The 69730-nt window shown below is 45.7% G+C and overlaps 4 protein-coding genes across 14 annotated transcripts in view; 2 read left to right on the top strand and 2 right to left on the bottom strand.

The window, feature by feature from the left end:
• Positions 1-5634, bottom strand: part of PTGES2 (prostaglandin E synthase 2) — a 7667-nt gene extending 2033 nt beyond the window's left edge. Inside the window, exons 1-5 of one of the 2 annotated variants that reach the window (XM_027869526.1) lie at positions 5359-5634; positions 3600-3794; positions 3241-3299; positions 2596-2745; positions 543-743 (exon numbers count right to left, since the gene is read on the bottom strand). In XM_027869526.1, coding sequence (XP_027725327.1) covers positions 543-743; positions 2596-2745; positions 3241-3299; positions 3600-3794; positions 5359-5616 — 863 coding nt within the window. In that variant the 5' untranslated portion in view covers positions 5617-5634. The remainder of the gene's footprint in view (positions 1-542; positions 744-2595; positions 2746-3240; positions 3300-3599; positions 3795-5358) is intronic. The other variant, XM_027869527.1, reaches the window with a different exon arrangement.
• Positions 5635-9791: 4157 nt separating this feature from the next.
• On the top strand, positions 9792-21350 carry CUNH9orf16 (chromosome unknown C9orf16 homolog). Of its 2 annotated transcripts, XR_003569749.1 has the most exons (3): positions 9792-10162; positions 15655-15929; positions 21081-21350. XR_003569749.1 is itself a non-coding variant. In XM_027869278.1 (2 exons), exons 1-2 carry the CDS (start codon positions 10087-10089, stop codon positions 15846-15848), a joined length of 270 nt encoding a protein of 89 aa, XP_027725079.1. In that variant the 5' UTR covers positions 9792-10086; the 3' UTR covers positions 15849-16264. The 2 variants fall into 2 exon arrangements, 1 of the variants encoding a protein (XP_027725079.1); XM_027869278.1 differs by lacking the exon at positions 21081-21350 and having other exon boundaries at positions 15655-16264.
• Positions 16946-41254, bottom strand: CIZ1 (CDKN1A interacting zinc finger protein 1). Of its 9 annotated transcripts, none has more exons than XM_027869271.1 (16): positions 41218-41254; positions 39966-40080; positions 39161-39279; positions 29727-29887; positions 28368-28503; positions 27358-27424; positions 26566-26624; positions 25621-25694; positions 23287-23469; positions 22063-22193; positions 21333-21420; positions 20408-20521; positions 20072-20239; positions 19357-19426; positions 18796-18917; positions 16946-17409 (listed from the first exon to the last, which is right to left on the bottom strand). In XM_027869271.1, the coding sequence occupies exons 2-16, from the start codon at positions 40076-40078 to the stop codon at positions 17074-17076; spliced, it is 1941 nt and encodes a 646-aa protein (XP_027725072.1). In that variant the 5' UTR covers positions 40079-40080; positions 41218-41254; the 3' UTR covers positions 16946-17073. The 9 variants fall into 9 exon arrangements, with proteins under 9 accessions (XP_027725072.1, XP_027725073.1, XP_027725078.1 ...); XM_027869272.1 differs by lacking the exon at positions 41218-41254 and adding an exon at positions 41085-41170; XM_027869277.1 differs by lacking the exon at positions 41218-41254 and adding an exon at positions 40912-41062.
• Positions 41255-54908: 13654 nt separating this feature from the next.
• DNM1 (dynamin 1) overlaps positions 54909-69730 on the top strand; it is a 64575-nt gene continuing 49753 nt past the window's right edge. Inside the window, 1 exon segment of the mRNA XM_027869423.1 lies at positions 54909-55277. Within this exon segment, the coding sequence (XP_027725224.1) occupies positions 55117-55277 (161 nt within the window). The 5' untranslated portion in view covers positions 54909-55116.

Below are 69730 nucleotides of genomic sequence, written 5' to 3'. Positions count from 1 at the left end.
AAAGAACCCAGGTGTCCTGACTTTCAGGCCACAGCTTGCCACGGCATACATTAGAGCAAAGCCAGAACAAGGGCAGGGCCAGCCTGGAGTGGGGTAGGGAGGCCCACTTCTCCCTGCTATGGTCCTCTGCTCCAGTCCAGGATAAACAGAGGGTGACCGTGCCCTGCCCTGTACTGCCTTCCCCAGCACGGTCCCATGGCACCCCTCTCCTCAGACCACTCTCCCCCACCACTGTGACCCTCTAGCTCCTTTCAGGGAAAGTAGGGATTGGGCTGTGCTGTGACGGCGGGGGTCAGATTCTTCATGGGACAGGCTGCCTCCTTTTCCAGCAAGCATTCCTAGTTACAGAAGGTTCCACGGCCACACGATTCCCTTGTTTCTTTTCCAAGGCCATGTGAGAGGCTCTGAGGAGATGCCCGTTCTGATCCTCAGAAGACCCCCAAAGATCTCCATCCTCCCTCCCCAGCAACACACACAACCTAAGCTGGTGATGAGTGGAAGCCCGATGCTGACCCTCTGAGCAGGCTCTGTGCCCTGCTTACCGGCTCTTCAGTCTCTTGCTAATGATGAACATGGCGGCTGCACCCACATACTTGGCCACCGCTCCTTCCACAACTCCAAACTTGCCCTCGTGGACAATGTAATCAAAGGAAGCCAGGGCTTCGGCCGGAGTGCGGTAGACGTTGGGTGAGATGAGGTGCACCAGCCAGTCATCCGCCCACTGTCGCCACTTCATTTCCTCCCTATGGGGAAATATATACATATGTACATATGAATATGCGTGCGTGTGCGTGTGTATGTGTAGCTATAGGCAGCTAGGTTGTATAATGAATAGAGTGATGGAGAGAATCAGAAAGACCTGAGTTCAAATCCAGCTTCAGATATCAACTGGCTGTGTGACCCTGGGCAAGTCACTTACCCTCTATTTGTGTCAGTTTCAACTGTAAAATGAGGATAACAGCAGCACCAACCTTGAAGGGTTGTTGTGAGGATCAAATGAGATAAGATTTATCAAGTGCTTAGTGTGGTGCTGGCAGATAGAAGGAAGGCCTGCTATAAATGCTTACTCCCTCACCTCTCCCTGCATGCTGGGGGAATGGTGATGAAGGCTCAGCCCCTCCCTGGGCCCAGTTCAGCCCTGCTGCCCTTTTCCCTCCAAGGTTCTGTTACTGGCCACTCCATCTTTTTTTTGGGGGGGATGGCACAGGGCAGGGATTATAAACAAGAGGGTTCTTATTAAGACAGGACTAATTTTAAATAAGGGATAGCCTTCCCAGTAATGATAATAACAATAGCTAGTATTTATATAGCACTTTAAGGTTTTCAAAGTGTTTTATACATATTAACTCATTTGATCCTCCTGGGAGGTTAAGTGCTGTTTTATAGATGAGGAAACTGAGGCAGACAGTGGTTAAGTGACTTACTCAGGGACACACGTTAGTATCTGAAGCTAGATTTGAAATTCTTTCTTCTTTTTTTTTTGCTTTTTGGTGAGGCAATTGGGGTTAAGTAACTTGCCCAAGATCACACAGCTACTAAATGTCAAGTGTGTAAGGTCGGATTTGAACTCAGGTCCTCCTGACTCCAAGGCCAGAGCTCTATCCACTGAGCCACCTAGCTGCCTCCAAAACTAATTCTTCTTGACCCAGGCCCAGCATTCTTTCCATTCTACACATCTAGGTCTAGCAACCTGGCCTAGGTAGAAATATCACTTACCATAGAATGAGAGATGGAAGACCTCTTCCTCAGAGGTAATCGAGTCCAACCCTCTCATTTTATAATTGAGGAAGCTGAGGCCCACCAGTGTGAGATAGCTTAGAAATTTTGTTGTTATTCAGTTGTTTTCTGTCGTGTCTGACTCTTCCTGACCCCCTTTTGGCAAAGATACTGGAGTGGTTTGCCACTTTCTTCTCCAGATCATTTTACAGATGAGGAACTGAGGCAAATTGCGTTAAGTGACTTGCCCAGGGTCACACAGCTAGTAAATGTCTGAGGTCAAATTTGAACTTGAAGATGAGTCTTCCTGATTCCAGGCCTAGCACTCGTTGCACTATGGAACTACCTAACTGCTTGGCTTAGAAACAGACCTGCTCTAAACTGGCAATTAGATTAGATGAAAAAAATTAGACTTAGAATTAGAAGGGATATTAGGGACCATTTAACTCAATCACTTCATTTTACAGAGGAGGAAACTGAGGTCCAAAGAGGGGACATGCCCCAAGGGGATCAATGGGTTAGTGGTGGATCCAGGTCCGGATTCCAGGTCTCCTGTTCTTTCTACAATACCACATGGGCTCAGGGACACCTAGGTGGCACAGTGGATAGAGTGACCTGAGTTCAAATCCAGCCTCAAGACACTTCACACTTACTAGCTGTGTGACCCTGGGCAAGTCACTTAACACCGACTTCGAAAGAAGGAAGGAGGGAGGGAGGGAGGGAGGAAGGAAGGAGAGACCACGTCCCACTGGCTCCTTGAAATCTCTGGAGGCCCCTCCCACTAAATATCCTCTCATCTTGGAGGCCTCAGTGCATGGGGTCACAAAGTAAAAAGATGGTCCATCTTGCTCTCACTACCCCCATCTCCTCATAACTTACGTTCGAGCTTCCTTCCCGCTGTAGAGACGCCGGCTCTCCTTCTCATTCAACATGAGCCAATATTTATTGCCAAACTCAGTCACCTCCTTCCCCTGGTCATTCACTGTCTTCATTGGTGGGTAATAGGAGATGATTTCCTCCAGGTTCTTCCTAGAGAATCAGCGTCATAAGTTCACCTGCCCCCTCCCACATGAGCCCCTGGGAGGGTCATCCTCTACCAAGCTGTCTGAGTACCTCCCCTGTGCCACAAGCCTGTTGTTCCCTCTGTCTCTGGAAAACTCATGAGTAACTGCAAGGTCATTGGGGGAGATGTGGGGTCAGGCGGTCAGGATTTATAGCAATTGGCTCAACTTTAAACCCATGAAAGACTTTCCAGTGGGCCTGTTCCCCATTTCTGCAGGTAAAATGAGATGAAATACAGACAACAGGAGGGACCCAATGTAGACACCCAGAAGGACCTCCTAAATCAAGAGCCATGGAACACTGGAATAGGTGAGTGAAGAAAGTTGTCCCACCCAGTTTCCCTGGACAAACTCTCATGCCTATCTTCACCCCGATCCCACAACTCAGGTCCGAGAGGGATGAGATGACCTCCAGAGGCCCCTTCTAGCCTGCAGACTCTGTGGTTCTCCAAAGGCCCCTTACCCAGACATCAGGTACGTCTTGAGTGCGCTAATGATCACGGACGAGTCGTTAAGTTGCTGCTAAAAAGAGAATTACCATCTAGTTCAGGGTAGAGTCAGGCTCTACAAGATCTCAAAACATTTTATAGTCAAATAGTCTTGACCAGAGAAGCATGGATCAAGTGGGAAAGGAAGGGAGAATAGGAAGAGCACCAGGGGTCAGAATAAGGGTCAGAATCCTGGGAGGGGGTGGGTGGAGGCCCTAAAACCTTCAGCCCTGAGCTATCAGTCCCATACCAATTCTATGTTCCATAGGGATCTGGAGCCAAGAGCCCAATTTTGGCCCAAGGAAATGGGGATGGAATGGATGGGATCACTTACTAGTAATTCTCCTTCCTGGGCAAGCAGGATAGGCACCTTTCTGTAGGAGGAGAATTTGATCTCCTGCCTTCGGACAGGGTTTACCTCCACCACCTCATACGGCAAAGCATGGAAGTCCAAGAAGGCTCGGACCTTGCTGCAGAAGGGGCAAGTCTTGTACTGGTACAGGGTCAGTTGCAGACGGCCCTCAGCAAGCTGTAAAAAGGAGACAGGAATTCACTCCCAGTTCAGTGCTGGCAGGGCATGCTTTCCCAACAGCATTTATTTACAGGAGAAATTGGGTTAAAAAGCACATCTAAGGCGGCTTCAATCATGATAACAGATATATGCAGCAAAGGAAACATCATGGTGTACTGGAGACCAAGGCTTTTTTTTTTTTAAGCATTTTTAGTTTTAATTACAGCACTGACCTGTGGATATTCTATCACAAACACAATGGTAAAAATCTACAGTCTATTTTCAGATGTTATTTCCCTACCTCCCACCCCCTTAAAAGCTGTACACAATTATAAAAAATTAGACCAAAGCTTCTTAACCTTGTTTGTATCATGGACTCCTTTGTCAGTCTGGTGAAACCTGTTGACCTCTCCTCAAAACATTTTAAAATGAATAAAATCACAAGGGAAAGCAATTACATTGAATGTTTAAAGGTATAAAATAAAATATATAGAATTACAAAGGAAAATAATCATATTGAAATACAGTCATCAAAATATTTTTAAAAATCAAAAAACAAATTCACAGAATTCTTGATGTGCTCAAATGACAGCTATTACTTACAAGCTGTGTTACCCTGGATAAGTTACCTGACCTTTTGGGGTATAGTTTCCTCTCTAAAATTAGATGGTTTCTAAGGGCCTTCCCAGCTCTAAATTATAAGTTCTGATTTCCCTCAACACCTTAACTGTTAGAATGGTTGAAGCAGCAGCCAAAGTGAGGTCAGAGGGAGGGTAGGAAAGTGACTAAGGATGGGGAGTTTTTGCTAAACAACCAAATTCTGGGGCCCCCCTCCCCCCTCCAATGCCTGGTCCACAGTAGAAGAAACAGGATGAGAATTCTTTAGATTTTATCTAAAAGAGCTTCATGTGAGGTTTTTTTTTTTAACAGTAGTTGACAGACACCCCTTCTTCCTCCTCCTTATTCACATGCTCCAGCCCTGGGTGCTGGGAAAATCCCATCATCCCTACACCTCACTCTATCCCCAGCAACCAAAGGAAGGAAGGGGAAGGAAATAATAGGTTTTTGGCTGAGATCATCGTTCAGGCTGGATCTTCCCTGAGGAGGTTCTGGGGGTCCCCTCCATCTCTAGGCATCTTAAGACCTGAAAGAACTGGAGATCATCAAGTCCAACCTCCTAGTTTTACCGATTGGAAACCTTCGTCAAGAGAGTGGATGTGACTCACCCAAGGTCACTCACACATCGAGGTGGTGACAGGACTCAGGTGTCCCGACCCCAGAGCTGGTGCCTCTGCAAAACACAGAGCGAACCTAGGGGCACGGCTGGGGCTTTACCCTAGGAGAGCGTCCCGCCTACACCCTACGGTGCTTCCAAGGGGGCAGGTGGAAGATGGAAAGATGCTAGCGGTCAGCTCTGACCCCGAGGCGAGGTGCTCAGGGCTTTCAGCCTAGAATAGGGTGCCCCATCCGCTGCCGGCTCGCTCACCTGGGGGGGGCCCCCCCCCCTGTCCCCCCCCCCCCCCCCGCTCGCTCTCTCACCTGGGGGGCCCCGCCTCCCCCTCCCCCCGGCTCGCTCTCTCACCTCGGGGGCTGCCTGCTTGGCCAGCTGCTCCTGGGTCTTCAGACGGCCCCGCACCGTGTGGCCGATGCCCAAGGCGCCCCCGAGGGCCAGCGCCGCCACCCCCAGCAACCTCGGGGCCACTGTGGGCGCCGCCCCGGGCCACCGCCCCGCCGCTCCGGAGAGCCCGGCCCGGCTCTGGCCCGGGCAGCAGCCCAACTTCCAGCCCACCGGCCTCGCATAACGCCAACCCGCCCGGACAGCAGCCACAGCCACAGCCATCTTGACTGCGCATGGGCTGCAAACTCTAGGCGGGCGGGCCCGAGAACCAAAGGACGCTTTGACCTTAAAGCGGCATATTCTGTAGTCTAGGGATTCGGCCTCTGACACTGAGATGAAAACGCCCCGGAAGGAGGAGGGGCCCGCAGGGCCGGTAGAGGCTGAGCTTCCCGGGGTGGGATTTGGTTAAAAACCCGATCCTGCCGCCGTCCGAGCGGCTGCTGAGCACCATCCCTTTGTGGAAAATGAGCGGAGGATCCTGGGATCGCCGAGCCCCTCCTAGCTCGGAGATCTACCACCCTTAGAATTGCGGGCGTAGACATGGGGCCTGACCTGGGGGTCGTCTAGGCCACCCCCACTCCCCTTTAAGCAGACGAGGAAGCAAGCCCAGAGACTCGTTCAGTGATTGGTCCCAGGTCACTCTAGTAGAACTAGAACCCAGGACTTTCTTGACTTGGAGACCAGGGCACTCACTGTTGAATGTAGCAAGTACTTAACCATCGCAGAAACGTTTGGTTTAAGGGTCACTGCCAGAGGTCATCCAGAATTTCTCTGTCTTGGGTTAAGATGACATCCAAATCATTACTGGCTGTCCCCAGCACAAAACACGTGTCCAAATCATATTGGCTACATGATTGAACTTGTCCGTGGTTCATTCTGGAAGAGAGCACCGGGTTTGGAGTTGGAGGACCTGAGTTTAAGTTCAGATTTTAGTCTTGTTTGTGAGACATTAAGCAAATCTCTTAACCTCTCTGAAATCAGCTTCAAGATCCAAAATGCAGTTGAAGTTGGGGTGGAGGGAGATCTGACTTCTTTCTGCTTGTCACCCAGATAATAATAATAGCTAGTACTTAAAGCACTTTACAAATACCATCTTACTTTATCTTCACAGCAATCCTGGGAGGTGGATGCATTTTACACATGGGAAAACTAAGGCAGACAAAGGTAAGTGACTTGCCCAGGGTCATACAGCCAGTATCTGAGGCTAGATTTGAACTTGGGTCTTCCTGACTGCAAGTTCAATGCACTCTATCTGTTGTGCCACCTTACTGTTGTTAAATGGTGTCTGACTCTCAGTGACCCCATTTGGGATTTTCTTGGCAAAAATACTGGAGTGGTTTGCCATTTCCTCCAGCTCATTTTACAGATGAGGAACTGAAGTAAACAGGGTGAAGTGACTTGCCCAGGGTCACACAGCTGGTAAGTCTGAGGTCAAATTTGAACTCAGGTCTTCCTGACTCCAGGCCCAACACTCTATCCCCTGTAATGCCACCTAGCTGCTTAACAGAGTGAGGATTATAGATAAGAAAGCTATTCCCATTGCCTCTGATCTATTGACCTTCTGTGTCACACAGGAAGGATCTCACTTTCAGGGGCCCAGGCCTTAACCCTGAGGCACCTGTCTAAAACTGAATATGGATACAGAGAGTTTTCCCACCCCCTAACTTGTGTCTTGTAACCTCTTTAAGTCTGTTTCCTCACCTGTAAAATGTGGATTGGACCAGACAATCTCTAACATACCTTCTAGTTCTAAATCTATGAAATTATGAATCATAAATGGGAAACTCATATAGCTACATGACAGTGTTATTACCACCTGGTGCTTCCAACAAAATTGGTACATGTTGTCTCACCAGACTTCCTTTGACACTGCAATGTTGATCCTAGGGAAACTGATGCTGGTTACAGTCAGGCTCCAACAACAGCTGGAGGGCAGTGTTGAATCTAATTCCTCTGAGTCCTGGGCCCCAGCCCATTGAACCAGCTTCTGGGGGACACTTCAGAAAGGGGAGAATCTGAGCTCTGACTAATGACAGATTTCCATCTTCTAAGATTTATTGGCAGAGGGGTGAGGGGAGAAGGGATGATTAATATAGTGGTGCAAAATGGGTTTGAGGCTTATAAGGTCACAGAGTCAACAGGAAGGTTTACGAAGTAGAGTTTGTCCTTCAAGATAATCTCAAGGACCTGGGGAGAAAAGGCCAAATAAATGTCACACTGGGGCAGCTAGGTGGTGCAATGGATAGAGTGCCAGACCTGGAGTCAGGAAGACTCCTCTCCCTGAGTTCAAATATGGCTTCAGACACTTACTGTGTGACCCTGGGCAAGTCACTTCACCCTGTTTGCCTCAGTTTCCTTACCTATAAAATGAGTTGGAGGAGGAAATGGCAAACCACTCCAGTATCTTTGCCAATGAAACACCAAATGGGGTCACGAAGGGTCAGACATAACTGAAACGACTTAACAAAAACAACAACAAAGTGTCATGCTAGTTAGAACATTCATTCATTTGTTCACTCACTCATTTATTCCCAAACATATATTAAGCACTTACTGTTTGCCAGTAGAGATACAAAAAACAAAAAGATTTCCTGCCCTCAAGAAGCTTACATTCTCCTGGGTACACAAATAAGTATAAATGCAACTCTATACATAATAAATATGCTGGAAGGGGGACAGTAGCAAGTGGGGGATTAGGATAGGCCTTCTGCACAAAGCAGAACCTGATTTAAATCTTGAGGGAGTCTACATTCTACAACTGGGGTGAGGATAGAGTGTGTATCCCAATGCAAGATCTCCCAGTCCCATTTTCAGCCCTGTCATTTATTTCCCCAGAGTATCTAATCCTCTCTCTCAGTTTCCCAGCCTGTCTCCCTCCCCCCTCCCCCCTCCCCCACAACAGCTCATACTATGCTGTTGCCCAGGTGAGACAGAAACTCATATCATGATGGTAACTCACTCTTGGTTCCCCAATCCCTTTCGGCAGGAATACAGCTTCTGTGGACAAATAGCTGACTTCAGGTCATTCCTCTCCCCAGAAACTCTCTTTGAACTCTGTGCTATGGAGAGAGGTTGAAGAGAAGTAATAGGAAGCCCTCAGAAGCCACAATGCTGGTTTCCAAATTCGTAGTTTGGCAAATATTGAACATGTTCCCAGTTTCCATCATCTCTTCCTCCTCCCCCCCTCCCCCCTGCCTTTTTTTTTGGGAGGGAGGCTGAGTTAAGTGACTTGCTCAGGGTCATATAGCTGGTACCTGTCTGAGGCCGAATTTGAACTCAGGTCCTCCTGATTCCAGGTCCAGGTGCTCTCCATTATCTCTTTTATTGATTTTTGATCGGGGAAGGATAAGGGTCAAAATGGCAGAACTTTTGGGGGAGAGAAAGTTCTGGTCTACAGAAGGTCTCTGGGGGAATCACCAAAAGGCAGGAAGGATGTCCATGTATGCCTATATCAGAATCCAACATCACCCATCTCCCAGCCCACAGTTACAGCAGGACTGGGCTATGCCGTCCAAAATAAGTCCTGACTTTCGAATATCCTGAGTGTTTTTTTCACCAGCACAGACACTCACAGTTTACAAAGTGACTTCCAATTGTTTCATTAGATCCTTAAAACATCCTTGTGAGAGAGGCAGGGGAAAAGAAAACGGGCTCAGATGGGGGAAATCCCTAGCTTATCACACTGGTAGTGAGTGAATGCACGTGTGCTGGGGCTCGGGACAGCAATTAAGTCTCCCACCTCCAACTCCATTTACCACCAAATCTGTTTAAGAAAGAGCATCACTTCGTGAATGCCAGCCGTGGTGATAGCTGGAGTAAGGGGCCACCCAGGCTGATGCCAGCCCTGCAGAGCTGGAGTAGGGGGCCACCCAGGCTGATGCCAACCCTGCAGAGCTGAAGTAGGGGCCCACCCAGGCTGATGCCAGCCCTGCAGAGCTGGAGTAGGGGCCCACCCAGGCTGATGCCAGCCCTGCAGAGCTGGAGTAAGGGGCCACCCAGGCTGAAGCTAAGCCTGCCGAGACCTGGAGAAAGTGGCACTAGACTATAAAGCTAGCTGAAATGAGTGAGAAAGGTTTAGGTTTCCGAGGTAACAAGCCTCTGACTACCTGGGAAGGAAGCAGAGTGGGACTTCATTTTCAGCTAAGTCGGTGGAGGTTCCCAAAGATGCCAAACACGGCCTTAAAATGACTTTGCCCTTTAAGGACTGGGAGTGCCTCCTTTCCTGCACAGAAGCAGGAAAAAGTCCACACACCACCTAGCTCCAGGTAGGGCGAGAGCACCTGATTCCCCTGATTCGCCCGCCCGCCGCTCAGTTTCTTCCTTTCTGCGACCAGAAACGAAAACTTTATTCCTACGCCGGGCTGGGGCCTTTAGGAACCCAATCAGTTTGGATGAAGCCCTCCTGGAGCACTAACCAGGGCTCGCCAGGCCGGTAGCCGTCTGGGGTGCATGCCCGAGAGTCTCTGCCTTCATCACTCGGTCAAAAAGCCCTGAAGCCCAATTCCCCTCCTAGGGTGACGGGTCCTCGGGTTTCTAAGGCTTCCCGACGGACAGCCCGTAGGCAGGCCCCGCCCCTTCCCAGAGGGGGCGGGGCCCAGGGTTTGCGTCACGTTCCATTTGTAGCCCGCAAGGTTCTACCGATTGTCTGGGCTTTCCGCGGCTCTATAATCAATCACAGCCGCAGACCTCAGCATGTCCGGCCCCAACGGGGACCTGCCCGGGCCAGTGGAGACCAGCGTCGAAGAGGACGACTGCTTTGGAGAAGCAGGTAACTGGGTGAGGAAGATGAGCTCTACCTTTGTGGGGCGCGATCCTGCAGGTCCTCCGTCGGAAGTACACTTACTAGGAGAGGGAATCCCGCAATGCCCTTCTAAGTTCCCCCACGCCCTGTCCTGTCACCCCAGATGTCATCCCTCTTCCTCCACAGGGGATGAGGAACATGGGCTCCTCTGCTCCCTCTACCGGTTTAACAGTCCAACCCACCCCGACTCTCAAGTACCCGGGGTTCCCAGTCTAAGTAGGAGGTGCTGCTGACTCTGGGGTGGAAAGATTGGGGAATCCCGGAGTGGGGGTCTGACACTTCCCGTTTGGATTGGTCCTCAGCCAGGGCATAAAGAATGGATACCAAGGGGTCTGAAGGGGCACGAGGTGAACTTCGATCTACTTGGTGTTTGGGGAAGGCTGGGAGTTATTCTGCCGAGTCAGCTTTACCAGAAACCAAGGCTTGCAGACCTTCCACCGCCGCCCGGGTCCTGCGGTATTAAATGTGTGATTATCAGTCATAGACTTTTAGTAATCGTTTAGTGTTCAGGTTCTGTAGTGGAGAAGGTTCTGAGTTTCTACTGGAGGGAGACAGCACACACGAAGCAAAAAGCAGCCGGAACCTTAAGGGGCCACGGGATTGGAAAGGTTGGGAATTCAGCGTTTCTCACTTCTTGGGGATTGGCCAGAAATGCTTCCTGGAAAAAGTAGGTGTTGCCTAGCCGCAGGGAAAGGGGAAGATCTCAGGGAAAGGGGAAATGCCGCAATGCCCCTTCATTGTTCATATAAGGACATTTTAGTTCCTACCACATGCTAAGCACTGGAGATTTGAAGATAGTTATCACATAGACCCTGCCTTCAAGGGGACTTACCATCTAACTAGGGTTGGGGGGAGAAGACATGTACACAAATAATTATGATTCAAAGGATAGATAATTGCTTTAAGGTATTTGAACGAGGGAAGAGCAGGGAAGGACTTACTGAAGAGTAGGCACCTGAATTTCGACTTGAAGAAAGTGGGAGGGGACTTCTACAAATGGAGGCAGCCAGAGCATTTGACCTGTAGTCGGGAAGTCCTGTGCTCAAATTCAGCCTCAAATGTTAACGAGCTGTTTCAACCCTGCTCATCACTTGACCGGTTTCTGCCTCAGTTTCCCCATCTGTGAAATAGAGATAATAGCATCTACCTTCCAGGGTTGCTATGGGGATAAAATGACAGAATATTTGTAAAGGGTTTTACAAACCTTACATCGATATATAAATGCTAGATCTATTATTTTTGGGCATAAGTGACAATGTGACAGCGAGAGAGCTAGACAAAACCAGGGTTGTATGGTAGTAGTCTAGTTAGGCTGGAACATAAAATGGAAAGTCAGGATGGAAGCCAGATTGTGGCAGGCTTTAAACACCAGGATCAGAAGTTAGATAATCTCTTATTTGACAGGCATCAGCGAGTTAATGATTTTAGAATAGAAAAGAATAACAGGATCCTGGAGGTACATTAGGAAATTTACTCAGGTAATAGTATGGAAGATGGAGATAGAGAGGGACTGTTAAAAAATAGGCCAGGCATGAAGAGATCAGGGTCTGAAGTGAGTGGCTACAGTAGGAGACAAAAAGGGAAGACTTGTTTTGAAGGTAGAATTAATTAGATTTGACAGCTCTATTGAGGTATGGAATGATTTAAAAGCAGTAGTGTAAACTCCATACTGTCTCCATTGGAACAGAGAGTTGCTCAAAATAGCAATATGTTTAAATGCCCAAACCCATGGAGAAAATTATAGCCTAAGCAACTCTTCTTTCCAAAAGTTTGCATTCTGATTTCAGAATTTCACTTAAGCTGCCAAGGATCATCATAAACCAACACTTCCCTAGAGAATTAGAAGAGTAGGACAAGTCATGGAAAGATTGATTAACTCTGATCAATGAAGTGACCAGCTGTGAGTTCAGAGGACTGATGCTGAAGTAAGCCTCCTGCCTCTCCATAGAGCTCTGAACTGTAGCTACAGAGTAAGGCATCTATTTTCCATCGTGGCTATTGTGTTGATTTGTTGGCTTGACTGTACTTACTTGTTATAAGAAAAGGGTGGAGAGATGAGGAGTCATTGGGAAGTGAGTGATTTTTTGGGGGGGTAGGGTGGGGAAGAGCATCAATAAAACACACAAAAAAGAATAGGGAGACCCAGTGGTTGTCAGGAATAGTCTTGGCTGGAGCCAGGGAGAGGGCCTTCTTATTTGAACAGCTCTAAGTGAGGGAAGTAGTAAGGGTTGAGTTTTTCTTGACTCTCTGAGACCCTGTAGGTTTGTATTTGTGGCTTTGGAGGGAGTACAAATGATTTTTTCCAGGAGGGTGGAACATCAAAGCTCATTTGACCCTGGGATAGGCTGTCCTTCCCATGATGCTAGTGCTTCCTAAAAGGGGCAGGAGTTTGGATGCTAGTCCTTCACTCAGCAACTCTAGATGAGGCTTACTTTCTCCATGAAGAGGCAGCTTGGTGTCCTGCATAGTCAGGTCTGTTAGGTCATAGGTCAAAGTCCTAGCTCTGACTTGGGCAGTATCACTTAACCTTCACTGGGCCTCTATTCCTCATCTGTAAGCCAAGCTCTCCCCACCAGCTCTGAAATTCTTTGAGTTTATTCGTGGCAAAAATACTGTTGGGAGAGAAGTAAATCATGAGGACTTTTGTATTTTGAGATGGGATAGAAAGAACAATACGAGGTTTTGGAGTCAGAAAACTGGCCACTTACTGTTCACGTGAGCTGGTAGATCTTGCCATGGGGCCATGGAATTTGGAGCTGGGAAGGGACCTTAGAAATGATCTGCTCCAACCCCCTTGTTTTACAGAGAAGGAAACTGAGGCAGGAAAGGGTTACCAAGGAGAATGACTTTCCAAAGGTCTAACAAGGTAGTAAGTAACAAAGCTGGGAGTCAAATGCAGTTTCTCTTGACTCCAAATCCAGTCTTCTTTCTAGCTGTAGCACACTGCCTGCAGTTCATCTGTAAAATGGGGATAATTCTACCACCTCACAGGGATGCTTGAGATTCAAATGAGAAGATGCATGTGATAGTGCTTGGGTACTGGGAAGCACTGCCCAGATTTGTTGTCATTTTTATTGACCTAGTTTCTTATTGCATTATCTTAATTTCCAAAAACATCCCTTCTCCAATCTCCCTAGAGCCATCCCACGTAACAAAGAATAGAAGAGGGGGGAAAGTAGTTCAATAAAACTAACCAGCACATCAACTCAATCTCCTAGTATAAACAGTATCTCAGCCCCACAGAGGTACATTGGCTTCCTTCTTCTTTCTGTTCTAGCTTGATCAGCATAATTACATAGTATTCATTTCCTAAATTTGTAGCCGTTGTGCTCTCCATTTCTACTGTCTTAGTCATGTTGCATGTTGTTTTCCTGGCTCTGCTTCCTTCACTTTACATCAGTTCCATGCCTTCTGGGTTTCCTCTGTATTCTCTATAGTCATTATTACTTCCAGCACATAAGTATCTATATCACATCCTTATGCCACAACTTGTTTGGCCATTGCCCAGTCAATAGGATAAGACAGAGACAGTCTTCTTGTTGTTCCATCTTTTAAGAGCAGTCCCTGGTGCCTGAGCAGGGACTTGTTTGAGAGACACTAAAGAGCTGGGAGCCAGGTTGGGGCTGACTTAGAATTACAACCTTGTGTAAAGAAAAAGGTATAGGTATACGCTTGGGTGACCAGATTTGGGAGGATGTGGGGAGGGAGATCTAGAACTCAATCACTTGCTGGAAAGTCATCCAACAAGAAAAGCATCATGGCCTTTGGGGACAGCCCTGGGCCTTTAGGGAATAGCAGCTAAGTGGCACAGTGGGTAGAACACTGGGTCTGGAGTCTGGAAGACCTGTATTTAAATCTCGCCTCAAACACCTAGTAGCTGTGTGACCCTGGGCAAGTCACTTAACTTGTTTGCCCTACTTTGCTCATCTGTAAAATGGGGATAATAATAGCACCAACATCCAAGGGCTGTTGTGAAGATTAAATGAGATAATAATTGTAAAGTGCTTTAGCACAGTGCCTGGCATATACTAAGCACAACATAAATGTTAGCTGTTTATTATTATAGAGGAAGAAATGTGAGTACTATCAAAGCTAACAGTAGAATGCAATTCCTCAGGAGACAGCGAGGTCTCTCCTAGTCATCACTGGGGTTCACAAGGATCATAGAGTTAGAGCTACAAAGACTTGAGAAACAAGCTAGTCCAGTGCCCTCATTTTAAAAGGGAAGGAGCACTGGCTGAGGTTCAGTGATTTTTCCAAGGTCACACAGGTAGGATACAGTAGCAGAGGCAGGATTCAAACCCAGCTCCTTTGACTCCAATTCCATTGTTCTTTCTGCTATACCACATTAATAGTATTTTATATCTTTTCAAAGAATCATATTATTAATTTCATTTGATGTTCACCAGTAAATTAATATGTTTGAATTAATAATCCTTTAAAGCAGGATGGGTAGGCCTTATTTTTTTTTTTAATTTTAGAAGTGTTTATTAAGCCACGAGGAGCTAGGTATTGGGGATAAAGACGAATATCCCAATCTCTACCCTCAGAGTTTACAATCTAAGAGAAAGAAAACATATTCCAATAACAGTAGGTAAAATGGGCCAAGAATTTAAAGCTGGCAGCGGGCTTAGGGATTATCTAATATAACCCCTAATTTGACAGAGGAGGAAACAATCCCAGAGGTTATATGACTGGCCTAAGGTGAGCTGTCACCTGAACCCAGTAAATACTATATTCTCATCAAGGACAAAGGAGTGGTCAAGTGCTAAAAACTATGAGGAGGGAACAGCCAACTTCAGCTGAGAGAAGGGAGTAGAGACCCCCCCCCCCCCATCCCAGCACCTTTTTTGGATGTGATTCTACCAAGTTGGACCAGTTTACTAAGCTGACTCAGCCACTCCATCCTGCAGAGATCTCCATTCCCTGACCCCTTAAGCACTTGTCTGCCCGTTCCAATGAGGTTAGGCATTCTTTACAGGACTTCTTTGCTTTAGTTCAGGACCCTGGAATAGGGAGCCTCTAAGTGGAACAGTTTGAGCGATGCTGAGAAGAGATCTCATTTCTTAGATTCCCCCACAAGCACTAAGTACCTATTGCTTTCAAGTCATTGCTTCATCAGTCTCAGTAGTATCATACTTTGAATAACAAATTAACACAACACAGAGGGTAGGCCTCATTTTACAGAGAAGGAAACAGGCTTAGAGAGGGCAAGAACCTTGCCCAGGGTCACAGAGCCATTAGTGGCATAACTAGCACTCAAACCCAAGTCTCCTGAGTCCCAGTGCCTACACTGCAGGTGGAGGGTCCCTGGTATTATAGGGCAGGCAAGGGATGACAGAAAACTAGGGGAAAGTCTTAGGTTAACCTCAAAGGATGCTTTAGGGCAGGGTGTTGGCAAGTGGACTGTAGTGTTTCCTCACCCTCTACCCACAGAAATGCTTGGTCCCTTCTCTTAGAATATGCAGCCATCAACTCTATGCTGGACCAGATCAATACTTGCTTGGATCACCTGGAGGAGAAGAATGACCATCTTCATGCCCGGCTCAAGGAGCTGCTGGAATCCAACCGGCAAACAAGAGTGGAGTTCCAGCAGCAGCAGCAGCAGCAGCAATTCAGTGAGGGTCCACCTGCAGCTAAGCCCCACCAGTAGGCCCTGGGGGAGGCTATCCCCTTATCCTCCCCTTTCCACGGTAGCCTCAGAAGCTTCTGCCCTGGAGAAGGCATTTGTTGGGTGAGTCAGTGGCTCTTAAGTCTCTTTATAAAGGGGTGAGGATGCTTCCCCAGCCCACAGGCTGTGAACACCATCAGGACAGCAAGAGATCCTTTTAAGCTGGGGTCCTAGTCTGCTGTCTCCCTCATTTGTATTTCCTGGTCCCCAGACCCAGCCATTAGATTTAATCCCAGAGGACCACCTAGGACTGGAAGAGCTGTCAACCTGAGGGTAGGAGATTGGTTTACTGAATCCAGTTATTCCAACCCCGATAAAGTTAGGCTTTTCAGACCCCAGGTCAGAGTTTGGGAGAGGGACAGGGATCAGTTGTCATTAAAAAGATGTTTTTCACTGTGTCTCTCGTATACTTTGCCTGTCATACCCCACACTTTATAACTATATTTATTCCTTAAAAGGCTCTAATTCTGATTCTGGCCCCTAGATGCCTGGGTCACGTGAGGCCCTTTGAGCTGAAATTCACCTTAAAGATCATGATGTCCAACTCCATCATTTTACAGATGGATAAACTAAGCTCCATATGACTTGGATCAGTTGAAAGAATTACTATGGGATGTTTAGTTTGAGTAAGAGAAGACTTGTGGGAATCATGAGGTGTATCTTCAACCATTCAGATAATTGGAGAATTATCTTTTCCTTAGCTTCCAGAGGTAAGAACTAGAAGTAATAGATAATTGTGGAGGGGCAAATACTGACTCCATTGGAGAAAAGACTTCTTGAGGAGGAGAGCTGTCCAAATGTGTAGTTAGGCCCTCTCCCCACTGTCAGTCACAGACTAGATGGCCACTGGTCAGGGGGAGTGTTGGAGTAGGTATTCCTGCTCATGTCTGGCAGGCCTCTGTGGTTCCTTATAAATCAGATACTGTGATAGAGGTTAGTCCCTGGCTCCCCATCCAGTGAACTCTCCCCCCAGCTTATTAATACTACTGGGTACACTTCCTTCTGGGGGGTGGACAAGTTGGGAGGATACGGGGAAACTGCCACTTAACTTTTGTCCTAAAGAACAATTCACACCACAGTGAAACACTAAACCACAATTCTTTATTGCTGTCTGAATAAAAACAGCAGCTTCTTTTCTTCCACTGATCGAGTAAAATGCCCCCCCAAATTACTCGTCTGCTGCCCAGCTGGCTCCCCTAGGACCCTCCTATCTTGGCTTATGACGAGTAGAGCGGCGGCAAGGCTCGGGGGCTGGCACTCTACCTTTGGCTGTAGTGACCACCTCCTCTCCCTCCTTCTGCTTCCCGGAGCCAGGCTTCTCCCCACCTTCGGCTTCAATGGGGGTCTGGGCCCCATCTGTGTTGTCAGCATCAGCGTGGGTGTCGGGGCCCCCTGACTTATACTCAGCTCCTGGGGGCTGGGCCGGCTCCTCTTGCTGCTCTGAACCTGAGGCTCCTGTCCCTTCCCCTGTCAGGGTGTCGAGAGGCTCACGTTTTAACTCGGACTCTGAGACTGGTCCAGGGTTCCTGGCTGCTCTGTATCTCTAGGAAGAGGGAAATGGGCATTATCACCAGCTTTAGACATTCTTTCCTTATGTGTGACATCTGGAAGCTTTGAGTTTCTACCTTTGGACCTCAGGGGCAGGGAGAAGGTAGAGACAGATGTGGAGAGAGCTGGAAACCTGTCTTCTGGGCCTGACTTGACCTCGGACGTGGCATGTGACTTCGCTTACTCACTGAACTTCGGGGAGCCTCGGGTGTCCCATTCCTACCTCCTAGACATCCATAGGCTAAGTTCTTGGGGCACAGTAGTCATGTCTAGGGAACGAAAGGATCATAGGATCATACATCCAGAGCTCAGAGTGTGGAGCTAGTGTTGGGCTTAGAAGTCAGGAAGATCTGAATGTAAATCCTGCCCCCAGCACTTAATGAGCTGTGTCACCCTGGGCAAGTCAGTTAACCTCTCTGAGCCTCGATTTCCTTATCTGTAAAATGGCAACAGTGGTGCCTACCTCAAAGAGTTGTTGTGAGGATCAAATGAGATAACATGAAAGCACTTTGCAAACCTCCCAGCACTATAGAAATACTAGCTATTTTCATTTGAAGCCTTCCCTCATCATACCAATGAAGAAAGAGAGGCACAGAGAGTCTCAGGGAGACAAGAGTTGGGGTACCAAAGCTCCCTGTGGCCACATCCAGTTTTAGGCAGCTGCCACCCAGGCTTGGGATCTAAGCCCCTGCAGGTGGAAGCCTTCTCATTTATAACACCAAAGAACAGGTGGATCAGAGAAAATGGGGGTAACCTGCTTGTCTGGAACACTCTGTTGCTGGGTCTGACAAGTGGAAAAAAAACTAGACCCAAACTGCACTAAGGCAAATAAAGCTATTGGCTACAGGCCCTCGGCCCTCCTCTCCACTGCCCACCTCGACCTAGAGAATGAGGAACATTGGCAGCAAAGAAATTAGGACAGGAATCTCCCTCCTTCCAATGTCCTCAGAATCACAGGGTTCCAGTCCCTCAGTTTTTTGCCCCCCAGTTCTTGCTTAAAGTTAAAGGGACTGGGCTTAGTCCCTGTCATATCCTCATTTATTCATCTCTGATGCCTCTGAAGCCAGGGCCGTGCAGCTAACCAAGGCAGAAGCTGGATCAGCTCTAGGCATGGCTCATCCCTCAGCTCACTACCCCAAAGCCAGGGGCAATGTCTGGCACTGTTGCTGAATTTGAGGGAATGGGGGTAGAATAGGCCCCAGGGGTTGATGAAAGGTACTGGCCTGGAATAAGATCCTTCTATGGGATCACATGAGCCCATCCCTAATCACTAGGCCTGATAGATGAGAAGAAAGGGAGAAGAAGAGATTCAAAGCCAGGGAGAGACGCAGGACAAAGAGGGGGGAGGAGGATAAGCTGGGCAGCTAGTACAGGGTCTAACCTGAACGTTCTCAAAATGCATCAGGGACTTGCAGTGGGCAAGCCGGGCTCCTGAGCTGCTATGGTAGAATTTGTGGCACAGCCGGCAAAGATAGCCCACCACAGGTACCAGAAAATCCAGGCCTGCAAAAGAGGGGGAATGGGAAGCATCACTAACTCTACTCAACAAGATCAATGTTTCCTCCCCCTGCTCCTCCCCCTCCTCCAGAAAGGTCCAAGTCTCTGCCTCTGAGAATCCTGTGCAGGGGGCAGGGTGGGGTCTCCCTGGAGCTGTATACAGTGTCTGACAGCATACAGGGAAAGGATCAAAGAAAGCTAGGCATGGTACTGTCAGTCTTCCTGTAACAGAGCAGAGGAAACCTAGAGAATTTAGGGTTTGAACCACATGTGAGGAACCTGGAAAATCTTTGGATCTGGGTGAGAAGGGCCAGCATGTTGCTTGAAGGTCAATGCTTTCCCCACAGATCATATGATACACTCTTTACTTTCCAGAACAAATCTCAGAGGGCAGGCCTGGCTAAGGTGCAGAAGCTCACTGCTGGAGCTGGGGAGAATGACTTACCATATGTCTTGTCAGGACAGTATTCTTCCGGGCCTTTCCAGTCATCTGCAGACACTTCCTTTGGCCCCACCTGGCAAGAACACTTGAGTTGTAAGGGGGACAGACCCTGCCCTGGCTGGATTCCATTCACCAGTGCTCAAATTAGACCCCATTAGGCTCTAGGTTTTTCTTAATCAGCACCCCAGGCCTTCGATTGAATCAAGCTCAGCAGCCCTTCCTTGGTTCCCAATGATCTGTGTGTGTTGTGGAGAGGGGAGGAGATGGAAAGGGAGAAAGAAAAGTCAGTCTGGGTGACAGGACATGTGTCTTTCTTTGGGCTGTCTGTAAACACAAGTTACAATGTAAGCCTTGGAAGTATGTGGGTAGGAGAAAGGTTCAGAGGGTTGCCCAGAGGAGAAAAGCCAACATACTCTTCTCCATCCCACTTGCTCCTTGAAATTACACAGCAACCCCCTTACTGGGTGCTTCCATTTCCTGCATCTGTCCCTTTTTCATATATGCCCTCATCTCCCTACCTTCAAATCACAAGACCCTAGCTCTAGAGCTGAGAAAGACATTGAGGTCATCTGGCTGAGGTCATCTAGTCCACTATCTCTTTCTTCTCATCCCCCACCCCCATTTCACAGATAAGGAAAGGGAAGGCCAGGGTCTTTAAGTGACCTGTCTGCCCAAGATCACACAAATAGTGCCCTTTTGGGCACAATTTCCCTGGTACCTGCTTGGCCTCCTTGCCCTCTCCCACTGCCTCGCTGCCCTCATCCTCTTCTGCATCTTCCTCCTCATCCTCTTCGTCCTCATCCTCCTCAAAACAACCTACTGCATCCACCGTGATGAGTTCCTCCGCCTCTTCAGGGCTGCCTGGCTCCTTCTCCCCAAGCCGTGCCTGCCAGAAAGGACAGGGAAACCCTTTAGCTCTTGAGGACCCAGTGCTGCTACTCCCAGCTCAGCAAAAGAACACCAGTGAGTGGTCTTTTCCCAGGAAAGGGACCTAAATTAACTTCTCCTTGCCCCAGCATCTAGGAAGAAAAGAGGCTCTCTCTCCCTTTCTTACCTCCTTGGCTTTTTTCTTGTGTTCAGGGGATTTCATATGTTCCACAAACTTTCGGGGGGTCTTAAAATGGCGGCTGCAGGCAGTGCAAAAAGGACGGAGGGAGTGTTTGGCCAGCTAGGAGGAGAAAGGAGAGGCCTTTTATCATTTCAGGTTGTTGGAGGACTAATCCGTAGGCCTAGTCCCTCACATTCCACCAACACCGGTGCCCACAATCCTCTCACATTCGCCTGTTTTCTCTTTCTTTCTTCCAAATATGTGGTCCGAGATGGACCGCCCAAACTTACTAGCAACACATTCAAATGCACACACTGTGCACCAAACAATGCTTCTCACTCATTTAGACACCAAAAACTGTGCTTTCCACCTAGGAGATACAGCCAATAAACACTGCACGAATCTGGGATTGGATTTGGTCAGAAAGAGGTCAGACAAGGCAAGAAAAATGAAGAAGAAAAATCCACAAAGATAAGAGTCAAGAGCAACATAGAACAAGAGATACTGAGGTTAAAGAAAGAAAGCAACTTAATGACTGTATAAGGCAAAACTAACACTACCAGCAGTGGCCCAGATCACAGTCATAGTTATCCCACAATATTATATATTAGAATAGGAAAGCTAAAAAGATTGGATCATCTAATATAACCCCGCTCTTTTTCTTTTTAAACAAATGAAGAAACTAACTTCCAGAGGAGTGATGTGGACACACAAGGGACCTTTGTGAACACCTCCCCCGCACCGAGCAGCAGGCTACGTTCCTCTTCTCTGACAAGTGGGAGGGTTCTCTCCCCTGCCACCTATCCACCCGCTGTGCCAAGGAAAAGACTGCTGAGGACAATAACAGCACAGTCTCTTTGGGCTAGGCCTATGTCCTCTTGGCAGCAGCCCCTGGAGGCCTTCCAGCACACAGCAGCTCTGAGCCCTGTACCTTATGCTCCTGCGTCCTTCGATGCTTGATCAGATCCCCCAGGAAATGGGTCTGACAGGTATTGCACCACCGTTGGGACTGGGGTTCCCTGAAGAGGCAAAGGCAAGTTCAGGCCCAAGAGGGGACAGGCCAGCGCACTCCCCCCTTCTTGGACTTCCCTGGCTACCTCAGGCCCATACCAGCTCTTTTCCCTCTCCCCTGGAAAGAAGCTTAACACTGTGCCTGCTCCGTCTGGAAATGTAAAAGCTAAGAAGGGGTTACCATTGAGGTCTCTGAAGTCAAGAGCAGCACCAGCATGGGAGTGGTCAACAGATCCCCAAACATTAAGGGGAACATTCATTTGAAATGAGAGCAAGGTAAAGTTAGCTGCTCCTTGGAGTTCCAGTTTCCTCACCTGTGAAATGAGGGGGTTGGACCCAATGATCTCTAAGGATCCTTCCAGTACTAGCCCAAGAGTCTAACCCAAGGGAAAGACTCAAGGATCTAGGGTGGGGAGAGACTTCAGAGATTATCTAATCCAACCTCATTTTACAGATGAGGAAACTGAGGCCTCCAGAGGTGAAATGACTTGCCCAAGGTCAGACAGACTTGCTGATGGTGGGATTCCGTCCTGACATGATCCTGGAGGGCTGGCCCTACCTTTCTGCCTCACGTCTGATGCTTGGCTTCTGGCTGCCTGTGACCATACCCCATCTCTTTCAGGAGCCTACCAAAGCTGCCCTGCTCTTACCCATCTCTTTCCGCAAGGGCACCCTGTTCCCGATTCGTGGGCAGCAAGGACAGGAGGCAGGCGTTACTCATGTGCTGAATCTCCCCAAGCCGCTGCTGATGCTGGAGCCCGGCCATATGGGCCTGGAAGTTCTGCCATGGGAGGGAATGCCAGCTGTGGAGTTAGGACCTGACTCTGGGCCTAAAGAGAAAGGGCAGCTGGGAGAGGGACAGGGCCTCAGAGACACTGAGGTCATGGCTTACAAGGTATAGCTGTCAACCTGGGCTGGGACAAAGTCGGGGTCCCCTAGAAGGTACTGGGATGGTTTACCTGGGAGGGCCTAATGAGCATGGCCTGGCAGCCAAGGCTTTTTCTATCCTCTTCCAAGGGTCAGGAAATAAGGCACATTTTTCAAGTACTTTAAGATTTATAAAATCACTTTCTTAATTCTGTGCACAATTATCTCCATTTTACAGATGAGGAAACAGAGGCTCATGAAATTAAATGACTTGCTCCAAGTCATGCTACTAGTAAATGACAGATCATTAGATTTAGAGCAGGAAGGGATGGGATCTTAAAAGGTTTTCTGGTCCAACCTCATTTTACAGATGAGGAAATGGACTCAGGGAAGTTAAGTGACTTGCCCAGAGTCACACAAGCAGTAAGTGACAGAGCCAAGATTTGAATCCAGGTCCTCTGACTCCAAATCCACTCTCTTTCCCATCTTTTCTGACTCCAAATCAGGTTCTCTTTCTTCTACACACTGTTGAAAGGTCTGAGCTTCTGAAATCAGCTTGGCATCCTGGGACTCTTGTTGAGGCTATTCTGGGGGCAGGGATGTTGGTCCAGAGAAACTTGATGGCAAGACTGCAGGACTGGACACAGGTAGATGTATGTGGCCAATAGGTGACAAGGAGAAGAGGCAGGCCCTCAATAGAGGACCAGAGGACCTGGCTTTAAGACTCAATGGTAACTAGTCTCATGACCTTGGGCAAGTCATTTGGCCTCTGAACCTCAGTTTCCTCTTCTGTAAAACTGGGCTAATACCATCTACCTCCCAGAGCCATCATGAGAAATACTAGGTATGAAATTCTGCTAATTGTAAAATCCTGCTGCCCCTATGTAAGAAGCCATGGTTATTATCCTACCAGGCAGAAGCAGACCCCATAAGCCACAGCTACAGGACAGCCCCATGGGCACCCCCATGCCCATTTCTCTGGGTACTTCCTACCAGGAGGCTCTTACCTGCTGGTTGAAGCAGTTAATCTTGCAGATGTAACAGAAGAACTTTAGGCTAGGCTCTGGGCCAGAGACCAGAGTACTGCCATCAGTCAGCCGGGGTCCAGGCTTTGGGGCAGTTGTGCTGATGGCTCGGCTTTCACTGCTCTGCTGGATTGTCACCTTCAGGGAGCTCCCTGAGCTCACTATCTGGATATGAGAATCACCAAATGCAAAAACATAAGGGGAGAGCTAAGTCCCAGAGACAGCAGCTTGCCTGAGGTCACATACAGACTTAATGGCAAAAGTGGTACATGAAACCCAGTTTGGGGAAACCAGAGAAATAGTAAGAACAAGCATACCTTGGCTGGAGCAAAAAACAAATAGAGTCCCCCAAGTCTGATCTCCTGTACTTGGCAACTGTGGTCCCCCAAATCTCAGGCTCTGAAGTTTCCCCATCATCACCCTAGGCACCTTTCTTTCCTACTCTTGTTCACACTTCAGCTACACACCCCTTCTCTCTGTTATCCCCTATCACCATACTCATTTGGATAGTAGTGGTATAGTGAGAGACCCAGGTTGGGATCCAGGAAAGATGTGTACTAGTCTTGGATCTGCTAGGACCTCTGTGTGCCCTATTTTTAAAAACTTTTACTGATGTTCTTTTTTAAAACATTAGTCACTTCCTACTGACTCCCCCACCTTCAGTACAGGTCCCTCTTGCAACACCTAAGTATTGTTAAGCAATACAAAACAAATCAACACAGTGGTCATGTCTGAAAATGTTTGTCTCCAGGCCAACAGCTCTCTCCTGAGTGATGGGCTCCTGAAGTCCTGACTGGCCTCTGGGGCCTATTTTGGTGGAGGGCAGGTGGCTCTCTCTTTCCTGCCAAACAGGCTCCCAATATCAGAGTCATCCTCAACTCTTGCCTGTCCCTCACTGCTCACATCCAAGGAGTTGACCAGTCTTGTTCATTCTACCTTCACAAAATCTCTCCCCCATTAGGAACCTCCTCATCTATCTCCCTGCTCCAAATCCATTCTCCACACAGCTGCCAAAATAGGTCTGACAGACCTACAGGTGTGACTTCCTATGCTCAGGAACCTCCACTGGCTCCCTAGGCCTCTAGAATAAAGTATAACCACCCGGCCCCAGCCTGTCTTTCCAGGCTTACAGCACGTTACTCTTTCACATACCCTGCTTTTCAGCCCAAACAGCCTAGTTGCTGACTTGCTGTTCCCCAAACCATAAAATTCCACTCTCAATCTAAGGACTTTATACAGGATTTATCCCCCCACCCCCCAATTCCCTCCTCTGGGCCAGCTAGGTGGCACAGTGGATTAAGCTCTGGGCTTGGAGTCAGAAGACCTGAGTTCAATTCCAGCACCTCGGACATTTAACTCACTGTGTGACCCTGGGCAAGCCACTTAACCCCTACCCCAGTCTCCTCAACTGTAAAATGGGGATAATAGCACCTACCTCTCAGGGTTGTTATGAGGATGAAATGAGGTAAGATTTGTAAAGCTTTTAGCACAGTGACTGGCACATAATAGGCGCTTAATAAATGCGTATTTCCTTCTTTCCTTCCTTCCCCTCATGTCTAAAATATATTCCCTCCTCATCTCTAGCAGTCATAATACCTAGCTTCCTTCAAAGCTCACTTTTCCACCTTCTTCCCCTTCATTGTTTGTTTCCTTCTCTAACTGTGTTCAAACTGTGTTGTTTCTCCTCAGTAGAACGTAAACTTCTTGAGGGCAAGGAGTTTTTTTTTTGTCTTTGTACCTACCCTAGCAGGCTCCTAATATTTACTGAATAAATCTTGAATGAACTCAGACAAGTCATTTCTCCATCTCCAGAACAGAGCATAACCTGCCCTGCTGACCTCCACCTCACAATTCTAATGTAAGATTCCAGTAAGAAAATGAAAGGGTTCTGAATAGTTAAAAGCCCAGTAGGGATGCTCAGGACTGTTTGTTTTTAGACAAGAGAACAGTTGCAGGGATTATCATCATAAAAGCATTTCTGGCTCTTCAGGGGAAAGGTATGGTAAAAATACCTACCTCCTCTGGCCCTCACATCTGCACAGCAGCACTTCCATATGCATGATTTTATTTGAGCCTCACTAACACCTCACAAGGGAAGCAGGTCAGGATTGTTCCCATTTTATAAAAGAGGAAATTAAGGCTGAGCATCAACACCAGTGAAGACTAAGACAGAGAACTGGCTCAGTTCACCCCCACCCTGGCATTAGCATCCTTTCCCCCAGCCTCACCAGGGCCCTGGTGATACACCAGCCTGGAATGCAACAGCTTGGCACCCACCCACCCTCACTTCTTCTCAGCCTGGTTCTACCCACTCACCACTTCCAGGCTTTTGGGCTCCTCGGGGACTTTCCAATCCTTGCTGTTATCTGGGGGGTCTGCTTCTGCTGCTTCTGAGAAGTAGAACAGTCAGCATGGCAGGAAGACTGTCCCTCGAATGTGACCAGCACCCCCCCCGCCCCAGCACACCCAGGGGCATGGCAACGGGCACTGTTTCTCAACTCTCCCCATCCCATATCCCGAGCAAGGTCTCCTGAGAGAATGCAGGATGCAGAAAGAGGCAACGCAGCCCCCAAAGACTCTGGAGCGAGGAGGGTAGGGTGTCTTTCTGGCAGCCAACAACCTAGACGTAGGTAGAGCCTGCCACCCTTCTCCAACAGCAAGACTGTCTGAACAAGATCCAGGAGTGTTAATGGAATAGAGCTCAGCAGGAGGTGACAATGAGATGTGTCAGCCAAAAAAGTTAGTCTGATTTCAGGCTGTATCAAGAAAGGAATCCATGGTTCAGGCCTAGAAGTGTCCATCCTACTCAGACTGCCTCCAGAGACATGTGTTCAGTTTAGGGCACCAGATTTTAGAAAGAATAAGGTGGAGAGCATCCAGATAAGGGTGACTAGAATGGTGAAGGGCCGGTGAAGGGACCGCAAATATTGAGCAAGAGGAAGAGATGAGTCGGAGAGGGCACAGTGGCTGTCATGTGACAGGGGCTGGCTGGACTTGAGCTATTTGGCTTCTGAAGGCAGAAGAAGCATAGCGCAGGGGAATTGCAATGAGGTAAATTTAGGCTTAAGGTTAGGAAAAAGCTCCTGATAATTTATGACCCCAAAATGGATCAGGCAGCCTCAGCAGGGAGCAGGAGGTCTGGTCTTCAGGCAAAGATAAGGTGACCACTAGTCAGGGGATTCTTGTGCAGGTCAGGGTTAGACTAGATGGACTCAGGTCATTTCCAATTCTGAGATTCTGACACCCAACCCCAACACTCACGCTCTTCTTTTTCTGTGGTCAAGCCAGTCTCCTCCTTGGGGTCTGTGGTATCTTCCACACTGGGAGGAAAAAGAGGACAATGTTAGGCCCACTAGAATAAGCATAGTCACAGCCTTAGTGGGGAGGGGAGGACACTAGAGACCATGCCCAAGTCTTCTAGGGTCCTTGAGAGATTACCCAGTCAATTTCTTATCCTCTGTCGAAGACCAAGCCAAAACCATACAGTAAGAAAATCAGTCTTTCAGAAGAGAAAAGTTTACACCTCCCTTTGACCACCCATCTTGGAATTTAAACAATCTTGTCAAAAAGTCCTCCCTTGTAGCCAATCTAAATCCTTTCATTGCTATTTAGAAATTGATTGTTTCAAAAATTCACTTTGCTCTTATCTTAAGCCCACCATGGAATCCTAGCCTATGCCATTTCTGAGCTCAACTCCTTTTATTTATTCAATGTCAGAGGTCTGAGAAATAAAGGATCTGCTCAATCCAGGGATGAAGGGTTCCTTCTCCAATAAATTCTGAACTTCCCTCTCTCCCACCCCTAATCCTGAAGTCAGACCCCTTCTTCAATATTAGAGCTAAGGGAGGCTGCACTGACCCCTCTTGGCCACTAGGTGAGAGTCAGACACAAGCTCAAGAAAGCCAAGGCCAAAGTGGGGCTGAAATCAGGTTGCCAGCTGCCTTGTTCTAGTCCAAAGGGAGGAGACCAGGCCTAATGCCCCTCTCTTACTATTCCAATCCCATCTGCCCTCAGAAGACAGCAGTCAAATCTGGTGATTTCGGCACACATTACCTCTTAAGTCTCTTGGCCAGAGGCTCTGAGCTACCATCATCACTGGGATCAGGGGGAGTCTGTGGATCTATGGAAGAAAGAGCCAGAGCAATGGGGTGGGCTGGGGAGGTAAAGCTCAACAAGGCAGTCAAGTCTTAGTCAACAAATACTTCCTGAGCAAGTATCTACTGTGCACCAGCCATCTGCTAGATTCTGTGAGGAATAGATAGGTGTAAGGTAGTCTTTGTCCAAAAGAAAGCAGAGAGTGTCAATGAAACATTTTTTTAAAAATACACAGAAGAAAGCAGAAGGAAGTTCAGAAGGACACAAAGACAATCAGGGAAGTGTTGGTACTCCCATAATAAATTCAATATATACATTAAAAAATTTTCCTTTTTAAAAAAATACATATTTTTAAAAAAGAAACAACCCTTACATAATTAGGGTTATAGTACCATATGCAGCCCTCTCTGTTGTTCTTTGTACATAGAAATGTTTGTTTATAGATATTTATCAAGTTATAGTTTTTTTTAAAGGAAAAAAGGGCAATCTTTGCTCTTCATGGGGCAACCATACATAATAGAGGTTTATTGAATTATCTGTTGGTTGGTAGACAACTGATTTAGCAGCTGCTCCTGCCCTAGGATTCTGAATCTTGGGATCACAGATTTAGAGCTGGAAAGGGCCTAAGAGATCATCTAGTCTAAATCTTTCATTTTTTGGGGTGAGGACATTGAAACTCAAAGACATGAAGCAACTGGTCCCAGGACACAAGGGAAATTAGCAGCAAAGCTAGTGTTCTAATCTAGGTCCTCCATTTCCAAATCTACTGCATAGTGCCTCCTCTCAAGCTCAGAGGTAGGGAGTGGACTAGGTAATAAGCTCCTCAAGGGTAGAGGTGCTACCTTATTCATCATGGAGCTCCTGTACTCACCACAGTACATTATATACAGCAAACACTTAATAAATGTTTGGAATCTACTTGTGTAGAAAGCTCCTCCGGCTAGGAAGGGAACCACTTCCTTCCTTACCTTCTGGCAAGGTCATCTGGGAGTGAGCCTCCTCCTGGGAGGGCTCTGGAACATCTATCTTCTCATCTTCACTGGGTGTCTGTGATGAGGAGCCCAGCTCCACATCTTTCTTCTGGTCAGAACTCTTCAGAGATTCCTAGAAGCAATTACTCAGCCTTAAAACCAGCTGCTTGCCCAATACCAACAATATAACCTGGGCAAGTGGAAGAAAACAGCCCTGGGCACCTAATCCTTGGCAGCTAGGTAGCAAAGTGGATAGATTATTGGGCTTAGAGTCGGAAAAACCTGAGTTCAAATCCAGCCTCAGATGCTAATTGGCTACGTGATCCTGGGCAAGACACTTGAACTCTCTTAGCCTCGGACTCCTCATCTGTAAAATGGCCATAATAGCACTCAGCTTATAGGGTTACTGTAAAGCTCAAATGAGAGAATATATATAAAGTGCTATATAAGTGCTAACTATGATTATTGTACATATATCATTATTATTATTATTATTATTATTATTATTATTATTAATCTTGCAGGACCTTGGCATGCCTCATCCTCAGAAGGTCCCAGGAAAGACTGACTCTTGCATTTCTAAAACCTAGGCTGCCTATGACTTACATGGAAATGTGCTGTGCATGACCATACGTGTATAGCCTTTGTCAAATTGCTTGCCTTCTCAATGAGGGAGGGAGAGTAGGGAGGGAGAGAATTTGGAACTCAAAATTTGAAAAGGGAATGTTAACATTGTTTTTACGTGTAATTAGGGAAAAAAAAATTAAATAAATAAATAAATAAATGAAACCTGGGCTACCCAAGATCCAGGCTGAGTATAAAAGGCCTATATTCTATTCCACATGAGGAGCAGAGACTAGACCTTGCTCCACAGCTTCCTGCTCCTCCTCTATCCAACCTTCCTTCTTCCTAACCACTCCTTTATCACCCCCTTCCAATAGTTCCTTTCTGTTGTGGCAAAAACTGAAGGTTCTAGCCCTTCTCCAGCCATGTGTGGATCAAGGGTTTCCCTTTTAAGAGCCCTGATGTACAAGACAGCACCTTGTCCCTCCAGACTTGGCTAGCCTAAAGGTCAGTCTCTCAGAGGAGGCTAATATAACGCTCCTCCATCACACATCTCTGGGCCCTAGGGCTGGAAGGGAACTCTGGGACAACCTAGTCCAACCTTCTCGTCTAACAGAGTTTTGAAAACTGAGGCCTAGAGTGAAGTGACTTAGCTACTGGCAGATCCAGGATGATACCCAAGAGGCTTTACTCTCAGCCCAGTGTTCTCTTCCACTAGTAGGAGTATACACTTGTGCCCCCAGCCCTCCAAGGGAAGGACTGCCCGTCACCACACCCCTGGCCTCTGCTTACCTTTCGGTAGCCCCGGTTCTGCCTCTGGAAAGGGAGCCCTGGGAAGCCTAAGCGGGCGGGTTTGAGTGAGACACTGACGGGTGGAGGACCTAGGAGGGAGTGTCGAGTAGCCTGGGGGAAGAAATGCTGAAGGCCAGGAGCAGTCATGTTGAATCTGCCTGCTGACAGAAAAGAATCACAACCACAGTTTAGGGAGACCAGGGTCTAAGGGTCAGGCTCCCTGAAGGACAAAGATCCAGGACAAGCTTTTACTGGAGGCCAGGAATAAACCACTTCAAATTCAATTCCTGTCCCCAGCCTGTCTGTCCCTCTTGAGATTAGGGCAAAAATGGAACACTAGAAGCTACTTGAAGGGTAAAAAATGATGAAAGGGGCAGGGATAATCCTGAGGAGGCACTCTCAGGGAGAAAGGGAAAGCCTCCTTGGTGATGGTGAGAGATTGGCGGACTGGCTCTACATGCCATTGGATCATGGCTAGGAAAGGAGCCACCTCTTTCTCTCCCACTCACCATCTGGTCACCTTTCTCCTAGCTACCCAAGGAGAGGAAAAAACTATCTCCCCAAAGCAATTACTAAGTGACTCACCCCCTGTGCCTAGCACAAAGAAAATTACAAAAAATTCTTGCCCACTAGGAGCTTTTCATACTTAGTGATACTAAGAGGGAATTAGGAAACCCAATCCACCTGCTACAAAGCCCTGTACATAGCAGTCTCATAATAGAGACTTGTTGAAGAAATAAGACATTCTTGTCTCCTTCTCTACCACAAAAGCACTCTGTGACCTTGGGAAAGTCACTCCCCATCTTAGAGCCCCAGTAACTTCCTCTGTAAAATGAGGAGGTTGAGGCAGATGATTTCTTCCAGCTCTAACATTCTATGGTTCTGATTTCCATGAGTAAGTTAGAAATTCCAGCTGGTCAGGCATGGGCTTACCTTCTCCTCCCTTAGGTGATGGGTCATGGCTACACCCTGAATTTTTCATGCAGGTGTTGAAGTACACCAGGAATAGGTCACTCAGAGATCAGCTTCTCAGATGGCAAGCTTCCTCCTCCACTCCCCTCCCACAGGCCAGAAATGATGGATGTTGAGAGGAAACCGAGTACAAGGTATGGACTCAGCTAAGCTAGACAGCTACATGGTGCAGTGGATACAATGCTAGGTGGGGAGTCAGGAAGACTAGAGTTCAAATTCAGCCTCAAACACATAACTAATTGTGTGACATTAGGCAAGTCACTTCACCTCTGTCTGCCTCAGTTTCCTCTGTAAAATGTGGATCTTAATAGCACCTTCCTCCCAGAGTTGATGTGAGGATCAAATGAGATAATAATTGTAAAAGCACTTCACACAGTGCCTGACGTGTAGTAGGTACTTAATAGATGCTTATTCCCTTCCCACTCTCCTGACTCTAATACACATCCCCTTGCCTCCTCCAATTTCTGGGAGATGAGTATTAGGAGCTATCCTATCTCAGTGGCACTGTGAGGCTGGAAAGGACAGAAAGGTGAAGGTGGAAATCAGTTCTTCAGGTAGGCTAACCAAGGCCCAGGACAAGGCAGTGGGAGAGACAACTAACCCAGAGTCTCATAGTTAAGTCTGGGCCAAAGGCACATTCAGGATCTCCAAAGTATTTTGCCCTGAACATGTTAATATGGTATTAGCACCTCACGTAATAATGTAAAGAGCTTTGCAAACTTTAACGCACCATAGAAATGTCAGTTATTATTGTTATGGTTATTTCAGTGACCAAATCAGGCCCCATGCTTCTTTGGGCTCCTCTAAGGCTCTTGTAACTCTAGGCCCCTCTCCCCCGACATGATACTTTGGATCCCCTCCCTCCTCCATTTCCACTTCTGCTAGATACTCTTTCCTCTCTAGGCTTTTTACCTCTCTGTATTCTAGATTTTTTTTTCCTACCTGTCTCGCCACTCTTCAGGTTGCTTTGTTGGACTGCCCTATCCTATTAAACCGCCACCTCTGTCTCCCAGCTTTGGGTCCCACCAAGGATCTCCTTCTTCCTCTTTGCTTCTTTTTCTTGATCTCATCAGCTCCCATGGGTTCAATGACCATCTCTATGCTGATGAATCCCAGCCTTAGTCTCTATATGCAAGCCCTTATCTCTCTCCTGGGCTCCAGTCCCCAATCACAAAATGTTTTAGGGTTGCAGTATTTTAGAGCTAATAGAAGGAATCTTAGAGGTTAAAGTTTTAGAGCCATAGGAAGGAACCTTAGGAAGAAACCTTAGAGATCAATAAGCCTGACCCCAGATAAGAAAACAAGGCTAGAGAGGTTAAGTGACCTGTCTAGGGTCACACAGTCAATAAGTGGCAAAGCCAGGATTTGAACCCAAATCCTCTTCCTTCAAATACAATGCTTTTTCTATGACACCATGCTGTTCTAACTGGATGTCTCATGTTCCTTAGGCATCTCAGACTTGACAGGTTTAAAACAGAACTCATGTTTTCCCTCAAACCTACCCCTCTTCCTAACTTTCCTATTTCTGATGACACCAATGCCAGTCCTTCCAACCATCCAGGTTTACTCTGCCGTCATCTATGAGTACTCCCCCATCACTGTCCAGATATAATTAGTTACCAAGTCTTATCTAGGATAACCTCCACAAATGTTTCCCATATGTTCCATCCCTTCACAAAAATACCACTTAGTGCAGGTCCTCTTAACCTCTGCTCTATACTTCAGTAGCCTCAGATTGCTCTTTCTACATTCAGTCTGTATCCTTTCTCCTCCTCTCTCACTTTCCACTCTCTTTCATGTTTCATACAGCTACTAAATTTGTATTCCTAAAACATAGGTCCAAACATATCACTCCCCCTGCTCAAAAAGACCCAGTGGTGTCCTGATGTATTTAGGATAAAATTCAAATTGCTGTGTTTGGCACTTAATGCCCTTTACAATCTGGCTCCAGCCAACTTTTCCAGGTTTGTTGCATGTTCCTTCCTTTCATGCATTCTACATTTCAGCAAATCTCACTGCCCACTAAACTGCCATTCCATCTCCTGGCTCTCTGCCTCTGCATAGCTGTTCCCCCATGCCGAGACTGGTGTCATTCCTCACTTCCTTCTTTTAGAATACTTTGCTTCCCTCAAGGCTCAAATGCTCATCCTCCCACTTCTTCCAGGAACTCTTTCCTGACTGCCCTACTTTTTCCCATCCCCTTAAAATTCTTTTTTATCAATTTTGTATTTACTTTTCAATAGCAACAGTTTCCTTTTTGTTTTTGTATCCCCTGTGCTTAGCAAAGCAGCAGGCACACAGTAAACTCTCACTAAATGCTTATTGTCAGGTAGGCAACAAACATTTATTAATCACTTCCTGCTCCAGGTCCTGTGCTAAGAATGAGGGATACAAATACAGGCAAAAAGAAAGACAGTCCCTGTCATCAAGGAGCTTACATTCTAGTGGGGAAGACATTGGAAAGCTGGGGGATATAGAGAGGTATATGGGATACCTCCTCTATAGAGGAGGGTGCAAAGCCTAGAGCCCTGAGAGTCACAAACACAGCTGAGAGGGCAACAAAGCATGATCAGCTCCCCGAAAGGAGCTCCCCAATGGCAGCACAGTAGAGGATACCACTTGCCAAAGGCCTTTTGATTATAAGTCCCTTGAAGGCAGGGGTTGTGCCTTCAGCAACTGCACAACACCCTATTAAGCACCTCTCCAATCCAGCCAACCTCATCTTCTTGTTCTTCACACAAGATACATTTCCCACCTCCATGCCTTTTCCCTGGTCACCTCCCTTGCTGGAATGCATTATCTTCTCACCCCTGTCCCTTAGAATCTCATTTCAGATTTCAAAACTCATCAAAAGCAACCCTCTTACATCCAGGGTGCTTCACTCAGAATCCCTGAATTTGTTTATTAAATGTGTTGAGACGTGTACTTCAATATAATTAGTTTCCTTTGTAATCTGATGTATTTTATTGTATGCATTTAAAAATACTTCTGAGAAGAGGACCACAGGTTTTATCAGACTGCCAAAGAAAATCCTTGACACACACAAAAAAAGATTAAAACCCCTATTTTATGTGAAAACTTTGATCCATCCTGGCAGCTACTGCCCTTCCCTAAACAAAATTACCTTACATTTATTTTGTGTATATACATATATACATACATATATATGTGTGTGTGTGTATCCCCTTATAGAATGTAAGCTCCTTGGGGGCTGGGCTTATTTCTTTTTTGTCTTTTTATCCCCAGTGCAAGGCTCTTAGTGATGTTGATACAGAGCATTGTGCTAGTGATGGGGGCATAAAAAGTTTATGTATGACAAAGGCTTACCTAGTAGGGGAATATAAGGCATACACAGATAAATAAAATACAAAATAATATATAATAAATACCTTAGAGAAGTGCAAAGCTAAGTGTTTTGTAAGATCCAAAGGGGAAAGGCCATTACTAATTTTGGAGGTGGGGAGAGCAATGCAAGGGAAGCTTCAAGGAGAAGACAGCATATGAGCTAAGAATTCAAGAAGCATAAGCCCAAAACATCTAGCACAAAGGCAGCCACAGCAGATTTTCACTAAGAGCTTAAGTGTCAAACCTACAGGTTTTGACAATAAAGGCGTAAGACAACAACTCTAAAAGTACAGTCTGTTTTTACTAGTCTCTAACTCACTCAATCACTGAACTTCCACTTATCCCTCACATTGGAGACTTGATATGTAGGCTTGTCAAAGCACCAGCCACCAACCACTAGGTTAGGGCCCCAAAGTTCATGCTCAAAAAACATTAGATCCCCTAAAAGTCCTTCAGAGAATAACAACAATGCTAGGTAAATTGTGGTATATGAACAAAAGGAATATTTCTGTGCCTTAACAAACAACAAATATGAAGAATACGGAGAATCATAGAAATACTTATATGAACTTATGCAAAAAAACTAAGCAGAACAAAAACAAAACAAAACAAAAAAAACCCCAAAACCAAAACAATATATGCAATGATTACAACAATGTAAATGGAAAGAACAAAAAAAGAAACCATGTAATTATAGTGATCAAACTTGGCCTGAAAGAGATGGAAACATACACCTTCCTCCCATCATTAGAGAGGTGAGGAACTATGGGTTCCCAGCACACATCCTATCAAACTCAGCTGATGTGCTGGTGACTTTTGTGCAATTGCCTTGTTTCCTTTTATTAGCTTCCTTTTAATTCTTTGTTGCCAGGGATGGCTCTCTGGGGCAAGAGAGAAGGAGGGATATATTTGGAAATGAAGGTCACGTAAGAACAAAAGATAGCAATAAGAAAAATGTTAAGGATAAAAGATACTCACATTTATATAGTACTTTAAGGTTTGCAAAGAACTTTCCTTACAATAACCCTCTGAAGTAGGTATTATCTTCATTTTACAAATGAAGAAAACCATAGAAATAAATAGACCTTTCCTTAATATAGGAAGTAGTATTCTTTAAATCCAAGAGTAAACATAAACGTAATGGAAAAAGGTTAGAGGCTTTTCCAGTAAGAGCAGAGGTAAAGTAAGGATGCCCATTATCACCACTATTATTTACCATAATGCTAAAAATGCTAACTATAGCAATAAGACAAATAAAGGAAGTTAAGGAAATAAGGCAATAAGGGAATAGGCAAAGAAAAAACAAAATTATCACTTTTGCAGTTGATATGACGGTAAATTTATAGAACACATAAAAACCAACTGAAAATTAAGTTAATTAATAACTTCAGCAAATTTGTAGGATATAAGATTAATCCACATAAATCATAAGCATTGGTCTATATAACCAACAAAACCCAGTAGAAAGGAAAACTCCACTCAAAATAACTACAAAAACTATAAAATATTTGGAAGTGTATCTCCTAAGATTCACTCAAGGTTTATATGAATCTATCTATAAAACAACCTTTGCAGAAATACAGATATAAAGAAACTAATTGCTCAGATAGGTTACACCAATATAATTAGAATAATTATATATGATTAGAATAATTATAATAAAATTTAAATATTACATAGATTATTTATTCAATCCTACACTGAACTCCCAAAAGAATATTTTACAGAGCTAGGAAAAATAATAATGAATTCATATGGAGGAATAAAAGGTCAAGAATCTCAAGGGTAATTAAAAAAAGTGGAAAGAAATGGGATCTAGGGGACAGCTCAGTGGCAAAGTAGATAAAGCTCTGGCCTTGGAGTCAGGAGGCCCTGAGTTCAAATCCGACCTCAGACACTTGACACTTACCAGCCATGTGATCCTGGGCAAGTCACTTAACCCCAACTGCCTCACCAAAAAGGAAAAAAAAAAAGAAATGAAATCTACCAGTACCAGATCTTAAACTAGACTACAAAGTAGCAATCATTAAAATGATTTGATAGCAGTTAAAAAAAAATGTTGATCAGTGAGTCTAATGGAGTACACAATATACAAAAGCAAAGGAACCCAGTAGTTTAGTGTTTGATAAAACTCAAAGATCCTAGCAAGTAGCATAAGGACTCACTATTTGTTAAAAGCTATTGGGAAAACTGCACAGCAGTCAGGTAGAAATTAGGCTTAGACCAGCACTTCACACCATATACCAAGATAAGATCCACATGAATACATAACCTAGATATAAAAGGTCACTTCATAAACAAATTAGAGGAACAAGGAAGAAATTATTTTTCAGATCTGTGGATAGGGGAGGAGTTCGTGACCAAAAGAGGGTAGAGAGGATTAAAGAAGATAAAAATGAACAATTTTAATCACATAAAATTTAAAATTTTTTTGCACAATCCAATACAGCCAAGATTAGAAGGAAAATCTTTACAAGTGACTCTGATAATGATTCTCCCAGTCCCAAGTTATAGAAGGAACTGATTCAAATTTATAAAACTAAGAACCATTTCCCCACTGATAAGCGCAAAGGATACGAACAAGCAGTTTTCAAAGAAAGAAATCCAAGCTATAGATAGCCATATGAAAAAATGCTCCAAATTACTAATAATAAGAGTAAAGCAACTCTCAGGTTCCACCCTGCACCCATCAGACCGGCAAAGTCAAAAAAGATAATGACAAATGTTGGAGGGAAAACAGGCACATTTATACACTGTTTCAGGAGCTATGAATTGGTCCAGTCATTCTGGAAAGCAATTTGGAACAACTCCCCCAAATTACTAAACTGTGCCCATCTTTTGACTTAGCAGTGCCACTACCAGGTCTATACCACAAAAAGGTCAAAGAAGAGGAAGGAGTCCTATGGGTACAAAAATATGTTAGCTCTTTTTGTGGTAGCCAAACACTAGAAACTAAGAGGGTTTTCTTCTATTGGGGAACAGTTAAACAAATTATGGCCTAAGAATGTAATGGAATATTATTGTGCTACAAGAAATGAAGAAATCAACAACTTTATAGGAAACCAGAAAGACTTCCATGAACTGACGAAGTAAGCAGAACTAGAACAATCCATACAATAACAACATTATAAAGAAAAACAACTTTGAAAGACTTTGAACTCTTAACACTATGATAAACCATGAGTACAAAAGAATAAAGATAAAACACGACACTGACCTCCTAACAGAGGACAAAAGGAAACATTTATTAAACACCTACTATGTGTCAAGCACTTTAGGAATATTGTCTCATTGATCCCCTCAACAACTCCAGGAGGTAGGTACTATTATTATGTGCATTTTACAGGTGAGGAAACTGATGCAAATAGAGTTAAATGATTTGCCCAAGGTCACACAGCTAATAAGCATCTGAGGCCAGATTTGGAATTCAGGTCTTCCTGACTCCAGGTCCAGAGAGCTATCCACTAGGCCACCTAGGTACCTCTAATCATACACATTCATGATAACCCCCCACCCCTGACTAGAATACCCTCTCCTCTTCTCTCCTTATCTCTTCCTGTCCTTTAAGACCAAGTTCAAGTTCCATCCCTTCCCTGATGATTTTCCAGACAGACCTCTCTATCCCTACCCTTCCACTCCTACCAGTGTTCAAGAATTTCTCCATCTCCTAAAGGATAAAAACAACTCTAAAGTTCAAAAAATGCTTTACATACATTATCTCATTTAATCTTAACAATAACCTGGTAAGGGAGGCACTACAGGTATTACTGTATCCATTTTACAGATCAATTAACTAAGTATCAGAAAGATTAAGTGACTTGCCCTTGGCCACAATGTTAGCGACAGGACTAAATCCCAAACCATGCTAAACCCTACCACCTAACTATCAGTACCATTCCAGCGGATCTCTAAGCTCAAGGATATGGGTACCTTTCTTTTCCCAAGCTCATCCTTCCTACCTTTCACACCTTCACCCTCATTGGTGGTGGCCTCGGTCAACCACGATCTCTAGGCTTGGCTAAAGCCAAGCTTTACTGGACAACTCAAGCCACCTCTTCCCTGAGGTCCTAACCTCCCCCCTATCCCTATTACCAGTTCTGGAGCCATAATCAAATCAACCATCATCACTCCCGGAAAGGGTGTGTCAATCTATGGCTTCACTCCCCTTCCCAGTAATTTTCCAAACCTAAATGTCCCTCCCTTGCCAAAATTGCCCTATTAGTGAAGGCTTCTCCTATTAGAAATTTAGCTCAGAAAGGATTAGGATGGCCTTCCCTTCTATATTTATTTGTATCCCCAGTGCTTGGCACACAGTAAATGCTTAATAAATGCTCTTTGTTGGTTCCTGCCAACAGCAATCATTAAAGATTTAACAATAATACAAGGCAGGATATATCTTTTTGCATACATGGGGTGCCACCCCAACTAAACTGTTTGTTCCTCAAGGGTAGGGAGTATTTCCTATCCTTCTTAGTCCCTCCAGAGAAAAAGAAACAATCTTCCCATAAGGCCCAGCAGGAACTGGAAGCTTTGACAATAATTCACAGGAAATGATTTGTAATCTCACTAATCAGTCCCTTAAATCAAACTACATCACAAAGAAACCCTCTAGAATTGCCCACAGAACCAAAGCTTTGGGAATCTGGTAGCAAAATATTCAGTTCTACAATGACTTTGTAAAACAAAATGCTTTCTGCAAGTCACTCCCATTAAATAACACTTGACTGAGGGAGTTGAGCCTTTTTTTTTTTTTTTTTACAATTTTTACAATTCTTTAATCCTGTCATCAAGCAGCAAAATAGCCCTAGATCCTTTCCTCCACTTACAACTCCAGTCTCCACATACACAGAAAAGGGCTGGATCACTCCTTCTCTCCTCTTAGGTTCTGAGAATTAATTCAGCATGGAAAGGATGGACAAAATGTCGACTTTCCTCTCTAGCTCCTGGCAGCCTGGAAATGTAATATCTAGCTATATTTTAAGAAAATTCCATGACAGTCATACAATGTGGAGATCCTGAATTTTGCCTGGAATTAAGGCTCTATTGAGAACAGCCAGAGCAACAAACATTTACATGGACTTAGAAGAGCGACTGGGATTGGGCAGAAGTGTCTGTACCTTGCATATGTTGCATCAGCAGGGCTCTCTGCAGCATGGGGTTCGAGTTGAGAAGGGAGGCCTGACCTGTGGTTCGGAGGTTCAAGATCTGCTGCTGCTGCTGCTGTGGGGACAGCCCCCTGCGTACAAGGAGGGGAGAGGGTAGGAGAAGATTCCTTTTGTGATTCTCTACAGACTGCCCCTTCTCTTTCCAGGGGCTTGTAAGGCAGAGAGAATAGCAGGGCAAAAGAGCCCAATACTTTCGAGATAGGAATAGAAAGGTTAGGATGGAAGGCCAAGAAGCAACTTGGGGCTAGGAAGGTAGAGTGGACTAAGATCTTCCCATTCCCTGCAAAAACAGGCCCATGCAAGGCCACCCCCAAACACCAAAAGGTCTGACAAGCAAAGGGCAGTGGTTCTGAGCACTGTCCAATTAAACTAAGATCTTTGAGGAAGGGTTGAATGGAAAGTTGGAGTACAGATATAAAAACTTTGGCCTTGGGAGCTTAATACCAGGCTAGGTGGGAGGACTAGGGAAACTTGGGGTGCTGGATCAGCAGAAGGTGTTTGTAGGGGGAGGAAAGGAGTAAGGGATAAGGGATTGGGTCCAGGCTCCTAATACGAGAAATAAAATGGACCTGGGGCTTCCAGGTACAGGCTGAGAACTTTGGGCTATCGTTCAACAACCCCATTAGACCAGGAACCAGCCCCAGCCCCTGGAAAGTGAGCATACAGAACCAACATGGGTCTGGGGTTTCCTTGGCTAGCCCCGCCTCCTCGGGCCCGGGCAAGCTGGACATCCCCAGTCTCGAGTGGTGGCGCTCACCGGCCTGCGGAGGGCGGCGGCGGATGCTGCTGTTGCTGTTGTTGCTGCTGCTGTTGGATGAGTTGTTGGATCTGCAGCAGCTGCTGCTGGAACTGGTGCTGCTGGCTGAACATCGCTGTGGGCCGGAAGGGGATGGGGAGAATCAGAACCAGGGGAGCAAGAGAGGGGGACTACAGTATCCAGCCTAACCTTCCCCCTGCTTCAGCCTCCTACAAAAGCACACCCCCCCACTCCCTAATCCCTCCATCCCTATCCCCCCCGCCTGAGAAACCCTCCCCTAAGTTATTCCAAACCCCTCCTAAAGCTCCCCATTCCTATTCCAAATTCCCCCGACTCTAGAACCCCAGCCTCAGCTTTACCGAATCACAACTCCATCTTGTCCACCCCACGACCCCCTAAGTATTCCCGCCAAATTCATCCCCGCCCTCCCACCCGCACCCTTCTTCAAGGATCCTTGCCCCATCCCCAAGGTCCAATATGTTTCCCGAAGCATCCTTCTCTCCCACAAAGGGACAAAAAAAAAAAAGTGGAAAAGGCAAGCCCCAAAGGGCGAGCAGCCCCGAAATCTGGACTCGAACTGAGCCCCTCCCTCATTCCGCGCCCCCCCCAGGCCCCCGCACCGTCCTTCCTAAGGGACACACCGGCCGGGACAACTCCCCCGCTCTGGGCCCGGACTTCTGGGTCTCCGTCTGGCCCGGCCCGGGTCCTTCTCTGATCCCAGCTCCCCTATCCCTTCCTTTCTCTCCCCTCCCCAAGGTACAATCGGCAGCTGGGGGGGGAAGAGGCGGGGTGGGCGGGGAGGGGCCTGGGTAGGGGGCAGCTCCTTCGGTAGGCCCGGAGGTCCCATGGCCACCGCGGACCCTCCCCTTCCCCTCCCCCTCCTGCTCTCCCCGTCCCTCCCGAGAGCTCCGGGGAGAGCGCGTGGGGAGGCGGCCGCCTCACCTACCTCCCCGGCTCTGAGGGGCTTTTCCTGAATGCTCCGGGGAGCGGGGGGAGGGGGCGCGAAATGAAATGAAGTAAGTCAGGGACCCTAAATTCTCTGATCCCCGATCCACTGGCTCTCCAGACCTCTCCGGAAACCGCCTCCCCCACCCCCCTCACCCCACCTCCTTAATTTGCCTTAGGGAATGGGGAGGCAGGAGCCATCTGCTCCCGGGAGGTGGGACAGAAAGGGGAGGAGGAGTAAACGGCGGAGGGAGAGCGGCAGATGGCCACAGGCGGCTCGTTCCGCTTCCCAGAGAGTTCTCGGTACCTGGGGCAGATGGCCACGGTCTGACTGGGGAGGAGGCAGGGCCCCGTCAAGAGTCGCGTGGCCCCGCCCCGCCCCGCCCGGTGACCTGCCGCGGTCAGGTGGCGGAGGCGGGAGCGTATTCGGGGACCTGACCCCCCTCCCGCCCCGGCCCCCGCCCCCGCCCCGTGCGCACGCGCAAGCACACGCGTCGGTGTCTGTCTCTGCGTGTCTGTCAGTCTCCGTCTCTGTCTCTTTGTCTCTGTCTCTTTCTCTGGCTCTCACACGCACGCGCGCACACACTGTCCCCGTTTCTCTGTTTCTGCCTCTGTCTCTCTCTCTGGCCCTCACACGCACACTCGAGTACATGCAGAGTCTGTGTCTCTCGGTTCTGCCTCTCCATCTCTGGCTCTCTCCATCTCTCTCTTTGTCTGACTGTCTCTCTGTCACACGCACTCACACAGAGTGTGTCTGTCACTGTTTCTCAGTTTCTGTGTCACTGTCTGTATCTCTGGCTGTCACACGCACGTGCACACTCACAGTCTGTCTCTGTATCTGATTCTCTGTCACACTCACATGCATACCAACAGATACATAGAGTCTATCTCTGTCTCCGCTTCGCTGTCTCTCTGAGTCTCTTTCTTTGTTTCTATTTCTCTGACTGTCCCACTCGCACACACGCACAGAGTCTGTCTATCTCTCCCTCTCTGTCTCTGGCTGTCGAAAGCGAGCACTCACACATATACACACACATGAAGTCTCTGTGTGTATCTCTCTCACACATATAAACAGTCTCTTCTCTCACACACACACACACAATCTCTGTCTCTCTGTTGCTTTGTCTCTGTTTCTGTCTGTCTCTCTCACTGACACAGTCACACGCAGTAAAATGAACACACACCTCACTCCTAGTCCTCCGAAGGGCCCTCTCTAGTGGAAAATTACATTGGCTTAATTCTTAACGTTGGCATATCATTCTTGCTCCAGCACTGTATTTTCCAGGCAAACGCGTCTATTTGCTAACTTGCTGACCCCGAAAATGTCGGTCTCTGTGCCTTTCTCTGCACAGGCTGTTGTTTCCTACGCCTAGAATGGATTCCCACCCTCACTTCTACCTCTAAGAATCCCTCTCTTTTTCCAAAGTTTAACTCTAGGGCGACCTCATACCGCAGGTCTCTCAGATTCCCTCCTCCCACCGGTTGTTGTGTCCCCTGAAATTACTTTGTATCTCTTTATCATGTATTTTGTATTTAGTTTTCTGTGGGAGCATTTTTGTTTTTTTTTTTTCTCTTTAAAGGCCAGAATTGCTTCCTTTTTGTCTTTGTTATGCTCAAGGCCTGGCACAGTTGTTTGGCAAACAGTAGTTGATGAATAAATACAGGTTGAGTGAATGAATAAATATTATGTGGTAGGAAGAGACCTGGAGAGGTAAAGCAGTTCAAACTATTCACTTCTGAAATGAAGTTCTGCGGGAGATCACAAGTTCATCAGTAAAACAGAAGTTTTTAGACTAGATGATCTCCAAAGTTCCTGATGTTTTTCCAATTATTTAGATCTGACTTTATTTGTGTGAAGAGTGTTTTGGAATTGTGTTCATATAGTTCCTGGGTTTCTTTTTTTGTTTGTTTTTTGCTAGGCAATGAGGTTAAGTGACTTCCCCAAGGTCACACAGTTAGTAAGTGTCAAGTGTCCGAGGCTGGATTTAAACTCAGGTCTTCCTGACTCCAGGGCCAGTGCTCTTTCCACTGTGCCACCTAGCTGCCCCAGTTCCTGGGTTTCTAATGGGGATAGACAACACATAAAAGAACCAGAAAGGAGGAAGGGGAGGGAAGGATAAAAATCCAGAGAGTCAGGAGGGGAGCTGAGAAAGAAGTGAGTATGAATAGCCTAGGCAATTCCTGGAATTGTGGCCCTAGACGAGAACTCACAGGTCAGAGGAGGGTGCTTCACTTTTACGAAAATATATTTTAAATGTAACAAGGTAAAAACAAAATCACCATGTTTATACTAGTTTCTTTGGTTTTCTTCTGTGTATGTTTAATGCCTTATTGATTCTTCCTCCTCCTCCTTCTCCTTCTCCTCTTCTTCTTCCTCCTCCTCCTCCTTAGCCTCCTTTTTTTTTTTAATCTCTATCACTCCCCAATAAATAAAGTCAAGCAGCCCTCCTCCTAACTCTCTGACTACTCCTTCTCAGTTTCCTTTGCTGGATTGTTCTCCAGAACACAACTTCTAACTCAGTGCTCTGTCCTGGGCCCTCTTGTCTTTCTATACTACTTAACTTGATGATCTCATCAGCTTCCATGGATTTAATAACCATTTCTATGATTGATAATGATGATTATTTGTTAATTTTGAGTAATGATTACTCAAACTAATAATTCTGAAATCTACTTATCCTGCCCCAGACTCTCTGCTGAGGTCCAATATCCCATCTCCAACTGCTTTTCAGACATCTTGAACTGGATGTCCAGTAGACATCTGAAACTCAATAGGTCCAAAACAGAACTTATCTTTCTCCCTAAACCCCCACTAGGCTCCTCCTACTTTCCCTATTACAGTAGAGGGAAAAACCATCCCCCCAGTCCCTCAGGTTCATAACCTAGGAATCATCCTGGATTCCTCACTATCTCTCACCTCCTCCCCATCCCCCACTCCCACCATATCCAAGCTGTCCCCAAGGCCTGTCAATTTCACCTTGGCAATATCTCTCAAACAAGCTCCCTTCTCTCCTCTGACACCGCCATCACTCTAGTGCAGACACTCATCACCTCATACCTGGATTATTGAACTAGCCTGTTGGTGGGTTTGCTTGCCTCAGGTCTCTGTCCACTTCACTCCATCCTCCATTCAGCTATGAAAGTGATTCCTAAAGCATAGGTCTGATCATGTCACACACACACACACACACACACACACACACACACACACATCAATATACTCTAGTGGCTTCCGATTACCTCTAGGATAAAATACAAAATGCTGTCTTTGACCCCCTCCTGTCTTTCCAGGTTCCTTACACTTTACCCCCCAACACACACTCTTTGATCCAGTGACACTGACTTCCTGGCTGTTCCATTAAAAAGACACTCCATCTCTTGGCTCTGGGTATTTTCTCTGGATGTCCCCCATGCTTAGAACACTCTCCCTTCCCTTCTCCACTCTGACTACTGACCTCCCTGGATGTCTTTAAGTCCAAACTAAAATTTTACCTTCTACAGGAAGTTTTCCCCAACCTTTCTTAATTCTAGTGCCTTCCTTCCATTAATTATTTTCTATCTATCCTGTATAGTTTGCTTTTTATATATTTGTTTTCATGTTGTCTCCACCATTAGATTGTAAGCTGCTTGAGGGCAGGGATTGTCTTTTGTCTCTTTTTGTATCCACAGCACTTAGCACAGTGCCTGGCACATAATACGTACTTAATTAAATGTTGGTTGATTGATTGAGTATAGGGAATAGAGCATTATTCTTGGAATCAAGTTCAAATCTGGTCTCAGATACTTTCTGTAAAGTGAGGAGGTTGCACTCATTGGCCTCTAAAGTCCTTCTCAGTTCTAAATCTCTGATTCTATGACCACAGATGAACATAGTAGCCATTTCTGAAAAATTGTCATTCTACATCTCTGATCCATCACCTCTCTGCAAAAGATTAGAGGCATGTTTCATCCTCAGGCTTTGGAAGTCATCCTTCATCAGTATGTTGATTATGGTTGTAAAGTCTTTCAAAGCAGTTTTCCTTTACATTATAATGGTCATTGTATAAATTATTCTCTTGGTTCAGCTCATTTCTCTCTACATCAATTCATACAAATCTTCCCAAATCTATCTATCGCTTCTCATGGTGGAGTAATATTCCATACTGTTCATATACCATAACTTATTCAGTCATTGATTGAGTATAACGAATAGAGCATTATCCTTGGAGTCAAGTTCAAATCTGTTCTGCTATAAGTATTTTTGTAGACAAGGTCCTTTCTTTCTGCCTTTGACTTCTTTGGAGCTTTTATGTCCAGCAATGCTGTCTCTGGGTCAAACAGTACCTTTAGTAGGTTAGTGACTTTACGGGTATAGTTCCAAATTGTTTTCCAGACTAGTTTGAGCAATTCACAGCTCCACCAACAGTATATTAGTATGCTTTTCCTCCTACAGTCTTTTGAGTAATTGTCATTTTTTTTTCATTTTATCATCTTTGCCAATATGTTGCTTGTGAGGTGAAACTTCAATTGTTTGCCTTTGAATTTTTCTCACTAATCATGATTTGGAGCACATTCTTTATTAAGCTTGTTGACAGTTGGCATTTCTTCATTTTGAAATGGACCATTCATGTCTTTTTGTAAGGGTGTATGCCTTTTGGTAGCACGCTGATGATGTGACTAGAGTTTTGGGCCTGGAGTCAGGAAGACCTGAGTTAAAATCCAGCTTAAGATATTTCCTAACTCTGTGATTATGGGCAAATCTCTTAACTTCTATATGCTCTAGTTTCCTAAACTATAAAATGGGGATAATAATAGCACCCGCCTCCAAGGATTGCCGTGGGGATCAGATGAGATAATATTTATACAGTGTCTGACACATAGTAGGCACTTAATAAATGCTTGTTTCCTTCTTTTCTTTTAGACTTTAGCAAAGTTGAAGGTCTTAGGTGCAAAGGACAGAGACAGTGAAATGTAAGATTGTGTTCGTCCTTCATTCTTTGTTTTTTTTTAATTTTTAAAATTTTTTGTTTATTTTTGGCCAGGCAATGGGGTTAAGTGACTTGCCCAGGGTCACATAGCTAGTAAGTGTTATATGTCTGAGGCCGGATTTGAACTCATGTCCTCCTGAATCCAGGGTTGGTGGATCCACTGTGCCACCTAGTTGCCCCCGCGTCCTACATTCTTGAAGAGGACCAATGACATCAGGAGGATGTTGTCTTGACTTGCAAGTGAATTGGATTTAAGTGAGGCAGAGCTGTGCACAGTCATCACCCTCACTGTCTCTTCCACAGTCATCCAAGTCCAGTGGCAAGACTTAGATCAGGATATCTGGAGATGGCCCCAGTACAGTAGGAGACCTTAGCCTTTTTAAGCTAAGGTCTTTCCCAGGTCTCAGTTTGTCTGAGATGACACCCATTCAGTAATTAGAGACTAGGTAAGAATTAAGGCAAAGATGGCCTAGTTTGCAAAAGAATGAATCTGGGAGGGGAAGACCCTCAGAGTTTCTGGCCTGAACAGAAACAATTGCTATTTACACTCACTATGAGCCTTTAAAACCCAAACAATGAGCAAATGAGGCTTGGGCTTGGCCCTATTATTGGCCAATTAGTGAGAACCAGAGTGGTTTGGGTTTAAAGGCATAGTCAAGTAGCTCCATTTGAAACCCAATGGGCTTTATGGAAGCCTGGTTTTTCAGAGCTATATTTCAAGAAATCATAAATGGAAACTACATGACACAAAAGAGTTAATCATCCCTTTAAGTTGTGATGGAACCACTCTTAGCCCCAGTTGCATGTGAATAGGCCAGGCACTCCTGAGAGACTCCCCCTGAGAGAGACTGTAGGTACACAGAGCATAGACTACTTCAGTAGTTTTCCTCTAGTTATTTTCATACACCCACAGGTTATTGTCTGGCTATGTCCTGTCCTGCAGAGATGAAGATTTGGCAAATGTACAGGATAGTTACCATAAATTAGGGTGAGGTCTGTCACTGAAGGGACCCAGCCCTACACAAGGAAAAATTGTTAAAAACTGCTTCTCCTTTCTGCTTAGAAGATAACAAAACTGAACAATTTTTCTAACTGTGCAATTTGAATGAATGCCAAGAACTGAGTCAGAAGCACACTAGTCAAAGCTCAGAAGCTAAAGGAGTAGGTGTAGCCACCTACAGGGTTAGCCCTAGAACCAAAGATAGTAGTCACCCTCTGGGATTCCACCCCTTCAGTGTGAGTATCAAGTTGGGATGGAGGGAGTTGTAGGGGTGGCATTGTTACAACGTGGCCACTTTTCTGCTGGAAAATGCCTCTTGTCAGAGAGGGTTTTTAAGAGGCAGAGAGGAAGAGGGAAGGTATTCCAGGCTCAATACAAAGACATGGATATTGGAGATGAAACGTTGCATGAAGCAACAGCAAATTTGTATGGAATGTGAGTTAAGTGAAATAACAAGCAATAAAACTGGCAAGGCAGCCGGGAGCCTTATTATTCTCTCTCTTTTTTTTTCCCTTTTTTTTTCTTTTTTTCAGGAGCCTTATTATTAAAGACTTTGTTAAGTGCCATACGTCTGAATTTGTATTTTGTATGTTGCCCATTGTGAGAGAACAAGTTTGGTGCCTTACAGCCTCTTGGTATCTCACAAATTCTGCCCTCCTCACCTCCTGGTGTCCATAGATAGAAACAAAGACAAAGTAGGATACACCTGCTATATTTGCTTGAGGAATATCACTGTGTGGAGAATGGATTAGGGAGGGAAAAGCCTGGAAGCAGAGACACCAAGTAGGAAGCTCTTTGCAAGAGAGAAGAGGTGAAAATTTTAACTAAAGGGGTGGATGTGTGAGTGGAGGGAAAGGCACCAATGGGAGGAAGCTGTGGAGGTAGAATCAAAAACGCTTGGCAACTTATTGGATATGGGGGTTGGTGAGGAAAGGTAGTGAAGGATTCTTCTGAGATTTTTAAAAAATAATTAATTTATTTATTTTTAGTTTTCAACATCCACTTCCACAAAGATTTTGAGTTTTAAATTTTCTCCCCTTCCCTCTTCTCCCCCCTCCCCGAGACAGTGTGCAATCTGATATAGGCTCCACTTATACATTCATATTAAGCACAGATTAAGCATTGATGGTGATGTAAAGAAGAATTAGAATTAATGGGAGGAACCACAAGAATGAAGCAATAAAACAAAACAACAAAAGAAAAGGAGAGCAAATAGTGTGCTTCCATCTGCATCCAGATGTGGATAGCATTTTCCATTATGAATCTTTTGGAGTTGTCTTAGATCCTTGTATTGCTGAGAGGAGCTAAGTCTATCAAAGTCAGTCTTCTCACGTTGTGGCTGTTACTGTGTACAAAGTTCTCCTGATTCTGCTCATTTCACTCAGCATCAGTAGATGTAAGTCTTTCCAGGTTTTTCTGAAGTCTGCCTGCTTATCATTTCTTATAGCACAATAGTATTCCATTACATTCATCTACTACAACTTGTTCATCCATTCCCCAATTGATGCCACCACAAAAAGAGCTGCTATAAATATTTTTGTACATGTGGGTCCTTTTCCTGTTTTTATGATCTCTTTGGGATACAGACCTAAAAGTAGTATTGCTGGGTCAAAGAGTACGCACAGTTTTATAGCCCTTTGGGCATAGTTCCAAATTACTCTCTACAATGGTTGGCTCAGTTCACAACCCCTCTTCTGAGATTTTTAAATATGAGTGAGTGACCTACATATAGATGAGGAAGTGAGTGTAGGAAGACTGCTGGGTTTAGAAGAAAATGCCAAAGGTCACACAAATGGCAAAGGTCACCCAGTTGTTGAGTTGATGGTAAAGCCATAACTAGGACCCAGCATGCTTGACTTCTAATTGGTTGCTTTGGCCACTATTTCCCATAATGATCCCTAGTTTTTAATGGGGGCTGAGATCTTTGAAGAAAATATCTTCTTAGTCTTCCCAGTCTAACGATGGGCATTTCAACTAGTCTCAAAAATCTAAATAGGTTCTTTCAGGTCTGCTTTCCATTTTTCATTGATGATCATTATTTTATTCTTATTTTAAGAATAATAATATAGTACATTGCTAAGGGTATGCTGGAGCCACTTAGTATCTGGTGATGAGAGTCATTGTTAACTTTTCAGTGTGAACATTTACACTTTGAAAATTGGCAAATTCTACAAATCAGGGCTCGATTGGTTATTTTGTTGATTGTTTAGACTTAAGAAAGTGATGGAGATGTTAAGAATCCTGATTCATCTTAAAAGTGTGTCAGTGATACATTTTCCCCTCCAGTGGGCTGGTTATTAAAGATTTACCAGACCAATCTTGACCTTTCCTTTCATGGAACCTTTTCCCTTTGAACAGTCTCAGAAAGTCCACATCTCGGTTAGCCCCTTCGTGCCACAGTTTTCTGCTAGAGGCAGATATTATCAGTGGTCTTTTGGAACAGGCATGTTTCTGGCTTGCAGAATTTGATAGAGATACCAAGCAGAAAGGAACTCCCCTCCTCGTACATCCCAGATTCTTCTCCTTCTGTTGCCCAGCTCTTGGTTCCTCTTTGCAGTCATTTTTCAGTTTAGACATCTCAGTGCAGTTTAGATGGATGGAATCTTAACCAGGGGTGAATGTTTAACAGCCAGCTCTCTGTACACAAGACACACTTTTAAGTTTCATCTCCATCATTCACATTTTCTCCATCAGTTTCTCAAGTGTAGACAATCAACAAAACAATAAATCAAGTCCTGGTATGTAGCATTTGCCTGATGCAACATCAGTAGCCTGCCAGTTGAAGCCCTCCATAGTGCAGCCCCAGCTTGACTTCCAACCTCTCTACTCCCTTTCACGAGCCCTCTACTCAGTTAGGGGTCACTTCCCTATCCCTTTCATATGTCTTATTCTCTCCTGCCTGCTTGCCTTTGTCCAAGTTGAGCCCTCTGCTTACACTGTCCTACCTCTTTCTCCATCTGCCCAATCCTATACATCCTTCCCCTAAATGTTACCTCTTCTTGGAAGCTTTCCAGGATAACTGTAGCCAAAAATGATCTTTTGTTCATGTGGGTGCCCATATCACCTGAACTATTAGTACCACTCATATCCTGTGAGTGATCTTTCATTTCTCTCCCAGTAAACTCCTTCATGGAGGTGTGGGAGGAGGGACAGGATAATGGCTCAGAATCATAGAACATTAGAACATAGAATCCAGTAGAATATAAGTTCCTTGATGACAGAGACTAGTCTTTAGCACAGTGCCTTGCATGTAATAGACATAAATGCTTGCTCTTCATTTCGTTATATATGTATATGCATAAATATGTTTATATGTGTATGTCTATATGTGTGTGTGTGTGTGTGTGTGTGTGTGTATAGCTAGATGGCATAGTAGATATAATGGTGGGCCAGGAATTACAAAGATCTGAGTGCAAATCCAGCCTCAGACAGTTATTAGATGTGTGACCCTGTGCAAGTCACTTAACCACTGTCTGCTTCAGTGTCATCATAGCACTTACCTCCTCCTGGGATTTTGAGGGCAAAGTGAGATCATATTTATAAAATGCTTTGTAAATCTTAAAGTGCTATATAAATACTAGCTATTATGAGACAGAGAGATAGATAGAAAGAGAGAGAGAGAGAGAGATAGGGGCAGCTGGGTGGCGCAGTAGATAGAGTAACAGCCCTGGATTCAGGAGGACCTGAGTTCAAATCTGACCTCAGACACATAACACTTACTAGCTGTGAGACCCTGGGCAAGTCACTTAACCCCATTGCCTAGCCAAAGGAAAAAAAAAAAGAAAAGAATAAAACAGAAAGAGAGAGAGAAAGAAAGAAAGAAAGTTGTTCAAGGCCTGAAAGTCTTGTTGTTATATTATAAAGGCAGGAATAGACCAACAGGAAGAAAATGACTTTGCCCTTTAAACTTAACTTCATACTTGTATAGGAGAGCTGCCCTGGAACGCTGGGGACAATTTGAATTAAAGCTTAAGTTCAGGCTTGTATCCTGAGTTTCCTCCAAAAAGGGGAAATAGAAAGGTACTCAGTGTACAATATGAATTCAATATGGGACAGGTAATTTATTTCTATAAACAAAATAGGAATGCTAAGCATAAAAGACTCATAGTGCACATTGGCTGAATGACTTAAAAAATAGAATTCAGTAGTGGATATAGCACTGGCTCTGGAGTAAGGAGGACCTGAGTTCAAATCTGGTCTATGACCAGACACTTGACACTTACTAGTGTGACTCTGGGCAAATCACTTAACCCCAATTGCCTAAAAATAAAAAAATAAAAAAAATAAAAAATAAATCACTGACAGTGGCTAAGTAATCACATCTGCCAGAGTGTTGGTTTTGGGGTTTTGTTTGATTATCCCTCCATTTTCTTGGCCTGGTCACACATATTCCCTATGTGTGGTCCTTGTACATGTCCACTCTTCCCACTAATGGTGTGAGTATTTATAGGCTGGTGCATCCCGGGTATACAGGGAAGTGTTCTAGTACTACTTTTCTTACTATGTCATTTCATGAAATATCTTTGCATTGAACTACTTGCATTCTCTGGCTAGTAAATAAATTGGTGGATGCTTCTGAGCCATAATGTTGAGTGGATGTGGATCCATACCAGCTAGAGGCCAATTTTCTGGTGGCACCATGTTCAAGAGGGCAGTGCCCCAGGGACTAATAATGATAATAATAATTATAATAATAATTATAATAATAATAATTTATATAGCACCTACTATGTGCAGGCATTGTGCTAAGCACTTTATAAATATTATTTCATTTGATCCCCACAACAAACCTAGGAGGTAGGTGCTGTTATTATACCCATTTTACAGTTGAGGAAACAGAAGTGAACAGAGATTAGGTGATTTGCCTAATGTCATAAGGCAAGAAGTGCCTGAGGCTGCATTTGAATCCAGGCCCACTACTCTATTACTGTGCCACCTAGCTGCCAATCCATTCAAAGTACTAGCTAGTAGAGGCAGCTAGATGGTACAGTGGATAGAATGCTGGGCCTGAAGTCAGGAAGATTCATCCTTTTGACTTCAAATCTGGCCTCAGACACCAGCTGTGGGACCCTGGGCAAGTCACTTAACCCTGTTTGCCTTAGTTTCCTCATCTGTAAAATGAGCTGGAGAAGGAAATGATAAACTACTCCAGGATCTTTGCCAAGAAAACCCCAAAAGGGGTCACAGAAAGTCAGACACAACTGAGCAACAATTTTAAATGGAACTGAATGTAAAGCTCTAGAAGGGAAGATTTTGTAGATCAAATGGCTTTGCCCTTTTATTTTACACTTGATGAAAATCTGCTACAGTGTTTCTCTCTCTCCAGACCCCTCCTCTAAACTACCTAGTACAATGTCTTGCACCCATTAAGCATTTTTTAAACCCTAACTGAATGAATGCTTAATCTGATGGTCTACATACTGGACTTCCAGCCACCTAACAAAGCTCCAGCTCATCTATCTAGGAGTTTCATAAACAGGTCACCATTGAAGCTGTCACAGAAAAGGAGTGGCCCTTTCCTGTATGGGTGTGCACCAGAATTTATTTTGCTCTAAAAAGGCACAGTACGATACTTGTGAGTTTAGTCTCTGATATCTCCCAGAGAATTTTCTCCATTTTTATGTCAGAACAAAGACAAAAGTTAGAGCCATTTTTAAAGGTAATTAGTACCTTAACCAATATTAAAATTATACCCAGGATTATCTCAAGTGCCTTGCTTTCCCGGTCTGACTGGGATTTCACACACCTCCCAGAGAAATGGAGTCATGGGGTAGACTAATGGCTTCCCAAACAGAAAGTTGGAAGTCATCTAGAGAATAAAGCCCAGATCTCTCTGGCACACAGAATCTCCACTCCTCTGTCTTTCATTAGCCCTAGCCTTTCATCAGGACATTGTGATTGTGTTGGGGGCGGGGGGGGGGGGGAGTCTCAGAGGGACTCCAGCAAACTCAGACCTGCATCTTTCTCATAGGAAACCCTGGGAAGAAGCCCAATGGGTCCAGAGGGCTTGCATCTGACTATCAGAGTTGGAAGGAATAGCAGATAGCTATCTGGTCCAACACCCTTATTTTATAGACCACAGTGGAGCAACTAACAAGCTAAACAAAACAGCCAAGCCTGAGGCAGATTTTCATGGAAAAACCTGGTCTTCAAACCCTCGTTGCATCTCTGATTCATAGTGTGTTTGTTTGAGCAAATTGTTCAGACACACAGTCCCCTGGTCATTAGAATCCCCACATGTTATTATAAGGTAATCATGCCAATCTACCTTTCAAAAGGGAAAGGGAAAGAACAGTGATTGTGGAGTCTGACCGCTACTGACACTTTACTTCTTTGTTTGAACTTGCAAAAGTCATTTGTCTTCACAGGGCCTCAATATTCTTATCTTTAAAATATAAGGGAGGTGGTATGCCCAAAAGGCTATAAAACCATGCATACATACCCTTTGACCAAGCAAACCACTACTAGGTCTGTGTAGCCCAAAGAGATAAAACAAAAAAGAAAAGGGTCTATATGTACAAAAATATTTATAGCAGCTCTTTTAGTGGTGGCAAAGAATTGAAAATTGAGGGGATTTCCATCAACTGGGGAATGGCTGAACAAATTGTGGTATATGATTGTGATGGAATACTATTGTGCTGTAAGAAATGATGAGCAAGATGCTTTCAGAAGTATCTGGGAAGACTTATATAAACTGATGCGAAGTGAAGAGAGCAGAGCCAGGAGAGCATTGTACACGGTAACAGCAATATTGTAACGATGATCAACTGTGAATGACTTAGCTATTCTCAACAATGCAATGATACAAGATAATTTCTGACGGGCTTATGATGAAAACTGCTATCCATCTCCAAAGAAAGACCTCATGGAGTCTGAATATGGATCGAAGCATACTTTTTCTTTACTTAATATTCCTGGGATTTTTTTTTGTCTGTTTTCTTTCACCACATGACTAATGTGGAAATACGTTTTGCGTGACTGCATGTTTATAACCCACATCAAATTGCTTGCCTTCTCAAGGTGGGGAGGGGGAGAGGGGAGGAGAGGGAGAGAATTTGGAACTCAAAAATTTTTTTAAATGAATGTTAAAGATTGTTTTTACACGTAATTGGGGGAAAATTAAAATATTAAATTAAAAAAATAAGGGAGTTGGAACAGATGGCCTCTGAGGACCCTTCCAACTCTAGGTCTATGATCCTATGATGATAAGATGGAGTGAATATGAATCATAAAGCAGCATGTATAGCAATTATTTTCTAAATTTTTAATTAGAAGAGGGGCTAGAGAATGCGGAAAAATTAGCATTTTATCCTCTGTGGGGCTTACCAGTCCTCTCCTGCCATTTTGTATCAATTAACAACACCCACTGCATTCACTCATTCATTCATCCCCTATGCTTGGTTGCTGTGAGGGAGGCAAAGATGAATAAAATTTGGTCCTTGCTGTCAAGGAACTCACTGTCTAGTAAAAGAGATAAGACGCGTATAAAAAGCTAACTGACAGCACAGGGAAGAATATACATGTCAAATGAGTATTATAGATGCTTCAGAGGAATGATAGCTCCCTGGGGCCTGGAGCAGACAGGGAAATCTTCACTGAAGGGGTGGGACTTGAGCTTATTTAAATGGTGGAAGCTTAACAGATGGAGAGGGGGGAGAGGGAGAAGATATTTAAGATCCGTGGGGGTGGAAAGGATGTAGAGTAGGACACAGATGATGTGACTTGACCCAGATCACAAAGACTAGAACCCAGGTCTTAGAGGTAAAGTGTATTCCTTTCCGGTTGACTTGGCCCTTGATGCAGGAGTCGGCCCAGAGCCCAGGTAACCAATACCTCTAAATAGAAGGCCCTTTCATCGCCCACACTCTAGAGAAAACTACAATTCCCGTGATGCCTCAGCACCTGCGCCTGCGCAGGGCGAAGGAGCCTCCCTCAGGCTCTCTGGCTCCCTCTGGCGACGACTGAGCGTCAGTGCGGGGCTCCAATCCCCGTGGGGTGGCTGGGTTGCTTGCGAGCCCGGCTGTCGAAGCAGGCAGTAGAGTTAAGCGTCTCTGCTGCAGCGGGAGGGAGAAGACGCAGGAGATCGGACCTTGGTGGGGGCGGGAGAGGAGAGCCAGGGGCTGTTCCTGCAGCGGATCCGGCGGCCAGCAGTCTGCAGTGACAGCAGCGGCTCGAAGGAAGCCGGTACCGGAGCAAGGAGCCCCCGGAGGGGGGGGCTCAGACAGCGACTGCCGCAGCGATGGGAAACCGTGGCATGGAAGATCTGATCCCTCTGGTCAACAGGCTGCAGGATGCCTTTTCCGCCATCGGCCAGAATGCCAACCTGGACCTGCCGCAGATCGCTGTGGTGGGCGGCCAGAGCGCGGGCAAGAGCTCGGTGCTGGAGAATTTCGTGGGCAGGTAATAAGCCCGTCGCGGCACCCAGCCCGCGTAGCCCAGGCGCCCTCCTCTCCCTGCCCCAGCCTTGCCCTTCCCTCAGCCCGCCCCGTCTGGACCCGCCGGGCACTGCGCTTAGCCACGGGCCACTGCAGCTAGTCCCCCACCCCCGTCCCCTGCATCCCCGAGACGGGCACCCGCGCCTTTGCACAAGGCAGTGCCCCTAGCGTGGGCTTAAGGTGCCCCAGGAGTGGGTAGTGCCTCCCAAGGTGGGCACCAGACGTCCTCTCCTGCCCCCTCCCCTTGCAGTGGGCAATGCCCCTTCCCCCCTCCCTGCGCCGTCTGTGCGCAGCGCAGCGCAGCAGAGGGGGAGGGGGAAGGCTTGGACTGCGGGCTGCGGGGGCCAGGGATGGAAGGGGGAGCCGGGGGTGGGGAGGCAGAGCAGCTTCTCATCTTTTACTGAGCAGTAGGGAAGGGCGCCCTTGGGCTGCGGGCGGGTCACTATCAGGCTGTGCAGGAAAGAATGATATCTATCCATCTCTGGCAGCCGGGGCAGCTTTGCCCTCCCGGGCTCCCCTCTGGAGCTGGAGAGGGGTAAAGGGGGTGGGGGGTAATGGAGGGGGAGGGGTGGACACGACCGCTGAGCCACAGTTGAGAGATGACTAAGACTGGGAGGCAGGCAGCCCTTTGGGGAGGGGGGAGAGGAAGGAGAGACCTGGGAATCTGCGGGAGCCATTTGAAGCATCTAATCACTCATCCGAGTAGCTTTATCCCAGGGAGGCCTGGACAGACCCTAAGACTAGAAGGGGAGACCGATGACACTCTCTCCCCTCCTTATGAAATAGAGGAGGGAAGCAATGACCTCCCCCACCCCCCACCTATGAACCAGGTGGCCTTGGAAACAAAGGGCCTGGGCTTATGTAATTATTGGGGAGGCAGAAGGTTAGACCCCCGCTGGAGCCCTCTCCATGCCCAATATATTAACCCGTATGTCTGATGGCCTGGAGAAAGCTAAGGGGATGACAATAGTGGTAAAAAATTGATTGGTGATTAGACTGGGGTAAATGGTCTCAGGATCTTCCTTTCAAAGAAAGAGATGTGGGGGAGGGGGATTCTCTCTCCAAGCTTTCTCTTGCCTGGGATGCAGATTGTGTGGGCTGTAGAGATGAATTCCAAGGGAGATGGCTGCTATCTGGTCCTCAGTCCAGGTAGACTTGCCTGATACCTGCTCCCCTCCCCCTGTCTAATGGCTTTCTCCTGCCTCTTCTCATCAGCACCTTCAACATCACTTCCCTCCCCTTTCTTTTCATTAGCAGCCCAATTGGGCTCTCATTCTGTGACCCTGGGCTTCCAACCACAATTCCCTTCAGATGACCTTCATGGCTAGCAATGGTGTGGCCTGGACTATTAAAGGGGATTGTAGGTAGGGGAAGCGATACACACTCCTACTTTTAGTGTACATCTTTGTCCTTTATGGACTGTCTAGGAAGCATCTGTATTCTCTCCCCAATGTTCATTAAACCCAGAAGGGTTAAAGCTCCCTGCTAGCCCCTGTCTGAACACAAATAAATCTCATATCCTTTACAGCGACCCTCAGGGGAAGAGAGAGAGGGGAGAGTCTATGAAGGAGGGAGTCCTTCTGCAGAGGAGCCTCTATACACCAGAGAAGAAAGCCCTGATTTTGGGAAAGCCCCTCCTTCTCCCCCCAAAGGGCCTAGACTAGGCTGGATCAGTAGATTGACAGCTCCTTGGCTTCTGCATATTTCCCCTGGGCTCATGTGACTCAAGAGCCGCAGAGATAAGGACTAGAGAGAGGCATACACAGATGATCCGAGTTGGTCCCAGAGCCTGGGGTGGGGGCTGAAGGGATTGAAGGAAATATCTTAGATCTTCCTTTGCCCTTCCCATCCCCATGACTGCCCTGCCCCCCACCCCGAAAGTATATCATCTTCACTTGGTGGCCAAAGGTTTCCGAGGAGCAGGTGGCCCCTGTGGTGCACAAGGTACAGTGAGATAATACTGTGAGGTCAGCACAGGGAGATATGAAGTACATACAGTAAGTGTTGGGGCTGCCTACTCGGGGTGGGGGCCAGAGGAAGTAATAAAAATTCACATTTAAATAATGTTCGAAGACAGTAGTTCTCAAGTGTCTTCTGGGGACCCCATGGGGGTTCCTGAGAACCCCTTTCAGGGACTCTTCAAGGTCAAAATTGTTTTCAAAATAATAACAATGTATTTTAATTTCTAATATGATAAATGTAGATCACTATAACCCACATAAACAGAAGCTCTTTGGGAGAGGTCCTCAATCATTTTTAAGAGTATAAAGGGTCCTGAGATCAAAAAGTTTGAGAACTGCTCAATTGTATAGGTATATTGCACTACCTACCTCCATGAGGTAAGTACAATTATTATCCCCATTTTACAGATGAGGAAACTGAGACCTGGGTTAAGTGAAGAGAAGATGAGGAGATGAGGAAGAAGAGGAAAGAAACCTGAGAAATCCAAGTTTCTTGTTGATCTCAAATCCCTTAACAGATCTTGAGTCTTTTCTCTAACTCTAGGAATAATAATAACAACAACAATAATAGCAAATATTTATATAGCCCATACTATTTGTTAGGTACTGTGCTCAGGGGTTTACAATTATCTCATTTTAATCCTCATGACACCCCTGGGGGGAGTAGTTGCTTTTATTATCCCCATTTTACAGATGAGGAAACTCAGGTTACATAACTTGCCCAGGGTCACCCAGCTCTGAGGCAGGATTTGAACTCGGGTCTTCCTGATTCCAGGCTCAGTGCTCTGTCCACTAGACCACCTAGCTGCCCCCAAGTAAATTCCTCTCAACTCCTAGGGGATGGTGTCAGAGCTAGGGATATGACCGGACCCTGGCCCATAGCTCTTATTCCTCTGTAGGACTGACAGCTGATTAAGACACTGGGTTCTGGCTTATCCTCTCCCCTCTCTAGTTCCCAGGTAGTCCCTGCATTTCCGCTTGATGTCAGCAGGCATGGGCCTGTCTCTGGGTTTGTGTGCATGGTGATGAAGCCAGGCGGTGAGACTCCCTCAGGACCAGGTCTCCCTTCCTCCCTCCTCCAGGGAGGAAACAAGTGATGGAGCAGAGGAAACAAGGAATTCTAGGTGTGATTGAGATTCAGGCTTCTGGGACCCCAGTCTAGAATCCAAGATAAAGGATCATCCTTTTAGAGCTGGAAGGGTCATCTCCTCCAACCCTCTCATTTTAATAGATGAGGAAACCAAAGCCCAGAGAGGTTTAGTGATTTGTCCACAGCCACACAGGAAGGAGCAGAGTCAGGATATGCACTTGGGTTCTTTATCCCCAAAGTCAGCATTCTCTCCACTCTATCACACTACATAGAGCTGAGATTATGGGTATAGAGATACGCCTATCTCTACACACTAACGAGATTATTAGAGGCTTCACTCTATAGGTGGGCCAACTGAGGCACGAAATAGGGAAAACTCTGTTTTATCCAGCCAATCAGTGGTTGAGCTGGGAATTGTGACCTTCTAGCCTGACCTATATATTACTTTTGTGTGCCTTACACCTCCTTCCTGTTGGTGAGGGGGGTTAGGGCCCACCTTCTTGTGGGCTGCTTAAGACATGCGACAAATTGTAACTATAACCCAGAGATCTGCCATCTCTCTTCCCTTTCTCCCGAAGGTAAGGGCCCCACCCTGTGCTCCTCTGTTTTGCCTTTCTTTGACCTGGGTCTGGGATGTCTAAGAATGAATCTGGCAGTTTATTCATTGGTCCTAGTACTGACCAGACACTCAGTGACCTTCTTCCTCCAATTTCCCGGGTATAACACAGAGTCCGCCCAAGTCCACCAAGGGTATGCCCCTTTGGCCATGCCTTGTGTCTTCCCTATGATTCTGGGAAGCAGATTTTCCCCTAGTCCTGGGACAGCTCAGGATAGGGTGGCATGGGATTTAGGATAGCCTACCTGGGATACGTCTTCCCAGCCCAGTGTTGAGACAGAGGATGAAATGGTGCAAAGGCCTCCTGGAAGCCACAGCATAGAAGGGCAGCAAAAAAAAAAAAAAAGGAGAGAGATGCCCCATACATTTAGAGTCAAAATCCAGAGAACCAGCCTGGAAACTGCAACACCTGGGTTCCCAAGTGAATCTGTTTCCTCTCTTAACTCCCTCCATCCTTTCTAGAACTGGGATAAGAAACCAACTGGCTTTTTTCTGGCCATCATGGTGAAGGAAAAGAAGATAAATGCATGGAAAAGAACTGATCATGTTCTAATGTGATCAGTTCTCTTTCCGTGCATTTGTCTTCTGTGCTAAGTGTCTTCTGAGCTGTCCAGGTGAAAAGCACGGTCAAGGTTCAGAGTAGAGAGGGCATGGATAGCTAGGCTGGTCAGGGAGGGCTTCATGGATTTGGGTTCCCTTTGGGCTTTATCTCCAGGCCCACCAATACTGCCTGATTGGGGGGAATTCCTTAGCTGGGAAATAGGTCCCCTCAGACTTAGCTGTATCCTGCAGGACCAGGTCCTGCTTTCCTTCCCTGTCAACCCCAGCAACTAGATGGTCCAATCAGAGAACACATCTTGACTCCCCCTACCTTCCAGTCCATGTTGCAGCCATGAGAAACATACTCTGCATATGTTTACTACTGTGCATGAAACATGCTTGGCATATGCACTTGGAACATGCTAGGAGTTCCATATGCCTACTAGGCATTCATATGCTTAACACACTCTTAAACATTAAGTACACAGGAACAAATCCCTTCCCTACCCCCAGGAGAAAGAAAAACATGCAGGAGACCTATCCCTCAGATGGCTGGGTCAAGGAAAGCAGAGATGAAAAATGACCCATGGAGGACAAGGACCCCGAGGAAAATGGAGCTGATCAGGGGCCGATAGGAGAGTCACCGAGAGAGTCAAGTTTCTTTAGGCTTGGCTAGGGTCATTGGGGCCAGGAACGCAAGGAGCTGGGAGAAGGGAGGGCCTAGAGCTGTGCCAGCCAATGGGCAGGAAGGGCAGCTACCCAGAGGCCTCAGGAGGCCCCCCTCGAGCCCACTGCCATCCTGGAGACAGGAGCTGTACACAAAGCCCCCTGTGATGCCCTCCATGACCCTTCCCCATCCCCTTTAGCATCCTCAGCTCTCACAAGTAGCACCAGGATGTGTCTGTTGGGACTAGGGGTGGTGGGCAGTGTTTTTCCACCTTCGGTCAGGCCTGGGACACAGAGCAGAAGAAAGACTTTCCTTTCCAGATTCAGGTATCTCTTGATCTCCACTTTGTCCCCTTGAACTTAAGGTACTTAAGCACATAATAATGCATAATAGATAGGGTGCTAGATTTGGAGTCAAGAAGATGTGAGTTCAAATCCCACTTCAAGACTTAATTGGGGGCAGCCAGGTGGCACAGTGGATAGAGCTCTGGCCTTGGAGTCAGGAGGAGCTGAGTTCAAATCCAGCCTCAGACACTTGGTACTTACTAGCTGTCTGTCCCTGAGCAAGTCACTTAACCCTGATTGTCTCACCAAAAAGAAAAAAAAAATTAGTGTGTGGGCACCCACTTAACCTCTCTTAGCCTCACTTTCCTTATCTATAAAATGGGAATAATAATAGCATCCTACTCACAGCATTGTTATAAAGACCAAATGAGATAATATATGTAGAATGATTTGTAAACCTCAAAGTGCTATGTAGATATTAGCAATTTTTATTGCATGGTCACATATAATGTATGCCAGTCCACTGGTGTATATAAGTTAACACATAACCACATAGAGTCAAGATAAGAGTTAATAAACATTTATTAAACACCTACTGTGTGCCAGGTGCTATGCTAAGTGCTAGGGATGCAAAGAAAGGCATAAGACAGTCTCTGTCCTCCAGGAGTTTACAGTCTAGTGGAGGAAGACAGCCCAGAGTCAGAATCATGCTATGGTCATGTAACATACATATGTTGATCTTCATCCACATCCGTGCTCATGCACACATGCATATGTACTCTTCTTCAAAGGTGGTTCTTCTCTCCCCACTTCGGTCACACCTTTTCCTTCTACTCCCTCGGTCCTATTGACAAAGGGGAACCAAGGGAGCCCAGGCCATTTTGATACCCAGGATCACAGGAGCTGGAAGATGTGGTCAGTAGAAGCCTGGGCCTGGAGGCAGGAAGGTTTTGAGTTCAAATACTGCCTCAGCTATTTAGTAGCTTCATGACCCTGGTAAGTCATTCAAGCTGCGTCTCAGCTTCCTCATCTGCAGAATGGGGATAATAATATCATGTGTCTTCTTGGGTTTTTGTGAGGATCAAATGAGATAATACTTGCAAAGCATTTTGCAAGCCTTAAAACGCTATATAAATTCTAGCTATTGTTGTCAAGTCTAACCTGTTCATTTTTTTGGATGATGACTTTGTATTTATTATTTCATCCAAGATAAATTTAAAACAATTCTAGCTAGGCCTTTGTTCAGCAGAGGAGCATGTAGCCATAGTCAGGTGCACGGATGTTTTCAGCTATCACTATGGAGAAATAATTGCTTCCCTCTTGATGACTGGATGTTTATTGTGGCAATTAGCCACAGAGCATCCTGTATCTAGCCTACTCATTTTACAGATGGGGACACTGAGGTCCAGGGAGAGTAGGGAACTTGCTTCACAATAAACCAGCACCCCCAAGTGGGAAACAGCCATAAAGAAGATCCACAGACAGTTGCTATGTGACCTTGGGCCAGTCACTTCCCTTTCCCTGGGCCTCAGATTCCCCATCTAGCAAAAGAAGGGTTTGGACGTCTGGCCCTAGGATTCTTTATCCTGAGTACCTCATAGATGCCCAGGCCTATGGCCTGTGTAACTGAAGAAGGGTAAGCATGCCCTTTTTACTAAAAAAAAAAAAAATTGTTTGCTGTCTTTGGCTTCACACTGCTCAGATTCCCCCCACCCCCGCCCTCCTGCTGTATGCTCTCACTGCAAATGCCTCATCCCAAGGAGGCCTCCATCTTCTTCTCCTACTCATACCCAGGCTCCCTCCTCCCCTCCTCATCCCCCCATCAGTGAGGCATGAAGCAAACAGAAGCTTGTTTGAATATTAATCAGAGCAAAGCAAAAAGCAACGGAACGTTGTGAAAAGAGCGCTGGATTTATAATTAGAGGACCTGGGTTCGAATGGCACTTTCGTTACCCCCTGTGTGACTTTGGACTGGTCATAGGTAACTCTTTGGTCCTCAGCTATAAAATGAGAGGGTTAGATTAGGTGTTATCTAAGGTCCTTTGCAACTCTAAGGCATCTGAGCCTGTGAAACATAATTAAGAAGGAAAATTGTATGCAACCACCCTGAGAAACCATTCCCCAAATGAATAGGTTGTTTGAGTTTTTTTGGGAGGGAGGGAAGTCTGTTTTATGGGCTATTTTTACGTCATTTGCATGATCATTACCTCTCTACTACTGGGGTTTGTTGAGAGTTGGATATAAAAGGGGCGTTTGTGGAGGGGTTGAGGGAGAGGGAATGCCTGGCATATAATAGGTGTTTAATAAATACTTGTTGACTGGTTGTAGTTTAAAACTGAGTAAGGAAAGGATTGGGGAAAATTGTCCCTTTTTTGGTCAGTCGAGGGAACCTCTTTGAGGAGGAGGTATCATTTTGAGAGGTATCATGGAAAACACGCAGCATTTGGAGTCAGAGAACCAGGATTTGAATCTCAGATCTACCATTTAACGCCCGTGTGAATTGGGTTAAGTCACTTAACTTTTTGGGTCTCAGCCTCTCATCTGTAAAACGAGGAGGTTGGACTGATTAGCCCGAGTTCCCTTAGAGCTCTAATCTATGATCCTATGACTCAGTTTCCTTCTATGTTAAAGTGTGTGGATGTATGGGAGGGCGGGGAAAGGGTAGGAGTTAGGCCCTTCGCTGTGTCAATATTTGACTCGTATGGGAGGCAACAAGATATTATGGAAAGACCTCCTCTTGTTGTTCAGTCGTTTTTCAGTTGTGTCTGACTCTTTGTAACCCCATTTTGGATCATCTTGGCAGAAATACTATAGTGGTTTGCCATTTCCTTCTCTAGTTCATCTTACAGATGAGAAACTGAAGCAAACAGGGTTAAGTGACTTGCCTAGGGTCACACAGGTAGTAAATGACCAAGGTCAGATATGAACTCAGGTCTTCTTGACTGCCGGAGCAAGACCTCCTCACTTAGAGTCAAACTCTAACTCTGACTCTAATTAGCAGTGTAGACCTTGGGCAAGTTACTTCTTCTTTTTTTTTTTTTTTTGGTTGGGCAATGGAGGTTAAGTGACTTGCCCAGGGTCACACAGCTAGTAAGTGTTATGTGTCTGAGGCCGCATTTGAATTCAGGTCCTCTTGAATCCAGGGCCGGTGCTTTATCTACTGTGCCACCTAGCTGCCCCCTGGGCAAGTTACTTCTTGCTGAGCCTCAGTTTCTTAATCTGCAAAATTGGGAGTGTATACTATATACACATCTCACAGGGTTGTTGGGAGGAGGAAATGTGATGATCAATATTAAAGGACCATAGAAACATAGGTTATTATCATCATTGATGGCTAAGGCTGAAGGGCAAAGTAGATCAAGCCTCAGGGCAGAGGCACTGTTTCCATGTATCTCCTGGGACTGAGGGCATGGCACCAAGTGTCTCTCCAGTGGTATAAAGCAGGAGAGTATGTAATCCTGGTGCCAAGGTGAAGGACTGGGTGCCAGGCTAGGAACTGGGATCCCTGGGTTCCCTTCAGGCTCAGTTTTCTTGGTAAGTTTCCCTGAAGGACCTTCAGGAGGGAGAATAGAAGCAGAGGTGGGGAGAGCCTGAGTCTAGCAATCACTGGAAAGAGAGAGAGAGTAACAATTAGCAGCTTCATCCACCTTTGACATCCCTATTTATTACTGTGGGATGGTTTTATTTTTATTGCTTAGATGCATCTGATCTTAATGCATTGAGAGAGGAAAGGCATTATTAGCCAAGGACAGTATATTACAATAGGCCATTGCTGTGTGAGGAGGAAAAGCCCCTGGTTTTCCAGGGATCTGGAAGGTCCACTCCCTGAATCTTTGCCAGAATGTGATGAATGACTAGTGTCCTCAAGGCCCGGGACCAAATAATAATAGCTGATGTTTGTATAGCCCTTTAAGGATATAAAAGGATTTATATAATCTCATTTGATCCTCAGCAACCCTGTGAGGTGCTTTGAACAGATGTTATTACCCCCACTTTGCAGATAAGCAAACTGAGGCTAGAAGAGTATGAGGAGAGAAGTTAAGGCCCACAGCTGGTAAATGTCAGAGGCAGGGTTGATTTGGGAGTACCTATTATCTCCTGAGTCAACCCCTATGATTGTTCTGTTCTACCCTGGTGTATGCCAGCTCAACTGTCAAGATGCCACCTAGAAATAATAATTACATCACATATTTATTTATCTGAGATTTGCAATGCTTTCTTTACAACAGCCTTATAAGGTTGATAATTCAAGGATTATAATATCCAGTTTACAGATTAGGAAACCGAGGCTGTGAGAGATGAAATGACTTGTCTAAGATCACATACCTTTTAAGTGTCTGAGGCAGGATTTGAACCCACTTCTCTCTAGCCTTTAAATTGAGGACATGATCTCCCAAGTCATGCTAACTTCCCACACATAGGATCTTTTACTGAATAGACATAACATGCTTTTACTGACTCTATTTATGACATTGATATAATAAATATAATTATAACAATGGACTAATAGCAGATCAATAGATTTACATCTAAAGATGGTGGTTTCATCTTCCTTCTAATGGACCTCTCAGGGCATGATGTGTAGAGAAATCCTTACCCTAGAACAAAATGTTGAAACCTAGTACTGTGTAATTTTAATGACCTCGCTTGGCCCTGGAGAAGAGATGGGAAAATGACCTTCTTTCCCTTATTTGCAGAAGAGGGCAGAGATGTGGAACATTGCACCAACATGGTATCTCCCAAGTCTTAGGGCACCTTTAAGCTTAATAGGCTGCCGCCAGACGAAATTGATATGTACTTAGTTTTTCTGAGCTGCTTTTTCTCTTTCCTTTAAAATCTTTGTTATAGGGGATGGCTCACTGAGTATTGAGTCAGGGGAGACATATATGTGGAAATGAAGGTGATATAAAAACAAAAACTGTCCATTTTATTTTTTAAATATCTTTTTATTTTATTAAATATTTCCCAATTATATGTAAAAAGTTTTTTACGTTCATTTTTTTTAAATTTTGAGTTCCAAATTCTCTCCCTCCCTCCCTTCCCCTACACCTTGAGAAGGCAAGCAATATGGCTCTATTGATCTCACATGTGAAGTCATGTAAAACACATTTCCATATTAGCCATGTTGAAAAAAAAGCAAGAAAAGTAAAGTGAAAAACAAGATGCTTCATTCTGCACTCGGAGTTCATCAGTTCTCTCTCTGAAGATGAATAGCATTTTTTAACATGAGTCTTTTGGAATTGTCTTGTAACATTGTATTGATCACAGTAACTAAGTCTTTCACTGTTGATCATTATTACAATATTGTGTACAATGTTCTCCTGGTTCTGCTCACTTCACTTTGCATCAGTTCATATAAATCATCCCAGGTTTTTCTGAAACCATCCTGCTCATCATCTTAACTATCTATTAAAAAAAAAAAGAAATATTTTGCCCTTCTTGTCACTTTTCCCATAAGCCAATCTTACAGACATGTTTCAGAATCTGCAGGCCCAAGTCAGTTGCTTAGGTCCTGCACATACTCAGAAACCAATCTTTTCCTTCTACATGCCTTCTCCTGCCCCTCAACATTTTTCCCTGTTACCTTAGGCTGAAAAAACAGAAGCCTGGGGTAGAGGTTGGGGGGGGCGGGGGGAGGAGAGGAATCAACAGTATGGCATGATAGCCAAAAAAGCTAATATTACCTTTGTTTGTGCTGAGAGAGGGCCGTAGTGTCCAGAATGGGGAAAGTCATGATTTTGCCTGCCTTCTGCTTTGGACAGAACACTTCTAAAGTACTGTGTTTAGTCCCAGATACTCCAGTTGACAAATTGTGCTTCATCTAGAGGATGGCGACCAGAACAGTGAAGCGCCTATAGAGGTCACCCTACTGGCCGCAGGGTCTGCCGGGATGTTGGGCCTGGAGAAGAGGAGACGTGACAGTTATCCTCAGTATTTGAGAAGTTGTCAGGCAGAGACTCAGGCTTTGCTCTGCTTAGCCTCTGAGGGCAGAATGAGAAGCAATAAGTAAAAGTTGCAAAAAGACAATTCAGCAGATGAAGGTTATTTCCTAACCACCATAGGTGCCCCAAAGTGGAGTGGACTGCCTCAAAAAGGGGTGAGTTCCCTATCCCTGGAGGTGTTAAGGCAGGGGCTGGATGACCAGTTGTCAGGGCAGATCTCTGAAGTCCCTCCCACGTCCAAGGTTTGGTGACCCTTTGACCTGTCTATATGGCACCATCCATTCCGTTTCCTCTCCCTCGCTCACCCCAACTCAGGACTGCCATCAACCATCTCCCCTCTCCCGCCCAAAAACCCTTCACCACAACATAACTCATGTCTCTTCTTATATCCTACACTGAAAGAGTCGAAGGGAGAGGCAGCTTTCTTTTGAGCAGTAGCTACTGCCTCATTTTCCTTAAATTCCAGTCCAAGAAAAAGTCAGGTGGTGGTTCTAAGAAGAAAGTTGAATACTAATATGTGTTAGTGCTGAATTTGGCACAGGAGCTATACCATTTTTACCAGGCTTCTGTGAGCTAAAGGTTGAGGTTGGAAAGAAACCAGCTATCAGGCAAGTGTGACTTAGAATGGAAATGGGAATTGGGGCTTCTCAGCCAGGTTCATCTGCCTGATGCTCTAAAGTAGTTTCTTCCTTCCTTTTCCCTCACCCCCAAGGAAGGTGTATTTCCAGCAGAGAAGCCCCACCTTGGAGGGAAGAGACCTGGACATTTCCATCACCGACTGGCTCTCCTGCCCCTTTGTTAGGGTATGGCTAGAAAAGTGAGGCAGCCCCATTGTTAAGGTTAGAAACTGTTCTTGAAATCCATAAGGCCAGTGAGTCAGACGTCCCCACAACTATCACTCCTGGGGAAGACGGGGCAAAAAGAACACAGAGGGATTTGTTGCGTCTAGCCAACACCATACTCCTCCCATCCTGTCTTTCCTCTGGGGAGATGATACCTCACCCCATTCTTGTAGAGCTGGAAGGCACCTTTCTGATGATTTGATCTGACCTGCTTCTTTTCCAGTTGTGGAAACTGAGGCCCAGAAAGGGAAAATAACTTGTCCAAAGTCACCCAGAAAGTCTGTGGAAGAACCAAGGCCAGAACTTGAGTCTCTTAGCTCCCAGGCTGGTGTTCTTTCTATACACGAGACTTTCCCACCCTTGGAGGCCAAAGCTGCCTCCCCTTCACAAAGGTCCACTTTGTCCATATCAAATCCCCCTGTTCTGGCCTTTCCAATGCATCTAACCTTGGTATAGTGGGGCAATAACCAAACTGCCTTTAGTGATCTCAAAGCACTCAAAGAAGTCAATACCTTCCTCTCTTTTTCCCTTAACCCCAAGCCCTCAGTCATGATTAACATTATTCCACAAACACTGGAGACCCTGGACAGAGTCATTAAATGTTACCTGTTCACATGACAGTGCCCCTTTTTGTGGCCTGTCTGTTTTGAGCAGAGGCTACAGGACAGAACAGAGTACTGGCTATTGGGGTCACTGGGCTTTAGATCCGGCACCTAAGCCATGCTAAGGTTGTTTCTGTTACCTCTTTTTTTTCCTGGATAGTTTGGGGATGATGGAGATATTCCCTATAAAGTGCTTTGAGTTCTTTAGAGGTATCATTTTTCTCTCTTTATGCCTGGTGTGTGTTTGAGGATGAGTCAGCAGATGGCAAAGAAATCACTCTCTCAATCTCCCTGCTTCATTTTTTACCATCCCCCTCACCAGGACTTAATAGTGAGAGCTAGCATTGCCCCATCCACACTCTCCCATACTGCTGGCAGGGGCAGTGAGGAGGTGTGTAGTGGGGCTGGCCACCAATCTCTCTGGGTGCCCTATTATTGGCTATCCCCCACATCCGGGCCCTCCTGCCATCAGGGAGGGAAAGACACTCCTCCGGTATACTGAGAGAGGCGGGTAAGTGTGGCAAGCTCCCCGAATACATGATAGGAAGTCTGCCGGGAGGAGCCGAGGAAAGGAGGAATAGGGAACTAGCTTTAATGAAGAGTGTGGTCAGATTGCATCTCTGGGAAGGGGAAGGAACCACAGAGATGGAATGGAAATAGGAAACAGGAGTTTCCCTTCTCTCACCACCCAGAGTAGAGATTGAAGGAACTGGGCTGAGAAGCAAGACTCCTGGGTTCTGGGGTGCCCCATGAAGTTTAGTGGTTCTGCCCTCTGACTTTCTATGGGAAGAGCTGTTCCTCAGAGAGGTACACACAGAAATATAAGAATTAGCTGTTAGGCCTCTGTGAAGCGGCTCGGGGGCACAGCGGGCACAGAGTCAAGAAGACCTGAATTCCAAGTGGACCTTAGACACTTACTAGCTGTGTGACCCTAGGCACACAGTCATTTAACCTCTGTCTGCCTCAGTTTTCTCAACTATAAAATGAGAGTAATAATAGTACTTACCTCCCAAGGTTGTTGTGAGGATCAAATGAGAAAATATTTGTAAAGTGTTTACCCAGTGCTTAGCACATCATAGGTGCTTAATAAGTGCTTATTCCCTTCCCTTTCCTTCCCCTTCTTTGTCTGGAGTGTAGTTAAAGAGACATCAGAGCTTCTTTCTGAAGGAGAGTTACTCTGAGATGAAGAATCTGCCAGGCAGAACAGCATCTAGGACCCTGACTTAGAGAAACTCTGGACTCTTCTCCTGATTTTGTTTTCCCTCCCTAGTTCTCAGTTTTTTCCATCTATAAAATGGGGAAAGTTAGATAGAATCCAAAAATGTTAGAATTATAGAATATTAGAGCCAGAAAGGACTTGGGAAATCATTTGGTCCATCCTTCTTATCCTCTTATTTCTCATAGTTTCTCTCTCTCTCTCTCTCATCTTTTGTTTTCATATCCCATTCATTTCCAAATATATACCTTCCCCTTCAGCTACCCAGAGGGTCTTCCCTTTTAACAAAGATTAAAGGAGAAAAAACCAACAGTTCAGCCATGCCAGCTGACTGGGTTTGACAGTATGTGCAATATTGTACATCCATAGTCCCCCACCTCCCCAGTGAAGAGAAGGAAGTGAATTTTCCTAACTGCGAGTCTCATTCTATGATTTTTATTCTAAAATTATGTGACTTTGACTCACATTCTTTAATTCCGTGACTCTCCCCAAGAACTTGGAGGAAAGATAGAGAGCTCTGTTTGGACCGGTCCCTTGAAGGTTTGTCTGGATGTTACCCAAAAGGATGGAGAGTCCCAGACAATACTGAATATGCATACATCACCTTCTCTGCTCCTTTATAGAGAGCAGTGATTTTCACTGGGGAATTCCTGGTCCA

Source organism: Vombatus ursinus, unplaced genomic scaffold (genome assembly GCF_900497805.2).
Source record: "Vombatus ursinus unplaced genomic scaffold, bare-nosed wombat genome assembly UNPS02014793.1, whole genome shotgun sequence".
Lineage (NCBI taxonomy): Eukaryota > Metazoa > Chordata > Mammalia > Diprotodontia > Vombatidae > Vombatus > Vombatus ursinus.
Note: the sequence above shows the minus strand (reverse complement) of the source record. Positions and strands in the feature narration are given on the sequence as shown.

What these genes read in the sequence shown, in the direction of transcription:
- CUNH9orf16 (XM_027869278.1), top strand. Translation starts at nt 10,087, where the DNA reads ATGTCCGGCCCCAACGGGGACCTGCCCGGGCCAGTGGAGACCAGCGTC. An exon ending in CGACTGCTTTGGAGAAGCAG is followed by an intron (nt 10,163 to 15,654) that starts GTAACTGGGTGA and finishes CCCTTCTCTTAG; the next exon opens with AATATGCAGCCATCAACTCT.
- CIZ1 (XM_027869271.1), bottom strand. Translation starts at nt 40,078, where the DNA reads ATGTTCAGCCAGCAGCACCAGTTCCAGCAGCAGCTGCTGCAGATCCAA. An exon ending in CCAGATGACCTTGCCAGAAG is followed by an intron (nt 27,425 to 28,367) that starts GTAAGGAAGGAA and finishes TTTCTTCCATAG; the next exon opens with ATCCACAGACTCCCCCTGAT. An exon ending in GAAGGACGCAGGAGCATAAG is followed by an intron (nt 20,522 to 21,332) that starts GTACAGGGCTCA and finishes TTCTCCTCCTAG; the next exon opens with CTGGCCAAACACTCCCTCCG.